Below are 70,616 nucleotides of genomic sequence, written 5' to 3' on the forward strand. Positions count from 1 at the left end.
GTGCAAGTGTGTGTCTGTGTTACTGGGTATCAGTGTATGTCTTTGTGACTTTGTGTCAGTGTATGTCTTTGTTACTTGGTGTAAGTGTGTGTCTGTGTTACTGGGTATCAGTGTTTGTCATTGTTACTTGGTGTCAGTGGATGTCAAAATATTTGGTGTCAGTGTATGGCTTGTTACTGGGTGTCAGTGTGTGTCTTTGTGACTTGGTGTCAGTGTATGTCTTTGTTACTTGGTGTAAGTGTGTGTCTGTGTTACTGGGTACTAGTGTATGTCTTTGTTACTTGGTGTCAGTGTATGTCTGTGTTACTTGGTGTAAGTGTGTGTCTGCGTTACTGGGTATCAGTGTATGTCTGTGTTACTTGGTGTAAGAGTGTGTCTGTGTTACTGGGTATCAGTGTATGTCTTTGTGACTTGGTGTCAGTGCATGTCTTTGTCACTGGGTGTCAGTGCGTGTCTTTGTGACTTGGTGTCATTGTATGTCTGTGTTACTGGTGTAAGTGTGTGTCTGTGTTACTGGGTATCAGTGTATGTCTTTCTTACTTGGTGTCAGTGTATGTCAAAATACTTGGTGTAAGTGTATGTCTTTGTTACTTGGTGTAATTGTCTGTCTTTGATACTTGGTGTCAGTGTATGTATGTGTTACTTGGTGTCAGTGCATGTCTTTGTTACTTGGTGTAATTTATGTCTTTGATACTTGGTGTCAGTGTATGTCTTTGTGACTCGGTGTCAGTGTATGTCTTTGTTACTGGGTGTCAGTGTATGTCTTTGTTACTTGGTGACAGTGTGTGTCTGTTTGTCAGATTATGTCTTTGTTACTGTGTATCAGTGTTTCTCTATGTTACTGGGTGTCAGTGTGTGTTTGTTTGTGTTGCTGGGTGTCAGTATTTAGTTTAGTGATACAGCACTGAAACAGGCCCTTCGGCCAACCGAGTCTGTGCCAACCATCAACCACACATTTATACTAATCCTACACTAATCCCGTATTCCTATCTCATCCCCACCTGTCCCTATATATTTCCCTACCACCTGCCTATACTAGGGTCAATTTATAATGGCCAATTAACCTATCAACCTGCAAGTCTTTGGCATGTGGGAGGAAACCGGAGCACCCGGAGGAAACTCACGCAGACACAGGGAGAACTTGCAAACTCCGCACAGGTAGTACCCAGAATCGAGCCCGGGTCCCTGGAGCTGTGAGGCTGATAACCACTGTGCCAATGTGCCGCCCTGTGTGTGTCTGTGTTACTGGGTATCAGTGTAAGTCTTTGTTACTTGGTGTCAGTGTATGTCTGTGTTACTTGGTGTAAGTGTGCGTCTTGGTTACTTGATGTAATTGAATGTCGTTGTTCCTTGGTGTCAGTGTATGTCTGTGTTAATTGGTGTAAGTGTATGTCTTTGTTACTTGGTGTCAGTGTATGTCTGTGTTACTTGGTGTAAGTGTGCGTCTTGGTTACTTGATGTAATTGAATGTCGTTGTTCCTTGGTGTCAGTGTATGTCTGTGTTACTTGGTGTAAGTGTGTGTCTTTGTTACTTGGTGTCAGTGTATGTCTTTGTTACTTGGTGTCAGTGCATGTCTTTGTGACGTGGTGTCATTGTCTGTCTTTATTACTGGGTGTCAGTGTCCGTCTTCGTTACTTGGTGTCAGTGTTTGTCTTTGTTACTGGGTGTCAGTGTCTGTCTTTGTGACTTGGTGTCAGTGCATGTCTTTGCTACTTGGTGTCAGTGTATGTCTTTGTTACTTGGTGTAAGTGTGTGTCTGTGTTACGGGGTATCAGTTTATATCTTTGTTACTTGGTGTAAGTGTGTCTGTGTTACTGGGTATCAGTGCATGTCTTTGCTACATGGTGACAGTGTATGTCTGTGTTACTTGGTGTAAGTGTGTGTCTTTGTTACTTGGTGTAACTGTATGTCTTTGTTACTTGGTGTAAGTGTGTGTCTGTGTTACTGGGTATCAGTGTATGTCATTGTTACTTGGTGTCAGTGGATGTCAAAATATTTGGTGTCAGTGTATGGCTTATAACTGGGTGTCACTGTGTGTCTTTGTGACTTGGTGTCAGTGTATGTCTTTGTTACTTGGTGTAAGTGTGTGTCTGTGTTACTGGGTACTAGTGTATGTCTTTGTTACTTGGTGTCAGTGTATGTCTGTGTTACTTGGTGTAAGTGTGTGTCTGCGTTACTGGCTATCAGTGTATGTCTGTGTTACTTGGTGTAAGAGTGTGTCTGTGTTACTGGGTATCAGTGTATGTCTTTGTGACTTGGTGTCAGTGTATGTCTTTGTTACTGGGTGTCAGTGCGTGTCTTTGTGACTTGGTGTCATTGTATGTCTGTGTTACTGGTGTAAGTGTGTGTCTCTGTTACTGGGTATCAGTGTATGTCTTTCTTACTTGGTGTCAGTGTATGTCAAAATAATTGGTGTAAGTGTATGTCTTTGTTACTTGGTGTAATTGTCTGTCTTTGATACTTGGTGTCAGTGTATGTATGTGTTACTTGGTGTAAGTGTGTGTCTTTGATACTTGGTGTAAGTGGGTGTCTGTGCTACTGGGTATCAGTGTATGTCTTTGTTACTTGGTGTCAGTGTATGTCTTTGTTACTTGGTGTAATTTATGTCTTTGATACTTGGTGTCAGTGTATGTCTTTGTGACTCGGTGTCAGTGTATGTCTTTGTTACTTGGTGACAGTGAGTGTCTTTGTGTCAGTTTATGTCTTTGTTACTGTGTATCAGTGTTTCTCTATGTTACTGGGTGTCAGTGTGTGTTTGTTTGTGTTGCTGGGTGTCAGTATTTAGTTTAGTGATACAGCACTGAAACAGGCCCTTCGGCCAACCGAGTCTGTGCCAACCATCAACCACACATTTATACTAATCCTACACTAATCCCGTATTCCTATCACATCCCCACCTGCCTATACTAGGGTCAACTTATAATGGCCAATTAACCTATCAACCTGCAAGTCTTTGGCATGTGGGAGGAAACCGGAGCACCCGGAGGAAACCCACGCAGACACAGGGAGAACTTGCAAACTCCGCACAGGTAGTACCCAGAATCGAGCCCGGGTCCCTGGAGCTGTGAGGCTGATAACCACTGTGCCAATGTGCCGCCCGGTGTGTGTCTGTGTTACTGGGTATCAGTGTAAGTCTTTGTTACTTGGTGTCAGTGTGTGACTGTGTTACTTGGTGTAAGTGTGCGTCTTTGTTACTTGATGTAATTGAATGTCGTTGTTCCTTGGTGTCAGTGTATGTCTGTGTTACTTGGTGTCAGTGTATGTCTTTGTGACGTGGTGTCATTGTCTGTCTTTGTTACTGGGTGTCAGTGTCCGTCTTCGTTACTTGGTGTCAGTGTTTATCTTTGTTACTGGGTGTCAGTGTCTGTCTTTGTGACTTGGTGTCAGTGCATGTCTTTGTTACTTGGTGTCAGTGTATGTCTTTGTTACTTGGTGTCAGTGTATGTCTTTGTTACTAGGTGTAAGTGTGTGTCTGTGTTACGGGGTATCAGTGTATATCTTTGTTACTTGGTGTAAGTGTGTGTCTGTGTTACTGGGTATCAGTGCATGTCTTTGCTACATGGTGACAGTGTATGTCTGTGTTACTTGGTGTAAGTGTGTGTCTTTGTTACTTGGTGTAATTGTATGTCTTTGTTACTTGGTGTAAGTGTGTGTCTGTGTTACTGGGTATCAGTGTATGTCATTGTTACTTGGTGTCAGTGGATGTCAAAATATTTGGTGTCAGTGTATGGCTTGTAACTGGGTGTCAGTGTGTGTCTTTGTGACTTGGTGTCAGTGTATGTCTTTGTTACTTGGTGTAAGTGTGTGTCTGTGTTACTGGGTACTAGTGTATGTCTTTGTTACTTGGTGTCAGTGTATGTCTGTTTTACTTGGTGTAAGTGTGTGTCTGCGTTACTGGGTATCAGTGTATGTCTGTGTTACTTGGTGTCAGTGTATGTCTTTGTTACTGGGTGTCAGTGCGTGTCTTTGTGACTTGGTGTCATTGTATGTCTGTGTTACTGGTGTAAGTGTGTGTCTGTGTTACTGGGTATCAGTGTATGTCTTTCTTACTTGGTGTCAGTGTATGTCTTTGTTACTTGATGTAATTGTCTTCTTTGATACTTGGTGTCAGTGTATGTATGTGTTACTTGGTGTAAGTGTGTGTCTTTGTTACTTGGTGTAAGTGTATGCCTTTGTTACTTGGTGTCAGTGTATGTCTTTGTTACTTGGTGTAAGTGTATGTCTTTGTTATTGGTGTCAGTGTATATCTTTGTTACTTGGTGTAAGTGTGTGTCTGTGTTACTGGGTGTAAGTGTGTGTCTGTGTTACTGGGTATCAGTGTATGTCTTTGTTACTTGGTGTCAGTTTATGTCAAAATACTTGGTGTAAGTGTATGTCTTTGTTACTTGGTGTAATTGTCTGTCTTTGTTACTTGGTGTCAGTGTATGTCTGTGTTACTTGGTGTAAGTGTGTGTCTTTGTTACTTGGTGTCAGTGTATGTCTTTGTTACTTGATGTCAGTGTGTGTCTGTGTTACTGGGTATCAGTGTATGTCTTTGTGACTTGGTTTCAATGTATGTCTTTGTTACTTGGTGTCAGTGTATGTCCTTGTTACTGGGTATCAGTGGTTCGCTGTGTTACTGGGTGTCAGTGTGTGTTTGTTTGTGTTACTGGCTGTCAGTGTGTGTCTGTGACACTAGGTGTCAGTATTTAGTTTAGTTTAGAGATACAGCACTTAAACAGGCCCTTCGGCCCACCGAGTCTGTGCCGACCATCAACCAAACATTTATACTAATCCTACACTATTCCCGTATTTCTATCACATCCCCACCGGTCCCTATACATTTCCCTACCACCTACCTATACTAGGGGCAATTTATGATGGCCAATTAACCTATCAACCTGCAAGTCTTTGGCATGTGGGAGGAAACCGGAGCACACGGAGGAAACTCACGCAGACACAGGGAGAACTTGCAAACTCCGCACAGGCAGTGCCCAGATTCGAACCCGGGTCCCTGGAGCTGTGAGGCTGCGGTGCGAACCACTGCGCCAATGTGCCCCCACGCCCACGCCCCCCAGTGTGTGCCTGTGTTACTGGTTATCAGTGTATGTCTTTGTTACTTGTTGTCAGTGTATGTCTTTGTTACTTGGTGTAAGTGTATGTCTTTGTTACTTGGTGTAAGTGTATGTCTTTGTTACTTGGTGTCAGTGTATGTCGTTGTTACTTGGAGTCAGTGTGTGTCTGTGTTACTGGGTATCAGTGTATGTCTTTGTTACTTAGTGTCAGTGTATGTCTTTGTTACTTGGTGTCAGTGTGTGTCTGTGTTACTGGGTATCAGTGTATGTCTTTGTTACTATGTGTCAATGTATGTCTTTGTTACTTGGTGTAAGTGTGTGTCTGTGTTATTGGGTGTCCGTGTGTGTCTGTGTTACTGGGTGTCAGTTTATGTCTTTGTTACTTGGTGTCAGTGTATGTCTTTGTTACTTGGTGTAAGTGTGTGTCTGTGTTACTGGGTATCAGTGTCTGTCTTTGTTACTTGGTGTAAGTGTGTGTCTGTGTTACTGGGTATCAGTGTATGTCTTTGTTACTTGGTGTCATTGTATGTCTGTGTTACTTGGTGTAAGTGAGTGTCTGTGTTACTGGGTATCAGTGTATGTCTTTGTTACTTGGTGTAAGTGTGTGTCTGTGTTACTGGGTATCAGTGTATGTCTTTGTTACTTGGTGTCAGTGTATGTCTTTGTTACTTGGTGTAAGTGTATGTCTTTGTTACTTGGTGTCAGTGTATGTCTTTGTTACTTGGTGTAAGAGTGTGTCGGTGTTACTGGGTGTCAGTGTGTGTCTGTGTTACTTGGTGTCCGTGTGTGTCTGTGTAACTGGGTGTCAGTTTATGTCTTTGTTACTTGGTGTCATTGTATGTCTTTGTTACTTGGTGTAAATGTGTGTCTGTGTTACTGGGTATGAGTGTCTCTCTTTGTTACTTGGTGGAAGTGTCTGTCTGTGTTACTGGGTATCAGTGTACGTCTTTGTTACTTGATGTCAGTGTATGTCTGTGTTACTTGGTGCAAGTGTGTGTCTGTGTTACTGGGTATCAGTGTATGTCTTTGTGACTTTGTGTCTGTGTATGTCTTTGTTACTGGGTGTCAGTGTGTGACTTTGTGACTTGGTGTCAGTGTATGTCTTTGTTACTTGGTGTAAGTGTGTGTCTGTGTTACTGGGTATCAGTGTATGTCATTGTTACTTGGTGTCAGTGGATGTCAAAATATTTGGTGTCAGTGTATGGCTTGTTACTGGGTGTCAGTGTGTGTCTTTGTGACTTGGTGTCAGTGTATGTCTTTGTTACTTGGTGTAAGTGTGTGTCTGTGTTACTGGGTACTAGTGTATGTCTTTGTTACTTGGTGTCAGTGTATGTCTGTGTTACTTGGTGTAAGTGTGTGTCTGCGTTACTGGGTATCAGTGTATGTCTGTGTTACTTGGTGTAAGAGTGTGTCTGTGTTACTGGGTATCAGTGTATGTCTTTGTGACTTGGTGTCACTGTATGTCTTTGTTACTGGGTGTCAGTGCGTGTCTTTGTGACTTGGTGTCATTGTATGTCTGTGTTACTGGTGTAACTGTGTGTCTGTGTTACTGGGTATCAGTGTATGTCTTTCTTACTTGGTGTCAGTGTATGTCAAAATACTTGGTGTACGTGTATGTCTTTGTTACTTGGTGTAATTGTCTGTCCTTGATACTTGGTGTCAGTGTATGTATGTGTTACTTGGTGTAAGTGTGTGTCTTTGTTACTTGGTGTCAGTGTATGCCTTTGTTACTGTGTATCAGTGTTACTCTATGTTACTCGGCGTCTGTGTGTGTTTATTTGTGTTACTGGGTGTCAGTATTTAGTTTAGTGATACAGCACTGAAACAGGCCCTTCGGCCAACCGAGTCTGTGCCGACCATCAACCACCCATTTATACTTTCTTTTTTCTTTTTGGGCCTCCTTATCTCGAGAGACAATGGATACGCGCCTGGAGGTGGTCAGTGGTTTGTGAAGCAGCGGCTGGAGTGGCTATAAAGGCCAATTCTGGAGTGACAGGCTCTTCCACAGGTTCTGCAGAGAAATTTGTTTGTTGGGGCTGTTGCACAGTTGGCTCTCCCCTTGCGCCTCTGTCTTTTTTCCTGCCAACTACTAAGTCTCTTCGACTCGCCACAATTTAGCCCTGTCTTTATGGCTGCCCGCCAGCTCTGGCGAATGCTGGCAACTGACTCCCACGACTTGTGATCAATGTCACACGATTTCATGTCGCGTTTGCAGACGTCTTTATAACGGAGACATGGACGGCCGGTGGGTCTGATACCAGTGGCGAGCTCACTGTACAATGTGTCTTTGGGGATCCTGCCATCTTCCATGCGGCTCACATGGCCAAGCCATCTCAAGCGCCGCTGACTCAGTAGTGTGTATAAGCTGGGGATGTTGGCCGCTTCAAGGACTTCTGTGTTGGAGATATAGTCCTGCCACCTGATGCCAAGTATTCTCCGAAGGCAGCGAAGATGGAATGAATTGAGACGTCGCTCTTGGCTGGCATACGTTGTCCAGGCCTCGCTGCCGTAGAGCAAGGTACTGAGGACACAGGCCTGATACACTCGGACTTTTGTGTTCCGTGTCAGTACGCCATTTTCCCACACTCTCTTGGCCAGTCTGGACATAGCAGTGGAAGCCTTACCCATGCGCTTGTTGATTTCTGCATCTAGAGACAGGTTACTGGTGATAGTTGAGCCTAGGTAGGTGAACTCTTGAACCACTTCCAGAGCGTGGTCGCCAATATTGATGGATGGAGCATTTCTGACATCCTGCCCCATGATGTTCGTTTTCTTGAGGCTGATGGTTAGGCCAAATTCATTGCAGGCAGACGCAAACCTGTCGATGAGACTCTGCAGGCATTCTTCAGTGTGAGATGTTAAAGCAGCATCGTCAGCAAAGAGGAGTTCTCTGATGAGGACTTTCCGTACTTTGGACTTCGCTCTTAGACGGGCAAGGTTGAACAACCTGCCCCCTGATCTTGTGTGGAGGAAAATTCCTTCTTCAGAGGATTTGAACGCATGTGAAAGCAGCAGGGAGAAGAAAATCCCAAAAAGTGTGGGTGCGAGAACACAGCCCTGTTTCACACCACTCAGGATAGGAAAGGGCTCTGATGAGGAGCCACCATGTTGAATTGTGCCTTTCATATTGTCATGGAATGAGGTGATGATACTTAGTAGCTTTGGTGGACATCCGATCTTTTCTAGTAGTCTGAAGAGACCACGTCTGCTGACGAGGTCAAAGGCTTTGGTGAGATCAATGAAAGCAATGTAGAGGGGCATCTGTTGTTCACGGCATTTCTCCTGTATCTGACGAAGGGAGAACAGCATGTCAATAGTCGATCTCTCTGCACGAAAGCCACACTGTGCCTCAGGGTAGACGCGCTCGGCCAGCTTCTGGAGCCTGTTCAGAGCGACTCGAGCAAAGACTTTCCCCACTATGCTGAGCAGGGAGATTCCACGGTAGTTGTTGCCGTCACCGCGGTCACCTTTGTTTTTATAGAGGGTGATGATGTTGGCATCGCGCATGTCCTGGGGTACTGCTCCCTCGTCCCAGCACAGGCATAGCAGTTCATGTAGTGCTGAGAGTATAGCAGGCTTGGCACTCTTGATTATTTCAGGGGTAATGCTGTCCTTCCCAGGGGCTTTTCCGCTGGCTAGGGAATCAATGGCATCACTGAGTTCCGATTTGGTTGGCTGTATGTCCAGCTCATCCATGACTGGTAGAGGCTGGGCTGCATTGAGGGCAGTCTCAGTGACAGCATTCTCCCTGGAGTACAGTTCTAGGTAGTGCTCAACCCAGCGGTCCATCTGTTTGCGTTGGTCAGTGATTATGTCCCCCGATTTAGATTTGAGGGGGGTGATCTTCTTGATGGTTGGCCCAAGAGCTCTCTTCATGCCATCATACATTCCTCTGATGTTTCCGGTGTCTGAGGCCAGCTGAATATGACTGCATAGGTGTTGCCAGTAGTCGTTTGTGCAACGCCTAGCTGTTCTTTGTGCAGTACTTCTGGCTGCTTTAAGTGCTGCGGATGTTAAATCGCTGGGGGCTTTCTTGTAGTTCAAAAGTGCAATGCGCTTAGCGGCTATGACAGGTTCCAGCTCTTCATTATGAGATTGAAACCAGTCTGCATTTCTCTTCGCACTTTTGCCGTAGGTGGTCAAAGCTGACTCATAGATGGCGTCTCTGATGTGGGCCCACTTGGTCTCAGTATCCCCTGTGGGAGTGTTTTGAAGGGCTGTTACAAGTGAATTTAGAAATTTTTGTAACAGCTGTGGGTGAGAAATTCTGCTCGTGTTGATGCGCGGGTGGCCCTTCTGCTTGGAATGATGCAACTTCTTTGGTCTGAGTCTAACCTTGCTGCACACCAGGGAGTGGTCGGTGTCGCAGTCCGCACTGTGGAAGCTGCGTGTGATTTGAACACTGTTTAAGGTGGCTCGCCTTGTGACAATGAGGTCGAGCTGGTGCCAACGACGTGATCATGGGTGCCTCCATGAAACCTGGTGACAGGGTTTAGTGTGAAAGAACGAGTTGGTGATGCAGAGGTTATGATAGGTACACAACTCAAGCAGTCTCTGCCCGTTCTCATTCATCCTTCCAACGCCATAGCGCCCAAGGCAGGAGGGCCAAGAGTCATGGTCGGCCCCAACCCTGGCATTAAAGTCCCCCAGCAGGAATAGGTGTTCGGTGTTGGGGATGCTGCTAATGATGTTATGGAGTTGTTCATAGAACTGGTCTTTAGCTTCAGGTGCGGAACAGAGTGTTGGAGCATAGATGCTGAGTAGGTGTACTGGACCAGAGGTGGTGAGCAGTCGGATGGACAGTATGCGTTCCGAGCCATTTGAGGGAGGCTCTATCATGCTGAGCAAGGAGTTTCTGATGGCGAAGCCCACTCCATGCTGTCTTGGTTCTTCAGGATCCCTGCCCTGCCAGAAGAAGGTGTAGTCTTGCTCTGCTAGAGAGCCATTTATACTAATCCTACACTAATCCCGTATTCCTATCACATCCCCACCTGTCCCTATATATTTCCCAACCACCTACCTATACTCGGGTCAATTTATAATGGCCAATTAACCTATCAACCTGCAAGTCTTTGGCATGTGGGAGGAAACCGGAGCACCCGGAGGAAACTCACGCAGACACAGGGAGAACTTGCAAACTCCGCACAGGCAGTACCCAGAATCGAGCCCGGGTTCCTGGAGCTGTGAGGCTGCTGACCACTGTGCCAATGTGCCGCCCGGTGTGTGTCTGTGTTACTGGGTATCAGTGTATGTCTTTGTTACATGGTGTAAGTGTGTGTCTGTGTTACTGGGTAACAGTGTATGTCTTTGTTACTTGGTATCAGTGTATGTCTGTGTTACTTGGTGTAAGTGTGTGTCTTTGTTACTTGGTGTGAGTGTGTTTCTGTGTTACTGGGTATCAGTGTATGTCTTTGTTACTTGGTGTAAGTGTATGTCTTTGTTTCTTGGTATCAGTGTCTATCTTTGTTACTTGGTGTAAGTGTGTGTCTGTGTTACCTGTTGTAACTGTGTGACTGTGTTACTGGGTATCAGTGTATGTCTTTGTGACTTGGTGTCTGTGTATGTCTTTGTTACTGGGTGTCAGTGTGTGTCTTTGTGACTTGGTGTCAGTGTGTGCCTTTGTTACTTAGTGTAAGCGTATGTCTGTGTTACATGGTGTAAGTGTGTGTCTGTGTTACTGGGTATCAGGGTATGTCTTTGTTACTTGGTGTCAGTGTATGTCTGTGTTACTTGTTGTAACTGTGTGACTGTGTTACTGGGTATCAGTGTATGTCTTTGTGACTTGGTGTCAGTGTATGTCTTTGTTACTGGGTGTCAGTGTGTGTCTTTGTTACTTAGTGTAAGCGTATGTCTGTGTTCCAAAATGTAAGTGTATGTCTGTGTTACTGGGTATCAGTGTATGTCTTTGTTACTTGGTGTCAGTGTATGTCAAAATACTTGGTGTAAGTGTATGTCTTTGTTACTTGCTGTAATTGTCTGTCTTTGTTACCTGGTGTCAGTGTATGTCTGTGTTACTTGGTGTAAGTGTGTGTCTTTGCTCCTTAGTGTAATCGTATGTCTTTGTTACATGGTGTACGTGTGTGTCTGTGTTACTGGGTATCAGGGTATGTCTTTGTTACTTGGTGTAAGTGTGTGTCTGTGTTACTGGGTATCAGTGTATGTCTTTGTTACTGGGTGTCAGTGTATGTCTTTGTTACTTGGTGAAAGTGTATGTCTTTGTTACTTGGTGTCAGTGTATGTCTGTGTTACATGGTGTAAGTGTGTTTCTGTGTTACTGGGTATCAATGTATGTGTTTGTTACTTGGTGTAAGTGTGTTTCTGTGTTACTGGGTTTCAGTGTATGTCTTTGTTACTTGGTGTCAGTGTATGTCTTTGTTACTTGGTGTAAGTGTATGTCTTTGTTTCTTGGTGTCAGTGTATGTCTTTGTTACTTGGTGTAAGTGTGTGTCTGTGTTACTGGGTGTCAGTGTGTGTCTGTGTTACTTGGTGTCCGTGTGTGTCTGTGTTACTGGGTGTCAGTGTGAATGTCTTTGTTACCTGGTGTCAGTGTATGTCTTTGTTACATGGTGTAAGTGCGTTTCTGTGTTACTGGGTATCAGTGTCTATCTTTGTTACTTGGTGTAAGTGTGTGTCTGTGTTACTGGGTATCAGTGTATGTCTTTGTTAACTGGTGTCAGTGTATGTCTGTGTTACTTGTTGTAACTGTGTGACTGTGTTACTGGGTATCAGTGTATGTCTGTGTTACTTGGTGTCCGTGTGTGTCTGTATTACTGGGTTTCAGTGTATGTCTTTGTTACTGGGTGTAAGTGTGTGTCTGTGTTACTGGGTATCAGTGTATGTCTTTGTTACTTGGTGTCAGTGTATGTCAAAATACTTGGTGTAAGTGTATGTCTTTGTTACTTGGTGTAATTGTCTGTCTTTGTTACTTGGTGTCAGTGTATGTCTGTGTTACTTGGTGTAAGTGTGTGTCTTTGTTACTTGGTGTAAGTGTATGCGTTTGTTACTTGGAGTCAGTGTATGTCTTTGTTACCTGGCGTCAGTGTATGTCTGTGTTACATGGTGTAAGTGTGTGTCTGTGTTACTGGGTATCAGCGTCTGTCTTTGTTACTTGGTGTAAGTGTGTGTCTGTGTTACTGGGTATCAGTGTATGTCTTTGTTACTTGGTGTCAGTGTATGTCTTTGTTACTTGGTGTAAGTGTATGTCTTTGTTACTTGGTGTCAGTGTATGTCTTTGTTACTTGGTGTAAGTGTGTGTCTGTGTTACTGGGTGTCAGTGTGTGTCTGTGTTACTTGGTGTCCGTGTGTGTCTGTGTCACTGGGTTTCAGTGTATGTCTTTGTTACTTGGTGTAAGTGCGTGTCTATGTTACTGGGTGTAAGTGTGTGTCTGTGTTGCTGGGTATCAGTGTATGTCTTTGTGACTTGGTGTCAGTGTATATCAAAATACTTGATGTAAGTGTATGTCTTTGTTACTTGGTGTAATTGTCATTCTTTGTTACTTTGTGTCAGTGTATGTCTGTGTTACTTGGTGTAAGTGTGTGTCTTTGTTACTTGGTGTATGTGGATGCCTTTGTTACTTGGTGTCAGTGTATGTCTTTGTTCCTTGGTGTCAGTGTGTGTCTGTGTTACTGGGTATCAGTGTATGTCTTTGTGACTTAGTATCAATGTATGTCTTTGTTACTTGGTGTCAGTGTATGTCTTTGTTACTGGGTGTCAGTGTGTGTCTTTGTTACTGTTTATCAGTGGTTCTCTGTGTTCCTGGGTGTCAGTCTGTTTTTGTTTGTGTTACTGGCTGTCAGTGTGTGTCTGTGACACTAGGTGTCAGTATTTAGTTTAGTTTTGAGATACACCACTTAAACAGGCCTTTCGGCCCACCGAGTCTGTGCCAACCATCAACCAAACATTTATACTATTCCTACACTAATCCCGTATTTCTATCACATCCCCACCTGTCCCTATATATTTCCCTACCACCTACCTATACCAGGGGCAATTTATGATGGCCAATTAACCGATCAACCTGCAAGTCTTTGGCATGTGGGAGGAAACCGGAGCACCCGGAGGAAACTCACGCAGACACAGGGAGAACTTGCAAACGCCGCGCAGGCAGTGGCCAGAATCGACCCCGGGTCCCTGGAGCTGTGAGGCTGCGGTGCGAACCACTGCTCCAATGTGCCCCCCGCCACCCGCGCCCCCCCCCCCCCCCCCCACAGTGTGTGCCTGTGTTACTGGGTATCAGTGTATGTCTTTGTTACTTGGTGTAAGTGTATGTCTTTGTTACTTGGTGTCAGTGTATGTCTTTGTTACTTGGTGTAAGTGTGTGTCTGTGTTATTGGGTGTCAGTGTGTGTCTGTGTTACTTGGTGTAAGTGTGTGTCTTTGTTACTTGGTGTCAGTGTATGTCTTTGTTACTTGGTGTAAGTGTGTGTCTGTGTTATTGGGTGTCAGTGTGTGTCTGTGTTACTTGGTGTAAGTGTGTGTCTTTGTTTCTTGGTGTCCGTGTGTGTCTGTGTTACTGGGTGTCAGTTTATGTCTTTGTTACTTGGTGTAAGTGTGTGTCTGTGTTACTGGGTATCAGTGTATGTCTTTGTTGCTTGGTGTCAGTGTATGTCTGTGCTACTTGGTGTAAGTGTGTGTCTGTGTTACTGGGTATCAGTGGTATGTCTTTGCTACTTGGTGTAAGTGTTTGTCTGTGTTACTGGGTATCAGTGTATGTCTTTGTTACTTGGTGTCAGTGTATGTCTTTGTTACTTGGTGTAAGTGTATGTCTTTGTTACTTCGTGTCAGTGTATGTCTTTGTTACTTGGTGTAAGTGTGTGTCTGTGTTACTGGGTGTCAGTGTGTGTCTGTGTTACTTGGTGTCCGTGTGTGTCTGTGTTACTGGGTGTCAGTTTATGTCTTTGTTACTTGGTGTCAGTGTATGTCTGTGTTACTGGGTATCATTGTATGTCATTGTTACTTGGTGTCAGTGGATGTCAAAATATTTGGTGTCAGTGTATGGCTTGTTACTGGGTGTCAGTGTATGTCTTTGTGACTTGGTGTCAGTGTATGTCTTTGTTACTTGGTGTTAGTGTGTGTCTGTGTTACTGGGTACTAGTGTACGTCTTTGTTACTTGGTGTCAGTGTATGTCTGTGTTACTTAGTGTAAGTGTGTATCTGTGTTACTGGGTATCAGTGTATGTCTGTGTTACTTGGTGTAAGAGTGTGTCTGTGTTACTGGGTATCAATGTATGTCTTTGTGACTTGGTGTCAGTGTATGTCTATGTTACTTGGTGTCAGTGCGTGTCTTTGTGACTTGGTGTCATTGTATGTCTGTGTTACTGGTGTAAGTGTGTGTCTGTGTTACTCGGTATCAGTGTATGTCTTTCTTACTTGGTGTCAGTGCATGTCAAAATACTTGGTGTAAGTGTTTGTCTGTGTTACTTTGTTTTAGTGTATGTCTGTGTTACTTGGTGTAAGTGTGTGTCTTTGTTACTTGGTGTAAGTGTATGCCTTTGTTACTTGGTGTCAGTGTATGTCTTTGTTACTTGGTGTCAGTGTGTGTCTGTGTTACTGGGTATCAGTGTATGACTTTGTTACTTGGTGTCATTGTATGCCTTTGTAACTTGGTGTCAGTGTGTGTCTGTGTTACTGGGTATCAGTGTATGTCTTTGTTACTATGTGTCAATGTATGTCTTTGTTACTTGGTGTAAGTGTGTGTCTGTGTTATTGGGTGTCCGTGTGTGTCTGTGTTACTGGGTGTCAGTTTATGTCTTTGTTACTTGGTGTCAGTGTATGTCTTTGTTACTTGGTGTAAGTGTGTGTCTGTGTTACTGGGTATCAGTGTCTGTCTTTGTTACTTGGTGTAAGTGTGTGTCTGTGTTACTGGGTATCAGTGTATGTCTTTGTTACTTGGTGTCATTGTATGTCTGTGTTACTTGGTGTAAGTGAGTGTCTGTGTTACTGGGTATCAGTGTATGTCTTTGTTACTTGGTGTAAGTGTGTGTCTGTGTTACTGGGTATCAGTGTATGTCTTTGTTACTTGGTGTCAGTGTATGTCTTTGTTACTTGGTGTAAGTGTATGTCTTTGTTACTTGGTGTCAGTGTATGTCTTTGTTACTTGGTGTAAGAGTGTGTCGGTGTTACTGGGTGTCAGTGTGTGTCTGTGTTACTTGGTGTCCGTGTGTGTCTGTGTAACTGGGTGTCAGTTTATGTCTTTGTTACTTGGTGTCATTGTATGTCTTTGTTACTTGGTGTAAATGTGTGTCTGTGTTACTGGGTATGAGTGTCTCTCTTTGTTACTTGGTGGAAGTGTCTGTCTGTGTTACTGGGTATCAGTGTACGTCTTTGTTACTTGATGTCAGTGTATGTCTGTGTTACTTGGTGCAAGTGTGTGTCTGTGTTACTGGGTATCAGTGTATGTCTTTGTGACTTTGTGTCTGTGTATGTCTTTGTTACTGGGTGTCAGTGTGTGACTTTGTGACTTGGTGTCAGTGTATGTCTTTGTTACTTGGTGTAAGTGTGTGTCTGTGTTACTGGGTATCAGTGTATGTCATTGTTACTTGGTGTCAGTGGATGTCAAAATATTTGGTGTCAGTGTATGGCTTGTTACTGGGTGTCAGTGTGTGTCTTTGTGACTTGGTGTCAGTGTATGTCTTTGTTACTTGGTGTAAGTGTGTGTCTGTGTTACTGGGTACTAGTGTATGTCTTTGTTACTTGGTGTCAGTGTATGTCTGTGTTACTTGGTGTAAGTGTGTGTCTGCGTTACTGGGTATCAGTGTATGTCTGTGTTACTTGGTGTAAGAGTGTGTCTGTGTTACTGGGTATCAGTGTATGTCTTTGTGACTTGGTGTCACTGTATGTCTTTGTTACTGGGTGTCAGTGCGTGTCTTTGTGACTTGGTGTCATTGTATGTCTGTGTTACTGGTGTAAGTGTGTGTCTGTGTTACTGGGTATCAGTGTATGTCTTTCTTACTTGGTGTCAGTGTATGTCAAAATACTTGGTGTACGTGTATGTCTTTGTTACTTGGTGTAATTGTCTGTCCTTGATACTTGGTGTCAGTGTATGTATGTGTTACTTGGTGTAAGTGTGTGTCTTTGTTACTTGGTGTAAGTGTATGCCTTTGTTACTTGGTGTCAGTGTATGTCTTTGTTACTTGGTGTCAGTGGGTGTCTGTGTTGCTGGGTATCAGTGTATGTCTTTGTTACTTGGTGTCAGTGTATGTCTTTGTTACTTGGTGTAATTTATGTCTTTGATACTTGGTGTCAGTGTATGTCTTTGTGACTCGGTGTCAGTGTATGTCTTTGTTACTGGGTGTCAGTGTATGACTTTGTTACTTGGTGACAGTGTGTGTCTGTGTGTCAGTGTATGTCTTTGTTACTGTGTATCAGTGCTTCTCTATGTTCCTGGGTGTCAGTGTTTGTTTTTTTGTGTTGCTGGGTGTCAGTGTTTAGTTTAGTGATACAGCACTGAAACAGGCCCTTCGGCCAACCGAGTCTGTGCCGACCATCAACCACACATTTACTCTAATCCTGCACTAATCCCGTATTCCTATCACATCCCCACCTGTCCCGATATATTTCCCTCCCACCTGCCGATGCTCGGGTCAATTTATAATGGCCAATTAACCTATCAACCTGCAAGTCTTTGGCATGTGGGAGGAAACCGGAGCACCCGGAGGAAACTCACGCAGACACAGGGAGAACTTGCAAACTCCGCACAGGTAGTACCCAGAATCGAGCCCGGGTCCCTGGAGCTGTGAGGCTGATAACCACTGTGCCAATGTGCCGCCCTGTGTGTGTCTGTGTTACTGAGTATCAGTGTAAGTCTTTGTTACTTGGTGTCAGTGTATGTCTGTGTTACTTGGTGTAAGTGTGCGTCTTTGTTACTTGGTGTCAGTGTATGTCTGTGTTACTTGGTGCAAGTGTGTGTCTGTGTTACTGGGTATCAGTGTATGTCTTTGTGACTTTGTGTCAGTGTATGTCTTTGTTACTTGGTGTAAGTGTGTGTCTGTGTTACTGGGTATCAGTGTTTGTCATTGTTACTTGGTGTCAGTGGATGTCAAAATATTTGGTGTCAGTGTATGGCTTGTTACTGGGTGTCAGTGTGTGTCTTTGTGACTTGGTGTCAGTGTATGTCTTTGTTACTTGGTGTAAGTGTGTGTCTGTGTTACTGGGTACTAGTGTATGTCTTTGTTACTTGGTGTCAGTGTATGTCTGTGTTACTTGGTGTAAGTGTGTGTCTGCGTTACTGGGTATCAGTGTATGTCTGTGTTACTTGGTGTAAGAGTGTGTCTGTGTTACTGGGTATCAGTGTATGTCTTTGTGACTTGGTGTCAGTGCATGTCTTTGTCACTGGGTGTCAGTGCGTGTCTTTGTGACTTGGTGTCATTGTATGTCTGTGTTACTGGTGTAAGTGTGTGTCTGTGTTACTGGGTATCAGTGTATGTCTTTCTTACTTGGTGTCAGTGTATGTCAAAATACTTGGTGTAAGTGTATGTCTTTGTTACTTGGTGTAATTGTCTGTCTTTGATACTTGGTGTCAGTGTATGTATGTGTTACTTGGTGTCAGTGCATGTCTTTGTTACTTGGTGTAATTTATGTCTTTGATACTTGGTGTCAGTGTATGTCTTTGTGACTCGGTGTCAGTGTATGTCTTTGTTACTGGGTGTCAGTGTATGTCTTTGTTACTTGGTGACAGTGTGTGTCTGTTTGTCAGATTATGTCTTTGTTACTGTGTATCAGTGTTTCTCTATGTTACTGGGTGTCAGTGTGTGTTTGTTTGTGTTGCTGGGTGTCAGTATTTAGTTTAGTGATACAGCACTGAAACAGGCCCTTCGGCCAACCGAGTCTGTGCCAACCATCAACCACACATTTATACTAATCCTACACTAATCCCGTATTCCTATCTCATCCCCACCTGTCCCTATATATTTCCCTACCACCTGCCTATACTAGGGTCAATTTATAATGGCCAATTAACCTATCAACCTGCAAGTCTTTGGCATGTGGGAGGAAACCGGAGCACCCGGAGGAAACTCACGCAGACACAGGGAGAACTTGCAAACTCCGCACAGGTAGTACCCAGAATCGAGCCCGGGTCCCTGGAGCTGTGAGGCTGATAACCACTGTGCCAATGTGCCGCCCTGTGTGTGTCTGTGTTACTGGGTATCAGTGTAAGTCTTTGTTACTTGGTGTCAGTGTATGTCTGTGTTACTAGGTGTAAGTGTGCGTCTTGTTACTTGATGTAATTGAATGTCGTTGTTCCTTGGTGTCAGTGTATGTCTGTGTTAATTGGTGTAAGTGTATGTCTTTGTTACTTGGTGTCAGTGTATGTCTGTGTTACTTGGTGTAAGTGTGCGTCTTGGTTACTTGATGTAATTGAATGTCGTTGTTCCTTGGTGTCAGTGTATGTCTGTGTTACTTGGTGTAAGTGTGTGTCTTTGTTACTTGGTGTCAGTGTATGTCTTTGTTACTTGGTGTCAGTGCATGTCTTTGTGACGTGGTGTCATTGTCTGTCTTTATTACTGGGTGTCAGTGTCCGTCTTCGTTACTTGGTGTCAGTGTTTGTCTTTGTTACTGGGTGTCAGTGTCTGTCTTTGTGACTTGGTGTCAGTGCATGTCTTTGCTACTTGGTGTCAGTGTATGTCTTTGTTACTTGGTGTAAGTGTGTGTCTGTGTTACGGGGTATCAGTTTATATCTTTGTTACTTGGTGTAAGTGTGTCTGTGTTACTGGGTATCAGTGCATGTCTTTGCTACATGGTGACAGTGTATGTCTGTGTTACTTGGTGTAAGTGTGTGTCTTTGTTACTTGGTGTAACTGTATGTCTTTGTTACTTGGTGTAAGTGTGTGTCTGTGTTACTGGGTATCAGTGTATGTCATTGTTACTTGGTGTCAGTGGATGTCAAAATATTTGGTGTCAGTGTATGGCTTATAACTGGGTGTCACTGTGTGTCTTTGTGACTTGGTGTCAGTGTATGTCTTTGTTACTTGGTGTAAGTGTGTGTCTGTGTTACTGGGTACTAGTGTATGTCTTTGTTACTTGGTGTCAGTGTATGTCTGTGTTACTTGGTGTAAGTGTGTGTCTGCGTTACTGGCTATCAGTGTATGTCTGTGTTACTTGGTGTAAGAGTGTGTCTGTGTTACTGGGTATCAGTGTATGTCTTTGTGACTTGGTGTCAGTGTATGTCTTTGTTACTGGGTGTCAGTGCGTGTCTTTGTGACTTGGTGTCATTGTATGTCTGTGTTACTGGTGTAAGTGTGTGTCTCTGTTACTGGGTATCAGTGTATGTCTTTCTTACTTGGTGTCAGTGTATGTCAAAATAATTGGTGTAAGTGTATGTCTTTGTTACTTGGTGTAATTGTCTGTCTTTGATACTTGGTGTCAGTGTATGTATGTGTTACTTGGTGTAAGTGTGTGTCTTTGATACTTGGTGTAAGTGGGTGTCTGTGCTACTGGGTATCAGTGTATGTCTTTGTTACTTGGTGTCAGTGTATGTCTTTGTTACTTGGTGTAATTTATGTCTTTGATACTTGGTGTCAGTGTATGTCTTTGTGACTCGGTGTCAGTGTATGTCTTTGTTACTTGGTGACAGTGAGTGTCTGTGTGTCAGTTTATGTCTTTGTTACTGTGTATCAGTGTTTCTCTATGTTACTGGGTGTCAGTGTGTGTTTGTTTGTGTTGCTGGGTGTCAGTATTTAGTTTAGTGATACAGCACTGAAACAGGCCCTTCGGCCAACCGAGTCTGTGCCAACCATCAACCACACATTTATACTAATCCTACACTAATCCCGTATTCCTATCACATCCCCACCTGCCTATACTAGGGTCAACTTATAATGGCCAATTAACCTATCAACCTGCAAGTCTTTGGCATGTGGGAGGAAACCGGAGCACCCGGAGGAAACCCACGCAGACACAGGGAGAACTTGCAAACTCCGCACAGGTAGTACCCAGAATCGAGCCCGGGTCCCTGGAGCTGTGAGGCTGAAAACCACTGTGCCAATGTGCCGCCCGGTGTGTGTCTGTGTTACTGGGTATCAGTGTAAGTCTTTGTTACTTGGTGTCAGTGTGTGACTGTGTTACTTGGTGTAAGTGTGCGTCTTTGTTACTTGATGTAATTGAATGTCGTTGTTCCTTGGTGTCAGTGTATGTCTGTGTTACTTGGTGTCAGTGTATGTCTTTGTGACGTGGTGTCATTGTCTGTCTTTGTTACTGGGTGTCAGTGTCCGTCTTCGTTACTTGGTGTCAGTGTTTATCTTTGTTACTGGGTGTCAGTGTCTGTCTTTGTGACTTGGTGTCAGTGCATGTCTTTGTTACTTGGTGTCAGTGTATGTCTTTGTTACTTGGTGTCAGTGTATGTCTTTGTTACTTGGTGTAAGTGTGTGTCTGTGTTACGGGGTATCAGTGTATATCTTTGTTACTTGGTGTAAGTGTGTGTCTGTGTTACTGGGTATCAGTGCATGTCTTTGCTACATGGTGACAGTGTATGTCTGTGTTACTTGGTGTAAGTGTGTGTCTTTGTTACTTGGTGTAATTGTATGTCTTTGTTACTTGGTGTAAGTGTGTGTCTGTGTTACTGGGTATCAGTGTATGTCATTGTTACTTGGTGTCAGTGGATGTCAAAATATTTGGTGTCAGTGTATGGCTTGTAACTGGGTGTCAGTGTGTGTCTTTGTGACTTGGTGTCAGTGTATGTCTTTGTTACTTGGTGTAAGTGTGTGTCTGTGTTACTGGGTACTAGTGTATGTCTTTGTTACTTGGTGTCAGTGTATGTCTGTTTTACTTGGTGTAAGTGTGTGTCTGCGTTACTGGGTATCAGTGTATGTCTGTGTTACTTGGTGTCAGTGTATGTCTTTGTTACTGGGTGTCAGTGCGTGTCTTTGTGACTTGGTGTCATTGTATGTCTGTGTTACTGGTGTAAGTGTGTGTCTGTGTTACTGGGTATCAGTGTATGTCTTTCTTACTTGGTGTCAGTGTATGTCTTTGTTACTTGATGTAATTGTCTTCTTTGATACTTGGTGTCAGTGTATGTATGTGTTACTTGGTGTAAGTGTGTGTCTTTGTTACTTGGTGTAAGTGTATGCCTTTGTTACTTGGTGTCAGTGTATGTCTTTGTTACTTGGTGTCAGTGGGTGTCTGTGTTACTGGGTATCAGTGTATGTCTTTGTTACTTGGTGTCAGTGTATGTCTTTGTTACTTGGTGTAATTTATGTCTTTGATAATTGGTGTCAGTGTATGTCTTTGTGACTCGGTGACAGTCTGTGTCTGTGTTACTGGGTGTCAGTGTATGTCTTTGTTACTTGGTGACAGTGTGTGTCTGTGTGTCAGTTTATGTCTTTGTTACTGTGTATCAGTGTTTCTCTATGTTACTGGGTGTCAGTGTGTGTTTGTTTGTGTTGCTGGGTGTCAGTATTTAGTTTAGTGATACAGCACTGAAACAGGCCCTTCGGCCAACCGAGTCTGTGCCAACCATCAACCACACATTTATACTAATCCTACACTAATCCCGTATTCCTAGCTCATCCCCACCTGTCCCTATATATTTCCCTACCACCTGCCTATACTAGGGTCAATTTATAATGGCCAATTAACCTATCAACCTGCAAGTCTTTGGCATGTGGGAGGAAACCGGAGCACCCGGAGGAAACTCACGCAGACACAGGGAGAACTTGCAAACTCCGCACAGGTAGTACCCAGAATCGAGCCCGGGTCCCTGGAGCTGTGAGGCTGATAACCACTGTGCCAATGTGCCGCCCGGTGTGTGTCTGTGTTACTGGGTATCAGTGTAAGTCTTTGTTACTTGGTGTCAGTGTATGTCTGTGTTACTTGGTGTAAGTGTGCGTCTTGGTTACTTGATGTAATTGAATGTCGTTGTTCCTTGGTGTCAGTGTATGTCTGTGTTACTTGGTGTAAGTGTATGTATTTGTTACTTGGTGTCAGTGTATGTCTTTGTTACTTGGTGTCAGTGCATGTCTTTGTGACGTGGTGTCATTGTCTGTCTTTGTTACTGGGTGTCAGTGTCCGTCTTCGTTACTTGGTGTCAGTCTTTGTCTTTGTTACTGGGTGTCAATGTCTGTCTTTGTGACTTGGTGTCAGTGCATGTCTTTGTTACTTGGTGTCAGTGTATGTCTTTGTTACTTGGTGTAAGTGTGTGTCTGTGTTACGGGGTATCAGTGTATATCTTTGTTACTTGGTGCAAGTGTGTCTGTGTTACTGGGTATCAGTGCATGTCTTTGCTACATGGTGACAGTGTATGTCTGTGTTACTTGGTGTAAGTGTGTGTCTTTGTTACTTGGTGTAATTGTATGTCTTTGTTACTTGGTGTATGTGTGTGTCTGTTTTACTGGGTATCAGTGTATGTCATTGTTACTTGGTGTCAGTGGATGTCAAAATATTTGGTGTCAGTGTATGGCTTGTAACTGGGTGTCAGTGTGTGTCTTTGTGACTTGGTGTCAGTGTATGTCTTTGTTACTTGGTGTAAGTGTGTGTCTGTGTTACTTGGTACTAGTGTATGTCTTTGTTACTTGTTGTCAGTGTATGTCTGTGTTACTTGGTGTAAGTGTGTGTCTGCGTTACTGGGTATCAGTGTATGTCTGTGTTACTTGGTGTAAGAGTGTGTCTGTTTTACTGGGTATCAGTGTATGTCTTTGTGACTTGGTGTCAGTGTATGTCTTTGTTACTGGGTGTCAGTGCGTGTCTTTGTGACTTGGTGTCATTGTATGTCTGTGTTACTGGTGTAAGTGTGTGTCTGTGTTACTGGGTATCAGTGTATGTCTTTCTTACTTGGTGTCAGTGTATGTCAAAATAATTGGTGTAAGTGTATGTCTTTGTTACTTGGTGTAATTGTCTGTCTTTGATACTTGGTGTCAGTGCATGTATGTGTTACTTGGTGTAAGTGTGTGTCTTTGATACTTGGTGTAAGTGGGTGTCTGTGCTACTGGGTATCAGTGTATGTCTTTGTTACTTGGTGTCAGTGTATGTCTTTGTTACTTGGTGTAATTTATGTCTTTGATACTTGGTGTCAGTGTATGTCTTTGTGACTCGGTGTCAGTGTATGTCTTTGTTACTTGGTGTAAGTGTGTGTCTGTGTTTCGGGGTATCAGTGTATATCTTTGTTACTTGGTGTAAGTGTGTGTCTGTGTTACTGGGTATCAGTGCATGTCTTTGCTACATGGTGACAGTGTATGTCTGTGTTACTTGGTGTAAGTGTGTGTCTTTGTTACTTGGTGTAATTGTATGTCTTTGTTACTTGGTGTAAGTGTGTGTCTGTGTTACTGGGTATCAGTGTATGTCATTGTTACTTGGTGTCAGTGGATGTCAAAATATTTGGTGTCAGTGTATGGCTTGTAACTGGGTGTCAGTGTGTGTCTTTGTGACTTGGTGTCAGTGTATGTCTTTGTTACTTGGTGTAAGTGTGTGTCTGTGTTACTGGGTACTAGTGTATGTCTTTGTTACTTGGTGTCAGTGTATGTCTGTTTTACTTGGTGTAAGTGTGTGTCTGCGTTACTGGGTATCAGTGTATGTCTGTGTTACTTGGTGTCAGTGTATGTCTTTGTTACTGGGTGTCAGTGCGTGTCTTTGTGACTTGGTGTCATTGTATGTCTGTGTTACTGGTGTAAGTGTGTGTCTGTGTTACTGGGTATCAGTGTATGTCTTTCTTACTTGGTGTCAGTGTATGTCTTTGTTACTTGATGTAATTGTCTTCTTTGATACTTGGTGTCAGTGTATGTATGTGTTACTTGGTGTAAGTGTGTGTCTTTGTTACTTGGTGTAAGTGTATGCCTTTGTTACTTGGTGTCAGTGTATGTCTTTGTTACTTGGTGTCAGTGGGTGTCTGTGTTACTGGGTATCAGTGTATGTCTTTGTTACTTGGTGTCAGTGTATGTCTTTGTTACTTGGTGTAATTTATGTCTTTGATAATTGGTGTCAGTGTATGTCTTTGTGACTCGGTGACAGTCTGTGTCTGTGTTACTGGGTGTCAGTGTATGTCTTTGTTACTTGGTGACAGTGTGTGTCTGTGTGTCAGTTTATGTCTTTGTTACTGTGTATCAGTGTTTCTCTATGTTACTGGGTGTCAGTGTGTGTTTGTTTGTGTTGCTGGGTGTCAGTATTTAGTTTAGTGATACAGCACTGAAACAGGCCCTTCGGCCAACCGAGTCTGTGCCAACCATCAACCACACATTTATACTAATCCTACACTAATCCCGTATTCCTAGCTCATCCCCACCTGTCCCTATATATTTCCCTACCACCTGCCTATACTAGGGTCAATTTATAATGGCCAATTAACCTATCAACCTGCAAGTCTTTGGCATGTGGGAGGAAACCGGAGCACCCGGAGGAAACTCACGCAGACACAGGGAGAACTTGCAAACTCCGCACAGGTAGTACCCAGAATCGAGCCCGGGTCCCTGGAGCTGTGAGGCTGATAACCACTGTGCCAATGTGCCGCCCGGTGTGTGTCTGTGTTACTGGGTATCAGTGTAAGTCTTTGTTACTTGGTGTCAGTGTATGTCTGTGTTACTTGGTGTAAGTGTGCGTCTTGGTTACTTGATGTAATTGAATGTCGTTGTTCCTTGGTGTCAGTGTATGTCTGTGTTACTTGGTGTAAGTGTATGTATTTGTTACTTGGTGTCAGTGTATGTCTTTGTTACTTGGTGTCAGTGCATGTCTTTGTGACGTGGTGTCATTGTCTGTCTTTGTTACTGGGTGTCAGTGTCCGTCTTCGTTACTTGGTGTCAGTCTTTGTCTTTGTTACTGGGTGTCAATGTCTGTCTTTGTGACTTGGTGTCAGTGCATGTCTTTGTTACTTGGTGTCAGTGTATGTCTTTGTTACTTGGTGTAAGTGTGTGTCTGTGTTACGGGGTATCAGTGTATATCTTTGTTACTTGGTGCAAGTGTGTCTGTGTTACTGGGTATCAGTGCATGTCTTTGCTACATGGTGACAGTGTATGTCTGTGTTACTTGGTGTAAGTGTGTGTCTTTGTTACTTGGTGTAATTGTATGTCTTTGTTACTTGGTGTATGTGTGTGTCTGTTTTACTGGGTATCAGTGTATGTCATTGTTACTTGGTGTCAGTGGATGTCAAAATATTTGGTGTCAGTGTATGGCTTGTAACTGGGTGTCAGTGTGTGTCTTTGTGACTTGGTGTCAGTGTATGTCTTTGTTACTTGGTGTAAGTGTGTGTCTGTGTTACTTGGTACTAGTGTATGTCTTTGTTACTTGTTGTCAGTGTATGTCTGTGTTACTTGGTGTAAGTGTGTGTCTGCGTTACTGGGTATCAGTGTATGTCTGTGTTACTTGGTGTAAGAGTGTGTCTGTTTTACTGGGTATCAGTGTATGTCTTTGTGACTTGGTGTCAGTGTATGTCTTTGTTACTGGGTGTCAGTGCGTGTCTTTGTGACTTGGTGTCATTGTATGTCTGTGTTACTGGTGTAAGTGTGTGTCTGTGTTACTGGGTATCAGTGTATGTCTTTCTTACTTGGTGTCAGTGTATGTCAAAATAATTGGTGTAAGTGTATGTCTTTGTTACTTGGTGTAATTGTCTGTCTTTGATACTTGGTGTCAGTGCATGTATGTGTTACTTGGTGTAAGTGTGTGTCTTTGATACTTGGTGTAAGTGGGTGTCTGTGCTACTGGGTATCAGTGTATGTCTTTGTTACTTGGTGTCAGTGTATGTCTTTGTTACTTGGTGTAATTTATGTCTTTGATACTTGGTGTCAGTGTATGTCTTTGTGACTCGGTGTCAGTGTATGTCTTTGTTACTTGGTGTAAGTGTGTGTCTGTGTTTCGGGGTATCAGTGTATATCTTTGTTACTTGGTGTAAGTGTGTGTCTGTGTTACTGGGTATCAGTGCATGTCTTTGCTACATGGTGACAGAGTATGTCTGTGTTACTTGGAGTAAGTGTGTGTCTTTGTTACTTGGTGTAATTGTATGTCTTTGTTACTTGGTGTCAGTGTATGTCTGTGTTACTTGGTGTAAGTGTATGCCTTTGTTACTTGGTGTCAGTGTATGTCTTTGTTACTTGGTGTCAGTGGGTGTCTGTGTTACTGGGTATCAGTGTATGTCTTTGTTACTTGGTGTCAGTGTATGTCTTTGTTACTTGGTGTAATTTATGTCTTTGATACTTGGTGTCAGTGTATGTCTTTGTGACTCGGTGTCAGTGTATGTCTTGGTTACTGGGTGTCAGTGTATGTCTTTGTTACTTGGTGACAGTGCGTGTCTGTGTGTCAGTTTATGTCTTTGTTACTGTGTATCAGTGTTTCTCTATGTTACTGGGTGTCAGTGTGTGTTTGTTTGTGTTACTTGGTGTCAGTGTATGGCTGCGTTATTTGGTGTAAGTGTGTGTCTGTGTTACTGGGTATCAGTGCATGTCTTTGCTACATGGTGACAGTGTATGTCTGTGTTACTTGGTGTAAGTGTGTGTCTTTGTTACTTGGTGTAATTGTATGTCTTTGTTACTTGGTGTCAGTGTATGTCTGTGTTACTTGGTGTAAGTGTATGTCTGTGTTACTTGGTGTCAGTGTATGTCTTTGTTACTTGGTGTAAGTGTGTGTCTGTGTTACTTGGTGTAAGTGTGTGTCTTTGTTACTGGGTGTCAGTGTCTGTCTTTGTGACTTGGTGTCAGTGCATGTCTTTGTTACTTGGTGTCAGTGTATGTCTTTGTTACTTGGTGCAAGTGTGTGTCTTTGTTACTTGGTGTAATTGTATGTCTTTGTTACTTGGTGTCAGTGTATGTCTTTGTTACTTGGTGTAAGTGTATGTCTGTGTTACTTGGTGTCAGTGTTTGTCTTTGTTACTTGGTGTAAGTGTGTGTCTGTGTTACTTGGTGTAAGTGTGTGTCTGTGTTACTTGTTTATCAGTGTATGTCTTTGTTACTTGGTGTAAGTGTGTGTCTTTGTTACTGGGTAACAGTGTATGTCTTTGTTACTTGGTGTCAGTGTATGTCTTTGTTACTGGGTGCAAGTGAGTGTTTGTGTTACTTGTGTAAGTGTGTGTCTGTGTCACTCGGTATCAGTGTATGTCTTTGTTACTGGGTGTCAGTGTATGTCAAAACTCTTGGTGTAAGTGTGTGCCTTTGTTACTTGGTGTAATTGTATGTCTTTCTTAATTGGTGTCAGTGTATGTCTGTGTTACTTGGTGTAAGTGTGTGTCTTTGTTACTGGGTATCAGTGTATGTCATTGTTACTTGGTGTCAGTGTATTTCTGTGTTACTTGGTGTAAGTGTGTGTCTGTGTTACTGGGTATCAGTGTATGTCTGTATTACTTGGTGTAAGAGTGTGTCTGTGTTACTGGGTATCAGTGTATGTCTTTGTGACTTGGTGTCAGTGTATGTCTTTGTTACTGGGTGTCAGTGTGTGTCTTTGTGACTTGGTGACATTGTATGTCTTTGTTACAGGTGTAAGTGTGTGTCTGTGTTACTGGGTATCAGTGTTTGTCTTTCTTACTTGGTGTCAGTGTATGTCAAAATACTTGGTGTAAGTGTATGTCTTTGTTACTTGGTGTCAGTGTATGTCTGTGTTACTTGGTGTAAGTGTGTGTCTTTGTTACTTGGTGTAAGTGTATGCCTTTGTTACTTGGTGTCAGTGTATGTCTTTGTTACTTGGTGTCAGTGTGTGTCTGTGTTACTGGGTATCAGTGTATGTCTTTGTTACTTGGTGTCAGTGTATGTCTTTGTTACTTGGTGCAAGTGTATGTCGTTGTTACTTGGTGTCAGTGTATGTCGTTGTTACTTGGTGTAAGTGTGTGTCTGTGTTACTGGTTATCAGTGTATGTCTTTGTGACTCGGTGTCAGTGTATGTCTTTGTTACTGGGTGTCAGTGTATGACTTTGTTAATTGGTGACAGAGTGTGTCTGTGTGTCAGTGTATGTCTTTGTTACTGTGTATCAGTGTTTCTCTATATTACTGGGTGTCAGTGTGTGTTTGTTTGTGTTACTGGGTGTCAGTATTTAGTTTAGTGATACAGCACTGAAACAGGCCCTTCGGCCAACCGAGTCTGTGCCGAACATCAACCACCCATTTATACTAATCCTACACTGATCCCGTATTCCTATCACATCCCCACCTGTCCCTATATATTTCCCTACCGCCTACCTATACCAGGGTCAATTTATAATGGCCAATTAACCTATCTGCCTGCAAGTCTTTGGCATGTGGGAGGAAACCGGAGCACCCGGAGGAAACTCACACAGACACAGGGAGAACATGCAAACTCCGCACAGGCAGTACCCAGAATCGAGCCTGGGTCCCTGGAGCTGTGAGGCTGCTAACCACTGTGCCAATGTGCCGCCCGGTGTGTGTCTGTGGTACTGGGTATCAGTGTATGTCTTTGTTACTTGGTGTAAGTGTGTGTCTGTGTTGCTGGGTAACAGTGTATGTCTTTGTTACTTGGTGTCAGTGTATGTCTGTGTTACTTGGTGCAAGTGTGTGTCTTTGTTACTTGATGTAATTGTATGTCTTTGTTCCTTGGTGCCAGTGTATGTCTGTGTCACTTGGTGTCAGTGTATGTCTTTGTTACTTGGTGTCAGTGTATGTCTTTGTGACATGGTGTCATTGTCTGTCTTAGTTACTGGGTGTCAGTGTCCGTCTTCGTTACTTGGTGTCAGTGTTTGTCTTTGTTACTGGGTGTCAGTGTCTGTCTTTGTGACTTGCTGTCAGTGTATGTCTGTGTTACCTGGTGTCAGTGTATGTCTTTGTTACTTGGTGTAAGTGTGTGTCTGTGTTACTGGGTATCAGTGCATGTCTTTGCTACATGGTGACAGTGTACGTCTGTGTTAATTGGTGTAAGTGTGTGTCTTTGTTACTTGCTATAATTGTATGTCTTTCTTAATTGGTGTCAGTGTATGTCTCTGTTACTTGGTGTAAGTGCATGTCTGTGTTACTTGGTGTCAGTGCATGTCTTTGTTACTTGGTGTCAGTGTATGTCTTTGTTACTTGGTGTAAGTGTATGTCTGTGTTACGGGGTATCAGTGTATATCTTTGTTACTTGGTGTAAGTGTGTGTCTGTGTTACTGGGTATCAGTGCATGTCTTTGCTTCATGGTGACAGTGTATGTCTGTGTTACTTGGTGTAAGTGTGTGTCTTTGTTACTTGGTGTAATTGTATGTCTTTGTTACTTGGTGTCATTGTATGTCTTTGTTACTTGGTGTAAGTGTGTGTCTGTGTTACTTGGTGCAAGTGTGTGTCTGTGTTACTTGGTATCAGTGTATGTCTTTGTTACTTGGTGTAAGTGTGTGTCTGTGTTACTGGGTAACAGTGTATGTCTTTGTTACTTGGTGTCAGTGTATGTCTGTGTTACTTGGTATAAGTGTGTGTCTGTGTTACTTGGTGTAATTGTATGTCTTTGTTAGTTGGTGTCAGTGTATGTCTTTGTTCCTGGGTGTAAGTGAGAGTTTGTGTTACTTGGTGTAAATGTTTGTCTGTGTCACTCGGTATCAGTGTATGTCTTTGTTACTTGGTGTCAGTGTCTGTCTGTGTTACTTGTTGTAAGTGTGCGTCTTTGTTACTTGATGTAATTGAATGTCGTTGTTCCTTGGTGTCAGTGTATGTCTGTGTTACTTGGTGTAAGTGTATGTCTTTGTTACTTGGTGTCAGTGTATGTCTTTGTTACTTGGTGTCAGTGAATGTCTTTGTGACGTGGTGTCATTGTATGTCTTTGTTACTGGGTGTCAGTGTCCGTCTTCGTTACTTGGTGTCAGTGTTAGTCTTTGTTACTGGGTGTCAGTGTCTGTCTTTGTGACTTGGTGTCAGTGCATGTCTTTGTTACTTGGTGTCAGTGTATGTCTTTGTTACTTGGTGCAAGTGTGTGTCTGTGTTGCGGGGTATCAGTGTATATCTTTGTTACTTGGTGTAAGTGTGTGTCTGTGTTACTGGGGATCAGTGCATGTCTTTGCTACATGGTGACAGTGTATGTCTGTGTTACTTGGTGTAAGTGTGTGTCTTTGTTACTTGGTGTAATTGTATGTCTTTGTTACTTGGTGTCAGTGTATGTCTGTGTTACTTGGTGTAAGTGCATGTCTGTGTTACTTGGTGTCAGTGTATGTCTTTGTTACTTGGTGGAAGTGTGTGTCTGTGTTACTTGGTATCAGTGTATGTCTTTGTTACTTGGTGTAAGTGTGTGTCTTTGTTACTGGGTAACAGTGTATGTCTTTGTTACTTGGTGTCAGTGTATGCCTGTGTTACTTGGTGTAAGTGTGTGTCTTTGTTACTTGGTGTAATTGTATGTCTTTGTTACTTGGTGTCAGTGTATGTCTTTGTTACTGGGTGTAAGTGAGTGTTTGTGTTACTTGTGTAAGTGTGTGTCTGTGTCACTCGGTATCAGTGTATGTCTTTGTTACTTGGTGTCAGTGTATGTCAAAACTCTTGGTGTAAGTGTATGTCTTTGTTACTTGGTGTAATTGTCTGTCTTTGTTACTTGGTGTCAGTGTATGTCTGTGTTACTTGGTGTAAGTGTGTGTCTTTGTTACTTGGTATCAGTGTATGTCATTGTTACTTGGTATCAGTGGATGTCAAAATATTTGGTGTCAGTGTATGGCTTGTTACTGGGTGTCAGTGTGTATCTTTGTGACTTGGTGTCAGTGTATGTCTTCGTTACTTGGTGTAAGTGTGTGTCTGTGTTACTGGTTACTAGTGTATGTCTTTGTTACTTGGTGTCAGTGTATGTCTGTGTTACTTGGTGTAAGTGTGTGTCTGTGTTACTGGGTATCAGTGTATGTCTGTATTACTTGGTATAAGAGTGTGTCTGTGCTACCTGGTATCAGTGTATGTCTTTGTGACTTGGTATCAGTGTATGTCTTTGTTACTGGGTGTCAGTGTGTGTCTTTGTGACTTGGTGACATTGTATGTCTTTGTTACTGGTGTAAGTGTGTGCCTGTGTTACTGGGTATCAGTGTTTGTCTTTCTTACTTGGTGTCAGTGTATGTCAAAATACTTGGTGTAAGTGTGTGTCTGTGTTGCGGGGTATCAGTGTATATCTTTGTTACTTGGTGTAAGTGTGTGTCTGTGTTACTGGGGATCAGTGCATGTCTTTGCTACATGGTGACAGTGTATGTCTGTGTTACTTGGTGTAAGTGTGTGTCTTTGTTACTTGGTGTAATTGTATGTCTTTGTTACTTGGTGTAATTGTCTGTCTTTGTTCCTTGGTGTCAGTGTATGTCTGTGTTACTTGGTGTAAGTGTGTGTCTTTGTTACTTGGTGTCAGTGTATGTCTTTGTTACTTGGTGTAAGTGTATGTCCTTGTTACTTGGTGTCAGTGTATGTCGTTGTTACTTGGTGTAAGTGTGTGTCTGTGTTACTGGTTATCAGTGTATGTCTTTGTGACTCGGTGTCAGTGTATGTCTTTGTTACTGGGTGTCAGTGTATGACTTTGTTAATTGGTGACAGTGTGTGTCTGTGTGTCAGTGTATGTCTTTGTTACTGTGTATCAGTGTTTCTCTATGTTACTGGGTGTCAGTGTGTGTTTGTTTGTGTTACTGGGTGTCAGTATTTAGTTTAGTGAAACAGCACTGAAACAGGCCCTTCGGCCAACCGAGTCTGTGACGAACATCAACCATCCATTTATACTAATCCGACACTAATCCCGTATTCCTATCACATCCCCACCTGTCCCTATAGTTTTCCCTACCACCTACCTATACTAGGGTCAGTTTATAATGGCTAATTAACCTATCTACCTGCAAGTCTTTGGCATGTGGGAGGAAACCGGAGCACCCGGAGGAAACTCACACAGACACAGGGAGAACATGCAAACTCCGCACAGGCAGTACCCAGAATCGAGTCTCGGTCCCTGGAGCTGTGAGGCAGCTAACCACTGTGCCAATGTGCCGCCCAGTGTGTGTCTGTGTTACTGGGTATCAGTGTATGTCTTTGTTACTTGGTGTAAGTGTGTGTCTGTGTTACTGGGTAACAGTGTATGTCTTTGTTACTTGGTGTCAGTGTATGTCTGTGTTACTTGGTGTAAGTGTGTGTCTTTGTTACTTGATGTAATTGCATGTATTTGTTCCTTGGTGTCAGTGTATGTCTTTGTGACGTGATGTCATTGTCTGTCTTAGTTACTGGGTGTCAGTGTTTGTCTTTGTTACTGGGTGTCAGTGTCTGTCTTTGTGACTTGGTGTCAGTGTATGTCTTTGTTACCTGGTGTCAGTGTATGTCTTTGTTACTTGTTGTAAGTGTGTGTCTGTGTTACTGGGTATCAGTGCATGTCTTTGCTACATGGTGACAGTGTACGTCTGTGTTACTTGGTGTAAGTGTGTGTCTTTGTTACTTGGTGTAATTGTATGTCTTTCTTAATTGGTGTCAGTGGATGTCTGTGTTACTTGGTGTCAGTGTATGTCTTTGTTACTTGGTGTAAGTGTGTGTCTGTGTTACTCGGTATCAGTGTATGTCATTGTTACTTGGTGTAAGTGTGTGTCTGTGTTACTGGGTAACAGTGTATGTCTTTGTTACTTGGTGTAATTGTATGTCTTTGTGACTTGGTGTCAGTGTATGTCTTTGTTACTTGGTGGAAGTGAGTGTTTGTGTTACTTGGTGTAAGTGTGTGTCTGCGTCACTCGGTATCAGTGTATGTCTTTGTTACTTGGTGTAAGTGTGTGTCTGTGTTACTGGGTAACAGTGTATGTCTTTGTTACATGGTGTCAGTGTATGTCTGTGTTATTTGGTGTAAGTGTGTGTCTTTGTTACTTGGTGTAATTGTATATCTTTGTTACTTGGTGTCAGAGTATTTCTGTGTTACTTGGTGTAAGTGTATGTCTTTGTTACTTGGTGTCAGTGTATGTCTTTGTTACTTGGTGTAAGTGTGTGCCTGTGTTACTGGGTATCAGTGTATGTCTTTGTTACTGGGTGTAAGTGTATGTCTTTGTTACTTGGTGTCAGTGCATGTCTGTGTTACTTGGTGTAAGTGTATGTCTTTGTTACTTGGTGTCAGTGTTTGTCTTTGTTACTTTGTGGAAGTGTGTGACTGTGTTACTGGGTATCAGTGTATGTCTTTGTTACTGGGTGTCAGTGGTTCTCTGTGTTACTGGGTGTCAGTGTTTGTTTGTTTGTGTCACTGGGTGTCAGTGTGTGTCTGTGAGACTCGGTGTCAGTATTTAGTTTAGTTTAGAGATACAGCACTTAAACAGGCCCTTCGGCCAACCGAGTGTGTGCCGACCATCAACCACCCATTTATACTAATCCTACACTAATCCCGTATTCCTACCACATCCCCACCAGTCCCTATATATTTCCCTACCACCTACCTATACTAGGGTCAATTTATCATGGCCAATTAACCTATCAACCTGCAAGTCGTTGGCATGTGGCAAAAAACCGGAGCATCCGGAGGAAACTCACGCAGACACAGGGAGAACTTGCAAACTCCGCACAGGCAGTACCCAGAATCGAGCCCGGGTCCCTGGAGCTGTGAGGCTGCTAACCACTGTGCCAATGTGCCGCCCAGTGTGTGTCTGTGCTACTGGGTATCAGTGTATGTCTTTGTTACTTGGTGTCATTGTATGTCTGTGTTACTTGGTGTAAGTGTCTGTCTGTGTTACTGGGTATCAGTGTATGTCTTCGTGACTTGCTGTCAGTGTATGTCTTTGTTACTGGGAGTCAGTGTATGTCTTTGTTACTTGTTGTAAGTGTGTGTCTGTGTTCGTGGGTATCAGTGTATGTCTTTGTTTCTTGGTGTCATTGTATGTCTTTGTTACTTTGTGTCAGTGTATATCTGTGTTACTGGGTATAAGTGCATGTCTTTATTAAATGGTGCAAGTGTATCTCTGTGTTACATGGTGTAAGTGTGTGTCTGTGTTACTGGGTATCAGTGTATGTCTTTGTTACTTGGTGTAAGTGTGTGTCTGTGTTCCTGGGTATCAGTGTATGTCTTTGTTACTTGGTGTCATTGGATGTCTTTGTTACTTGGTGTAAGTGTATGTCTGTGTTACTTGGTGTCAGTGTATGTCTTTGTTACTTGGAGAAAGTGTGTGTCTGTGTTACTGGGTGTCAGTGAGTGTCTTTGTTACTTGGTGTCCGTGTGTGCCTGTGTTACTGGGTGTCAGTGTATGTCTTTGTTACTGGATGTCTGTGTATGTCTTTGTTACTTGGTGTAAGTGTGTGTCTGTGTTACTGGGTATCAGTGTCTGTCTTTGTTACTTGGTGTAAGTGTGTGTCTGTGTTACTGGGTATCAGTGTATGTCTTTGTTACTTGGTGTCAGTGTATGTCTATGTTACTTGGTGTAAGTGTGTGTCTGTTTTACTGGGTATCAGTGTATGTCTTTGTGACTTGCTGTCAGTGTATGTCTTTGTTACTGGGTGTCAATGTGTGTCTTTGTGACTTGGTGTCAGTGTATTTCTTTGTTACTTGGGGTAAGTGTGTGTCGGTGTTCCTGGGTATCAGTGTATGTCTTTGTTACTTGGTGTCAGTGTATGTCAGAATACTTGGTGTAAGTGTATGTCTCTGTTACTTGGTGTAATTGTCTTGTCTTTGTTACTTGGTGTCAGTGTATGTCTGTGTTACTTGGTGTAAGTGTGTGTCTTTGTTACTTGGTGTAAGTGTATGCATTTGTTAATTGGTGTCAGTGTATGTTTTTGTTACTTGGTGTCAGTGTGTGTCTGTTTTACTGAGTATCAGTGTATGTCTTTGTTACTTGGTGTAAGTGTATGTCTTTGTTACTTGGTGTCAGTGTCTGTCGTTGTTACTTCTTGTAGGTGTGTGTCTGTGTTACTGGTTATCAGTGTATGTCTTTGTGACTCGGTGTCAGTGTATGTCTTTGTTTCTGGGTGTCAGTGTATGTCTTTGTTACTTGGTGACAATGTGTGTCTGTGTGTCAGTCTCTGTCTTTGTTACTGTGTATCAGTGTTTCTCTATGTTACTGGGTGTCAGTGTGTGTTCGTTTGTGTTACTGGGTGTCAGTATTTAGTTTAGTGATGCAGCACTGAAACATGCCCTTCGGCCAACCGAGTCTGTGCCGACCATCAACCACTCATTTATACTAATCCTACACTAATCCCGTATTCCTATCACATCCCCAACTGTCCCTATATATTTCCCTACCACCTACCTATATTAGTGTCAATATATAATGGCCAATTAACCTATCAACCCGCAAGTCTTTGGCATGTGGGAAGAAACCGGAGCACCCGGAGGAATCTCACGCAGACACAGGGAGAACTTGCAAACTCCGCACAGCCAGTACCCAGAATCGAGCCCGGGTCCCTGGAGCTGTGAGGCTGCGAACCACTGTGCCAATGTGCCGCCCAGTGTGTGTCTGTGCTACTGGGTATCAGTGTATGGCTTTGTTACTTGGTGTCAGTGTATGTCTGTGTTACTTGGTGTAACTGTGTGTCTGTGTTACTGGGTAACAGTGTATGTCTTTGTAACTTGGTGTCAGTGTATGTCTGTGTTACTTGGTGTACGTGTGTGTATTTGTTACTTGGTGTAATTGTATGTCTTTGCTACTTGGTGTCAGTGTATGTCTGTGTTACTTCGTGTCATTGTATGTCTTTGTTACCTGGTGTCAGTGCATGTCTTTGTGACGTGGTGTCATTGTCTGTCTTTGTTACTTGGTTTGAGTGTATGTCTTTGTTACTTGGTGTCAGTGTGTGTCTGTGTTACTGGGTATCGGTGTATATCTTTGTTAATGGTGTAAGTGTGTGTCTGTGTTACTGGGTATCAGGGAGTGTCTTTGCTACATGGTGACAGTTTATGTCTGTGTTACTTGGTGTAAGTGTGAGTGTTACTTGGTGTAAGTGTATGTCTTTGTAACTTGGTGTCAGTGTATGTCTTTGTTACTTGGTGTAAGCGTGTGTCTGTGTTACTGGGTAACAGTGTATGTCTTTGTTACTAGGTGTCAGTGTATGTCTGTGTTACTTGGTGTCAGTGTATGTCTTTGTTACTTGGTGTAAGTTTATGTCTTTGATACTTGGTGTCAGTCTATGTCTTTGTTACTTGGTGTAAGTGTGTGTCTGTGTTTCTGGGTAACAGTGTATGTCTTTGTTACTTGGTGTCAGTGTATGTCTTGGTTACTGGATGTCAGTGAATGTCTTTGTGACTTGGTGTCAGTGTATGTCTGTGTTACTTGGTGTCAGTGTATGTCTGTGTTACTTGGTGTAATTGTGTGTCTTTGTTACTTGGTGTAAGTGTGTGTCTGTGTTACTGGGTATCAGAGTATGTCTTTGTTACTTGGTGTCAGTGTATGTCTTTGTTACTTGGTGTTAGTGTGTGTCTGTGTTACTGGGTGTCAGTAGATATCTTTGTTACTTGGTGTCAGTGTTTGTCTTTGTTACTTTGTGGAAGTGTGTGTATGTGTTACTGGGTATCAGTGTATGTCTTTGTGACTTGGTGTCAGTGTATGTCTTTGTTACTGGGTGTCAGTGTATGTCTTTGTTACTTGGTGACAGTGTGTGCTTGTGTTAGTCTTTGTTACTTGATGTCAGTGTGTGTCTGTGTATGTCTTTGTTACTGTGTGTCAGTGTTTCTCTATGTTACTGGGTGTCAGTGTGTGTTTGTTTGTGTTGCTGGGTGTGAGTGTGTGTCTGTGTTACTTGGTGTAAGTGTATGTCTTTGTATCTTGGTGTCAGTGGCTGTCTTTGTTACTTGGTGTCAGAGTTTGTCTTTGTTACTTGGTGTAAGTGTGTGTCTGTGTGAATGGGTATCAGTGTATGTCTTCGTGACTTGGTGTCAGTGTATGTCTTTTTTACTGGGTGTCAGTGTATGTCTTTGTTACTTGGTGTAAGTGTGTGTCTTTGTTACTGGGTATCAGTGTATGTCTTTGTTACTTGGTGTCAGTGTATGTCTTTGTTACTTGGTGTAAGTGTATGTCTTTGTTACTTGTTGTCAGTGTGTGTCTTTGTTACTTGGTGTCAGTGTGTGTCTGTGTTCCTGGGTGTCAGTGTATGTCTTTGTTACTTGGTGTCAATGTGTGTCTGTGTTACTGGGTGTATGTGTGTGTCTTTGTTACTTGGTTTCCGTGTGTATCTGTGTTACTGGGTGTCAGTGTACTTCTTTGTTACTTGGTGTAAGTGTGTGTCAGTGTTCCTGGGTGTCAGTGTATGTCTTTGTTACTGTGTATCAGTTTGTGTCTGTGACACTAGGTGTCAGTATTTAGTTTAGTTTAGAGTTACAGCACTGAAACAGGCCCTTCGGCCCACCGACCATCAACCACCCATTTATTCTAATCCTACACTAATCCCGTATTCCTATCAACAACTTTGCTTCCAATTTCCACCCTTCTCATACCTTTACATGGTCCATCTCTGACACTTCCCTTCCCTTCCTCGACTTCTCTGTCTCCATCTCTGGGGATAGGTTGTCTACCAATATCCATTATAATCCCACTGACTCCCACAGCAACCTCGACGACACTTCTTCACACCCTACCTCCTGAAAGAACTCCATTCCATTCTCCTTGTTTCTCCGTCTCCGACGCATCTGCTCTGATGATGCTACCTTCCATGACGGTGCTTCTGATATGACCTCCTTTTTCCTCAACCGATGATTTCCCCCCACTGTGGTTGACAGGGACCTTCAACCGTGTCCGACCCATTCCCCGCACCTCTACCCTCACCCCTTCCCCTCCCTCCCAGAACCATGACAGGGTTCCACTTGTCCTCACTTTTCATCCCACCAGCCTCCATATCCAAAGGATCATCCTGCGCCATTTTCGCCCCCTCCAGCGTGATGCCACTACCAGTCGCATCTTCCCCTCCCTTCCCCTGTCAGCATTCCGAAGGGATCGTTCCCTCCACGACACCCTGGTCCACTCCTCCATTACCCCCACCACCTCGTCCCCGTCCCAGGGCACCTTCCCTTGCAATCGCAGGAGGTGTAATACCTGTCCATTTACCTCCTCTCTCCTCACTATCCCAGGCCGCAAACACTCCTTTCAGGTGAACCAGCGATTTACTTGTACTTCTTTCAATGTAGTATACTGTATTCGCTGCTCGCAGTGTTGTCTCCTCTACATTGGGTAGACCAAGCGCAGACTGGGTGACCGCTTTGCGGAACATCTCCGCTTAGTCCGCAAGCAGGACCCTGAGCTTCCGGTTGCTTGCCATTTCAACACTCCCCCCTGCTCTCATGCTCACATCTCTGTCCTGGGATTGCTGCAGTGTTCCAGTGAACATCAACGCAAGCTCGAGGAACAGCATCTCATCTACCGATTAGGCGCACTACAGCCTGCCCGACTGAGCATTGAGTTCAATACTTTCAGAGCATGACAGCCCCCCACTTTACTTACATTTTTAGTCATTTTAAGTTGTTTTTTCTTCCTTTTGTTTGCATTCCTATCACATCCCCACCTGTCCCTATATATTTCCCTACCACCTACCTATACTAGGGGCAATTTATAATGGCCAATTAACCTATCAACCTGCAAGTCTTTGGCATGTGGGAGGAAACCGGAGCACCCGGAGGAAACCCACGCAGACACAGGGAGAACTTGCAAACTCCGCACAGGCGGTACCCAGAATCGAGCCCGGGTCCCTGGAGCTGTGAGGCTGCTAACCACTGTGCCAATGTGCCGCCCAGTGTGTGTCTGTGTTACTGGGTATCAGTGTATGTCTTTGTTACTTGGTGTAAGTGTGTGTCTGTGTTACTGGGTATCAGTGTATGTCTGTGTTACGTGGTGTCAGTGTATGTTTGTGTTACTTGGTGCAAGTGTGTGTCTTTGTTACTTGGTGTAATTGTATGTCTTTGTTACTTGGTGTCATTGTATGTCTGTGTAACTTGGTGAAAGTTTATGTCTTTGATACTTGGTGTCAGTGTATGTCTTTGTGACGTGGTGTCAGTGTCTGTCTTTGTTACTGGGTGTCAGTGTCTGTCTTCGTTACTTGGTGTCAGTGTTTATCTTTGTTACTGTGTGTCAGTGTCTGTCTATGTGACTTGGTGTCAGTGTATGTCTTTGTTACTTGGTTTGAGTGTATGTCTTTGTTACTTGGTGTCAGTGTGTGTCTGTGTTACTGGGTATCAGTGTATATCTTTGTTAATGGTGTAACTGTGTGTCTGTGTTACTGGGTGTCAGGGAATGTCTTTGCTACATGGTGACAGTGTATTTCTGTGTTACTTGGTGTAAGTGTGAGTCTTTGTTACTTGGTGTAAGTGTATGTCTTTGTAACTTGGTGTCAGTGTGTGTCTTTGTTACTTGGTGTAAGTGTGTGTCTGTGTTACTGGGTAACAGTGTATGTCTTTGTTACTTGGTGTAATTGTATGTCTTTGTTACTTGGTGTCAGTGTATGTCTTTGTTACTTGGTGTAAGTTTATGTCTTTGATACTTGGTGTCAGTGTATGTCTTTGTGACTTGGTGTCAGTCTCTGTCTTTGTTACTGGGTGTCAGTGTCTGTCTTCGTTACTTGGTGTCAGTGATTGTCTTTGTTACTGTGTGTCAGTGTCTGTCTTTGTGACTTGGTGTCAGTGTATGTCTTTGTTACTTGGTTTCAGTGTATGTCTTTGTTACTTGGTGTCAGTGTGTGTCTGTGTTACTGGGTATCAGTGTATATCTTTGTTACTTGGTGTAAGTGTGTGTCATTGCTACTAGGTATCAGGGAATGTCTTTGCTACATGGTGACAGTGTCTGTCTGTGTTACTTGGTGTAAGTGTGAGTCTTTGTTACTTGGTGTACGTGTATGTCTTTGTAACTTGGTGTCAGTGTATGTCTTTGTTACTTGGTGTAAGTGTGTGTCTGTGTTACTGGGTAACAGTGTATGTCTTAGTTACTAGGTGTCAGTGTATGTCTGTGTTACTTGGTGTAAGTGTGTGTCTTTGTTACTTGGTGTAATTGTATGTCTTTGTTACTCGGTGTCAGTGTATGTGGTTGTTACTTGGTTTAAGTGTGTGTCTTTGTTACTTGGTGTAATTGTATGTCTGTGTTGCTTGGTGTCAGTGTATGTCTGTGTTACTTGGTGTAAGTGTATGTCTTTGTTACTTGGTGTCAGTGTATGTATTTGTTACTTGGTGTATGTGTGTGTCTGTGTTACTTGGTGTAAGTGTGTGTCTCTGTTACTTGGTATCAGTGTATGTCTTTGTTACTTGGTGTAAGTGTGTGTCTGTGATACTGGGTAACAGTGTATGTCTTTGTTACTTGGTGTCAGTGTATGTCTGTGTTACTTGGTGTAATTGTGTGTCTTTGTTACTTGGTGTAAGTGTGTGTCTGTGTTACTGGGTATCAATGTATATCTTTGTTACTTGGTGTAAGTGTTTGTCTGTGTTACTGGGTATCAGTGCATGTCTTTGCTACATGGTGACAGTGCATGTCTTTGCTACTTGCTGTAAGTGTGTATCTTTGATACTTGGTGTAATTGTATGTCTTTGATACTTGGTGTCAGTGTATGTCTTTGCTACTTGGTGTAAGTGAGTGTTTGTGTTACTTGGTGTAAGTGTGTGCCTGTGTCACTTGGTATCAGTGTATGTCTTTGTTACTTGGTATAAGTGTGTGTCTGTGCTACTGGGTAACAGTGTATGTTTTTGTTACTTGGTGTCAGTGTATGGCTGCGTTATTTGGTGTAAGTGTTTTTCTTTGTTACTTGTTGTAATTGTATGTCTTTGTTACTTGGTGTCAGTGTATGTCTTTGTTAATTGGTGTAAGTGTGTGTCTGTGTTACTGGGTATCAGTGGATGTCTTTGTTACTTGGTGCCAGTGTATGTCTCTGTTACTTGGTGTCTGTTTATGTCTTTGTTACTTGGTGTCAGTGTATGTCTGTGTTACTTGGTGTCAGAGTATGTCTGTGTTACTTGGTGTAATTGTGCGTCTTTGTTACTTGGTGTAAGTGTGTGTCTGTGTTACTGGGTATCAGTGTATATTTTTGTTACTTGGTGTCAGTGTATGTCTTTGTTACTTGGTGTTAGTGTGTGTCTGTGTTACTGGGTGTCAGTAGATGTCTTTGTTACTTGTTGTCAGTGTTTGTCTTTGTTACTTTGTGGAAGTGTGTGTCTGTGTTACTGGGTATCAGTGTATGTCTTTGTTACTTGGTGTCAGTGTATGTCTGTGTTACTTGGTGTAAGTGTGTGTCTGTGTTACTGGGTATCAGTGTATGTCTGTGTTACGTGGTGTCAGTGTATGTTTGTGTTACTTGGTGCAAGTGTGTGTCTTTGTTACTTGGTGTAATTGTATGTCTTTGTTACTTGGTGTCATTGTATGTCTGTGTAACTTGGTGAAAGTTTATGTCTTTGATACTTGGTGTCAGTGTATGTCTTTGTGACGTGGTGTCAGTGTCTGTCTTTGTTACTGGGTGTCAGTGTCTGTCTTCGTTACTTGGTGTCAGTGTTTATCTTTGTTACTGTGTGTCAGTGTCTGTCTATGTGACTTGGTGTCAGTGTATGTCTTTGTTACTTGGTTTGAGTGTATGTTATTGTTACTTGGTGTCAGTGTGTGTCTGTGTTACTGGGTATCAGTGTATATCTTTGTTAATGGTGTAAGTGTGTGTCTGTGTTACTGGGTGTCAGGGAATGTCTTTGCTACATGGTGACAGTGTATTTCTGTGTTACTTGGTGTAAGTGTGAGTCTTTGTTACTTGGTGTAAGTGTATGTCTTTGTAACTTGGTGTCAGTGTATGTCTTTGTTACTTGGTGTAAGTGTGTGTCTGTGTTACTGGGTAACAGTGTATGTCTTTGTTACTTGGTGTAATTGTATGTCTTTGTTACTTGGTGTCAGTGTATGTCTTTGTTACTTGGTGTAAGTTTATGTCTTTGATACTTGGTGTCAGTGTATGTCTTTGTTACTTGGTGTAAGTGTGTGTCTGTGTTGCTTGGTGCAAGTGTGTGTCTTTGTTACTTGGTGTAATTGTATGTCTTTGTTACTTGGTGTCATTGTATGTCTGTGTTACTTGGTGTAAGTTTATGTCTTTGATACTTGGTGTCAGTGTATGTCTTTGTGACTTGGTGTCAGTCTCTGTCTTTGTTACTGGGTGTCAGTGTCTGTCTTCGTTACTTGGTGTCAGTGATTGTCTTTGTTACTGTGTGTCAGTGTCTGTCTTTGTGACTTGGTGTCAGTGTATGTCTTTGTTACTTGGTTTCAGTGTATGTCTTTGTTACTTGGTGTCAGTGTGTGTCTGTGTTACTGGGTATCAGTGTATATCTTTGTTACTTGGTGTAAGTGTGTGTCATTGCTACTAGGTATCAGGGAATGTCTTTGCTACATGGTGACAGTGTCTGTCTGTGTTACTTGGTGTAAGTGTGAGTCTTTGTTACTTGGTGTACGTGTATGTCTTTGTAACTTGGTGTCAGTGTATGTCTTTGTTACTTGGTGTAAGTGTGTGTCTGTGTTACTGGGTAACAGTGTATGTCTTTGTTACTAGGTGTCAGTGTATGTCTGTGTTACTTGGTGTAAGTGTGTGTCTTTGTTACTTGGTGTAATTGTATGTCTTTGTTACTCGGTGTCAGTGTATGTGGTTGTTACTTGGTTTAAGTGTGTGTCTTTGTTACTTGGTGTAATTGAATGTCTGTGTTGCTTGGTGTCAGTGTATGTCTGTGTTACTTGGTGTAAGTGTATGTCTTTGTTACTGGGTATCAGTGAATGTCTTTGTTACTTGGTGTCATTGTATGTCTGTGTTACTTGGTGTAAGTGTGTGTCTGTGTTACTTGGTATCAGTGCATGTCTTTGTTACTTGGTGTAAGTGTGTGTCTGTGTTACTGGGTATCAGTGTATGTCTTTGTTACTTGGTGTCATTGTATGTCTGTGTTACTTGGTGTAAGTGTGTGTCTGTGTTACTTGGTATCAGAGCATGTCTTTGTTACTTGGTGTAAGTGTGTGTCTGTGTTACTGGGTAACAGTGTATGTCTTTGTTACTTGGTGTTAGTGTATGTCTGAGTTACCTGGTGTAAGTGTGTGTCTTTGTTACTTGGTGTAATTGTATTTCTTTGTTACTTGGTGTCAGTGTGTGTCTGTGTTACTTGGTGTAAGTTTATGTCTTTGTTACTTGGTGTCAGTGTATGTCTTTGTGACGTGGTGTCATTGTCTGTCTTTGTTACTGGGTGTCAGTGTCTGTCTTCGTTACTGGGTGTCATTGTTTGTCTTTGTTACTGGGTGTCAGTGTCTGTCTGTGTTACTGGGTATCAATGTATATCTTTGTTACTTGGTGTAAGTGTGTGTCTGTGCTACTGGGTAACAGTGTACGTTTTTGTTACTTGGTGTCAGTGTATGGCTGCGTTATTTGGTGTAAGTGTTTTTCTTTGTTACTTGGTGTAATTGTATGTCTTTGTTACTTGGTGTCAGTGTATGTCTTTGTTAATTGGTGTAAGTGTGTGTCTGTGTTACTGGGTATCAGTGGATGTCTTTGTTACTTGGTGCCAGTGTATGTCTTTGTGACTTCGTGTCAGTGTATGTCTTGGTTACTGGGTGTCAGTGAATGTCTTTGTGACTTGGTGTCAGTGTATGTCTTTGTTACTTGGTGTCTGTTTATGTCTTTGTTACTTGGTGTCAGTGTATGTCTGTGTTACTTGGTGTCAGAGTATGTCTGTGTTACTTGGTGTAATTGTGCGTCTTTGTTACTTGGTGTAAGTGTGTGTCTGTGTTACTGGGTATCAGTGTATGTTTTTGTTACTTGGTGTCAGTGTATGTCTTTGTTACTTGGTGTTAGTGTGTGTCTGTGTTACTGGGTGTCAGTAGATGTCTTTGTTACTTGTTGTCAGTGTTTGTCTTTGTTACTTTGTGGAAGTGTGTGTCTGTGTTACTGGGTATTAGTGTATGTCTTTGTGACTTGGTGTCAGTGTATGTCTTTGTTACTGGGTGTCTGTGTATGTCTTTGTTACTGTGTGTCAGTGTTTCTCTATGTTACTGGGTGTCAGTGTGTGTTTGTTTGTGTTGCTGGGTGTGAGTGTGTGTCTGTGTTACTTGGTGTAAGTATATGTCTTTGTATCTTGGTGTCAGTGGCTGTCTGTGTTACTTGGTGTCAGTGTATGTCTGTGTTACTTGGTGTAAGTGTATGTCTTTGTTAATGGGTATCAGTGAATGTCTTTGTTACTTGGTGTCATTGTATGTCTGTGTTACTTGGTGTAAGTGTGTGTCTGTGTTACTTGGTATCAGTGCATGTCTTTGTTACTTGGTGTAAGTGTGTGTCTGTGTTACTGGGTATCAGTGTATGTCTTTGTTACTTGGTGTCATTGTATGTCTGTGTTACTTGATGTATGTGTGTGTCTGTGTTACTTGGTATCAGTGCATGTCTTTGTTACTTGGTGTAAGTGTGTGTCTGTGTTACTTGGTGTAAGTGTGTGCCTGTGTCACTTGGTATCAGTGTATGGCTTTGTTACTTGGTATAAGTGTGTGTCTGTGCTACTGGGTAACAGTGTATGTTTTTGTTACTTGGTGTCAGTGTATGGCTGCGTTATTTGGTGTAAGTGTTTTTCTTTGTTACTTGGTGTAATTGTATGTCTTTGTTACTTGGTGTCAGTGTATGTCTTTGTTAATTGGTGTAAGTGTGTGTCTGTGTTACTGGGTATCAGTGGATGTCTTTGTTACTTGGTGCCAGTGTATGTCTTTGTGACTTCGTGTCAGTGTATGTCTTGGTTACTGGGTGTCAGTGAATGTCTTTGTGACTTGGTGTCAGTGTATGTCTTTGTTACTTGGTGTCTGTTTATGTCTTTGTTACTTGGTGTCAGTGTATGTCTGTGTTACTTGGTGTCAGAGTATGTCTGTGTTACTTGGTGTAATTGTGTGTCTTTGTTACTTGGTGTAAGTGTGTGTCTGTGTTACTGGGTATCAGTGTATGTTTTTGTTACTTGGTGTCAGTGTATGTCTTTGTTACTTGGTGTTAGTGTGTGTCTGTGTTACTGGGTGTCAGTAGATGTCTTTGTTACTTGTTGTCAGTGTTTGTCTTTGTTACTTTGTGGAAGTGTGTGTCAGTGTTACTGGGTATTAGTGTATGTCTTTGTGACTTGGTGTCAGTGTATGTCTTTGTTACTGGGTGTCTGTGTATGTCTTTGTTACTGTGTGTCAGTGTTTCTCTATGTTACTGGGTGTCAGTGTGTGTTTGTTTGTGTTGCTGGGTGTGAGTGTGTGTCTGTGTTACTTGGTGTAAGTATATGTCTTTGTATCTTGGTGTCAGTGGCTGTCTGTGTTACTTGGTGTCAGTGTATGTCTGTGTTACTTGGTGTAAGTGTATGTCTTTGTTACTGGGTATCAGTGAATGTCTTTGTTACTTGGTGTCATTGTATGTCTGTGTTACTTGGTGTAAGTGTGTGTCTGTGTTACTTGGTGTATGTGTGTGTCTGTGTTACTTGGTATCAGTGCATGTCTTTGTTACTTGGTGTAAGTGTGTGTCTGTGTTACTGGGTAACAGTGTATGTCTTTGTTACTTGGTGTCAGTGTGTGTCTTTGTTACTTGGTGTAATTGTATTTCTTTGTTACTTGGTGTCAGTGCTTGTCTGTGTTACTTGGTGTAAGTTTATGTCTTTGTTACTTGGTGTCAGTGTATGTCTTTGTGACGTGGTGTCATTGTCTGTCTTTGTTACTGGGTGTCAGTGTCTGTCTTCGTTACTTGGTGTCATTGTTTGTCTTTGTTACTGGGTGTCAGTGTCTGTCTTTGTGACTTGGTGTCAGTGTATGTCTTTGTTACTTGGTGTAAGTGTGTGTCTGTGTTACTGGGTGTCAGGGAATGTCTTTGCTACATGGTGACAGTGTATTTCTGTGTTACTTGGTGTAAGTGTGAGTCTTTGTTACTTGGTGTAACTGTATGTCTTTGTAACTTGGTGTCAGTGTATGTCTTTGTTACTTGGTGTAAGTGTGTGTCTGTGTTACTGGGTAACAGTGTATGTCTTTGTTACTTGTTGTAATTGTATGTCTTTGTTACTTGGTGTCAGTGTATGTCTTTGTTACTTGGTGTAAGTTTATGTCTTTGATACTTGGTGTCAGTGTATGTCTTTGTTACTTGGTGTAAGTGTGTGTCTGTGTTGCTTGGTGCAAGTGTGTGTCTTTGTTACTTGGTGTAATTGTATGTCTTTGTTACTTGGTGTCATTGTATGTCTGTGTTACTTGGTGTAAGTTTATGTCTTTGATACTTGGTGTCAGTGTATGTCTTTGTGACTTGGTGTCAGTGTCTGTCTTTGTTACTGGGTGTCAGTGTCTGTCTTCGTTACTTGGTGTCAGTGATTGTCTTTGTTACTGTGTGTCAGTGTCTGTCTTTGTGACTTGGTGTCAGTGTATGTCTTTGTTACTTGGTTTCAGTGTATGTCTTTGTTACTTGGTGTCAGTGTGTGTCTGTGTTACTGGGTATCAGTGTATATCTTTGTTACTTGGTGTAAGTGTGTGTCATTGTTACTAGGTATCAGGGAATGTCTTTGCTACATGGTGACAGTGTCTGTCTGTGTTACTTGGTGTAAGTGTGAGTCTTTGTTACTTGGTGTACGTGTATGTCTTTGTAACTTGGTGTCAGTGTGTGTCTTTGTTACTTGGTGTAAGTGTGTGTCTGTGTTACTGGGTAACAGTGTATGTCTTTGTTACTAGGTGTCAGTGTATGTCTGTGTTACTTGGTGTAAGTGTGTGTCTTTGTTACTTGGTGTAATTGTATGTCTTTGTTACTCGGTGTCAGTGTATGTGGTTGTTACTTGGTTTAAGTGTGTGTCTTTGTTACTTGGTGTAATTGTATGTCTGTGTTGCTTGGTGTCAGTGTATGTCTGTGTTACTTGGTGTAAGTGTATGTCTTTGTTACTGGGTATCAGTGAATGTCTTTGTTACTTGGTGTCATTGTATGTCTGTGTTACTTGGTGTAAGTGTGTGTCTGTGTTACTTGGTATCAGTGCATGTCTTTGTTACTTGGTGTAAGTGTGTGTCTGTGTTACTGGGTATCAGTGTATGTCTTTGTTACTTGGTGTCATTGTATGTCTGTGTTACTTGGTGTAAGTGTGTGTCTGTGTTACTTGGTATCAGAGCATGTCTTTGTTACTTGGTGTAAGTGTGTGTCTGTGTTACTGGGTAACAGTGTATGTCTTTGTTACTTGGTGTAAGTGTGTGTCTGTGTTACTGGGTATCAGTGTATGTCTTTGTTACTTGCTGTCATTGTATGTCTGTGTTACTTGGTGTTAGTGTATGTCTGAGTTACTTGGTGTAAGTGTTTGTCTGTGTTACTTGGTGTAAGTTTATGTCTTTGTTACTTGGTGTCAGTGTATGTCTTTGTGACGTGGTGTCATTGTCTGTCTTTGTTACTGGGTGTCAGTGTCTGTCTTCGTTACTGGGTGTCATTGTTTGTCTTTGTTACTGGGTGTCAGTGTCTGTCTGTGTTACTGGGTATCAATGTATATCTTTGTTACTTGGTGTAAGTGTGTGTCTGTGTTACTGGGTATCAGTGCATGTCTTTGCTACATGGTGACAGTGCATGTCTTTGCTACTTGCTGTAAGTGTGTGTCTTTGTTACTTGGTGTCAGTGCAGGTCTTTGTTACTTGGTGTCAGTGTATGTATTTGTTACTTGGTGTATGTGTGTGTCTGTGTTACTTGGTGTAAGTGTGTGTCTCTGTTACTTGGTATCAGTGTATGTCTTTGTTACTTCGTGTAAGTGTGTGTCTGTGATACTGGGTAACAGTGTATGTCTTTGTTACTTGGTGTCAGTGTATGTCTGTGTTACTTGGTGTAATTGTGTGTCTTTGTTACTTGGTGTAAGTGTGTGTCTGTGTTACTGGGTATCAATGTATATCTTTGTTACTTGGTGTAAGTGTTTGTCTGTGTTACTGGGTATCAGTGCATGTCTTTGCTACATGGTGACAGTGCATGTCTTTGCTACTTGCTGTAAGTGTGTATCTTTGATACTTGGTGTAATTGTATGTCTTTGATACTTGGTGTCAGTGTATGTCTTTGCTACTTGGTGTAAGTGAGTGTTTGTGTTACTTGGTGTAAGTGTGTGCCTGTGTCACTTGGTATCAGTGTATGTCTTTGTTACTTGGTATAAGTGTGTGTCTGTGCTACTGGGTAACAGTGTATGTTTTTGTTACTTGGTGTCAGTGTATGGCTGCGTTATTTGGTGTAAGTGTTTTTCTTTGTTACTTGGTGTAATTGTATGTCTTTGTTACTTGGTGTCAGTGTATGTCTTTGTTAATTGGTGTAAGTGTGTGTCTGTGTTACTGGGTATCAGTGGATGTCTTTGTTACTTGGTGCCAGTGTATGTCTTTGTGACTTCGTGTCAGTGTTGTCTTGGTTACTGGGTGTCAGTGAATGTCTTTGTGACTTGGTGTCAGTGTATGTCTTAGTTACTTGGTGTCTGTTTATGTCTTTGTTACTTGGTGTCAGTGTATGTCTGTGTTACTTGGTGTCAGAGTATGTCTGTGTTACTTGGTGTAATTGTGCGTCTTTGTTACTTGGTGTAAGTGTGTGTCTGTGTTACTGGGTATCAGTGTATGTTTTTGTTACTTGGTGTCAGTGTATGTCTTTCTTACTTGGTGTTAGTGTGTGTCTGTGTTACTGGGTGTCAGTAGATGTCTTTGTTACTTGTTGTCAGTGTTTGTCTATGTTACTTTGTGGAAGTGTGTGTCTGTGTTACTGGGTATTAGTGTATGTCTTTGTGACTTGGTGTCAGTGTATGTCTTTGTTACTGGGTGTCTGTGTATGTCTTTGTTACTGTGTGTCAGTGTTTCTCTATGTTACTGGGTGTCAGTGTGTGTTTGTTTGTGTTGCTGGGTGTGAGTGTGTGTCTGTGTTACTTGGTGTAAGTATATGTCTTTGTATCTTGGTGTCAGTGGCTGTCTGTGTTACTTGGTGTCAGTGTATGTCTGTGTTACTTGGTGTAAGTGTATGTCTTTGTTAATAGGTATCAGTGAATGTCTTTGTTACTTGGTGTCATTGTATGTCTGTGTTACTTGGTGTAAGTGTGTGTCTGTGTTACTTGGTATCAGTGCATGTCTTTGTTACTTGGTGTAAGTGTGTGTCTGTGTTACTGGGTATCAGTGTATGTCTTTGTTACTTGGTGTCATTGTATGTCTGTGTTACTTGATGTATGTGTGTGTCTGTGTTACTTGGTATCAGTGCATGTCTTTGTTACTTGGTGTAAGTGTGTGTCTGTGTTACTTGGTGTAAGTGTGTGCCTGTGTCACTTGGTATCAGTGTATGTCTTTGTTACTTGGTATAAGTGTGTGTCTGTGCTACTGGGTAACAGTGTATGTCTTTGTTACTTGGTGTCAGTGTATGTCTGAGTTACTTGGTGTAAGTGTGTGTCTTTGTTACTTGGTGTAATTGTATTTCTTTGTTACTTGGTGTCAGTGCTTGTCTGTGTTACTTGGTGTAAGTTTATGTCTTTGTTACTTGGTGTCAGTGTATGTCTTTGTGACGTGGTGTCATTGTCTGTCTTTGTTACTGGGTGTCAGTGTCTGTCTTCGTTACTTGGTGTCATTGTTTGTCTTTGTTACTGGGTGTCAGTGTCTGTCTTTGTGACTTGGTGTCAGTGAATGTCTTTGTTACTTGGTGTAAGTGTGTGTCTGTGTTACTGGGTGTCAGGGAATGTCTTTGCTACATGGTGACAGTGTATTTCTGTGTTACTTGGTGTAAGTGTGAGTCTTTGTTACTTGGTGTAAGTGTATGTCTTTGTAACTTGGTGTCAGTGTATGTCTTTGTTACTTGGTGTAAGTGTGTGTCTGTGTTACTGGGTAACAGTGTATGTCTTTGTTACTTGTTGTAATTGTATGTCTTTGTTACTTGGTGTCAGTGTATGTCTTTGTTACTTGGTGTAAGTTTATGTCTTTGATACTTGGTGTCAGTGTATGTCTTTGTTACTTGGTGTAAGTGTGTGTCTGTGTTGCTTGGTGCAAGTGTGTGTCTTTGTTACTTGGTGTAATTGTATGTCTTTGTTACTTGGTGTCATTGTATGTCTGTGTTACTTGGTGTAAGTTTATGTCTTTGATACTTGGTGTCAGTGTATGTCTTTGTGACTTGGTGTCAGTGTCTGTCTTTGTTACTGGGTGTCAGTGTCTGTCTTCGTTACTTGGTGTCAGTGATTGTCTTTGTTACTGTGTGTCAGTGTCTGTCTTTGTGACTTGGTGTCAGTGTATGTCTTTGTTACTTGGTTTCAGTGTATGTCTTTGTTACTTGGTGTCAGTGTGTGTCTGTGTTACTGGGTATCAGTGTATATCTTTGTTACTTGGTGTAAGTGTGTGTCATTGTTACTAGGTATCAGGGAATGTCTTTGCTACATGGTGACAGTGTCTGTCTGTGTTACTTGGTGTAAGTGTGAGTCTTTGTTACTTGGTGTACGTGTATGTCTTTGTAACTTGGTGTCAGTGTATGTCTTTGTTACTTGGTGTAAGTGTATGTCTGTGTTACTGGGTAACAGTGTATGTCTTTGTTACTAGGTGTCAGTGTATGTCTGTGTTACTTGGTGTAAGTGTGTGTCTTTGTTACTTGGTGTAATTGTATGTCTTTGTTACTCGGTGTCAGTGTATGTGGTTGTTACTTGGTTTAAGTGTGTGTCTTTGTTACTTGGTGTAATTGTATGTCTGTGTTGCTTGGTGTCAGTGTATGTCTGTGTTACTTGGTGTAAGTGTATGTCTTTGTTACTGGGTATCAGTGAATGTCTTTGTTACTTGGTGTCATTGTATGTCTGTGTTACTTGGTGTAAGTGTGTGTCTGTGTTACTTGGTATCAGTGCATGTCTTTGTTACTTGGTGTAAGTGTGTGTCTGTGTTACTGGGTATCAGTGTATGTCTTTGTTACTTGGTGTCATTGTATGTCTGTGTTACTTGGTGTAAGTGTGTGTCTGTGTGACTTGGTATCAGAGCATGTCTTTGTTACTTGGTGTAAGTGTGTGTCTGTGTTACTGGGTAACAGTGTATGTCTTTGTTACTTGGTGTTAGTGTATGTCTGAGTTACTTGGTGTAAGTGTGTGTCTTTGTTACTTGGTGTAATTGTATTTCTTTGTTACTTGGTGTCAGTGTTTGTCTGTGTTACTTGGTGTAAGTTTATGTCTTTGTTACTTGGTGTCAGTATATGTCTTTGTGACGTGGTGTCATTGTCTGTCTTTGTTACTGGGTGTCAGTGTCTGTCTTCGTTACTGGGTGTCATTGTTTGTCTTTGTTACTGGGTGTCAGTGTCTGTCTGTGTTACTGGGTATCAATGTATATCTTTGTTACTTGGTGTAAGTGTGTGTCTGTGTTACTGGGTATCAGTGCATGTCTTTGCTACATGGTGACAGTGCATGTCTTTGCTACTTGCTGTAAGTGTGTGTCTTTGTTACTTGGTGTCAGTGCAGGTCTTTGTTACTTGGTGTCAGTGTATGTATTTGTTACTTGGTGTATGTGTGTGTCTGTGTTACTTGGTGTAAGTGTGTGTCTGTGTTACTTGGTATCAGTGTATGTCTTTGTTACTTGGTGTAAGTGTGTGTCTGTGATACTGGGTAACAGTGTATGTCTTTGTTACTTGGTGTCAGTGTATGTCTGTGTTACTTGGTGTAATTGTGTGTCTTTGTTACTTGGTGTAAGTGTGTGTCTGTGTTACTGGGTATCAATGTATATCTTTGTTACTTGGTGTAAGTGTTTGTCTGTGTTACTGGGTATCAGTGCATGTCTTTGCTACATGGTGACAGTGCATGTCTTTGCTACTTGCTGTAAGTGTGTATCTTTGATACTTGGTGTAATTGTATGTCTTTGATACTTGGTGTCAGTGTATGTCTTTGCTACTTGGTGTAAGTGAGTGTTTGTGTTACTTGGTGTAAGTGTGTGCCTGTGTCACTTGGTATCAGTGTATGTCTTTGTTACTTGGTATAAGTGTGTGTCTGTGCTACTGGGTAACAGTGTATGTTTTTGTTACTTGGTGTCAGTGTATGGCTGCGTTATTTGGTGTAAGTGTTTTTCTTTGTTACTTGGTGTAATTGTATGTCTTTGTTACTTGGTGTCAGTGTATGTCTTTGTTAATTGGTGTAAGTGTGTGTCTGTGTTACTGGGTATCAGTGGATGTCTTTGTTACTTGGTGCCAGTGTATGTCTTTGTGACTTCGTGTCAGTGTATGTCTTGGTTACTGGGTGTCAGTGAATGTCTTTGTGACTTGGTGTCAGTGTATGTCTTTGTTACTTGGTGTCTGTTTATGTCTTTGTTACTTGGTGTCAGTGTATGTCTGTGTTACTTGGTGTCAGAGTATGTCTGTGTTACTTGGTGTAATTGTGCGTCTTTGTTACTTGGTGTAAGTGTGTGTCTGTGTTACTGGGTATCAGTGTATGTTTTTGTTACTTGGTGTCAGTGTATGTCTTTGTTACTTGGTGTTAGTGTGTGTCTGTGTTACTGGGTGTCAGTAGATGTCTTTGTTACTTGTTGTCAGTGTTTGTCTTTGTTACTTTGTGGAAGTGTGTGTCTGTGTTACTGGGTATTAGTGTATGTCTTTGTGACTTGGTGTCAGTGTATGTCTTTGTTACTGGGTGTCTGTGTATGTCTTTGTTACTGTGTGTCAGTGTTTCTCTATGTTACTGGGTGTCAGTGTGTGTTTGTTTGTGTTGCTGGGTGTGAGTGTGTGTCTGTGTTACTTGGTGTAAGTATATGTCTTTGTATCTTGGTGTCAGTGGCTGTCTGTGTTACTTGGTGTCAGTGTATGTCTGTGTTACTTGGTGTAAGTGTATGTCTTTGTTAATGGGTATCAGTGAATGTCTTTGTTACTTGGTGTCATTGTATGTCTGTGTTACTTGGTGTAAGTGTGTGTCTGTGTTACTTGGTATCAGTGCATGTCTTTGTTACTTGGTGTAAGTGTGTGTCTGTGTTACTGGGTATCAGTGTATGTCTTTGTTACTTGGTGTCATTGTATGTCTGTGTTACTTGATGTATGTGTGTGTCTGTGTTACTTGGTATCAGTGCATGTCTTTGTTACTTGGTGTAAGTGTGTGTCTGTGTTACTTGGTGTAAGTGTGTGCCTGTGTCACTTGGTATCAGTGTATGTCTTTGTTACTTGGTATAAGTGTGTGTCTGTGCTACTGGGTAACAGTGTATGTCTTTGTTACTTGGTGTCAGTGTATGTCTGAGTTACTTGGTGTAAGTGTGTGTCTTTGTTACTTGGTGTAATTGTATTTCTTTGTTACTTGGTGTCAGTGCTTGTCTGTGTTACTTGGTGTAAGTTTATGTCTTTGTTACTTGGTGTCAGTGTATGTCTTTGTGACGTGGTGTCATTGTCTGTCTTTGTTACTGGGTGTCAGTGTCTGTCTTCGTTACTTGGTGTCATTGTTTGTCTTTGTTACTGGGTGTCAGTGTCTGTCTTTGTGACTTGGTGTCAGTGAATGTCTTTGTTACTTGGTGTAAGTGTGTGTCTGTGTTACTGGGTGTCAGGGAATGTCTTTGCTACATGGTGACAGTGTATTTCTGTGTTACTTGGTGTAAGTGTGAGTCTTTGTTACTTGGTGTAAGTGTATGTCTTTGTAACTTGGTGTCAGTGTATGTCTTTGTTACTTGGTGTAAGTGTGTGTCTGTGTTACTGGGTAACAGTGTATGTCTTTGTTACTTGGTGTAATTGTATGTCTTTGTTACTTGGTGTCAGTGTATGTCTTTGTTACTTGGTGTAAGTTTATGTCTTTGATACTTGGTGTCAGTGTATGTCTTTGTTACTTGGTGTAAGTGTGTGTCTGTGTTGCTTGGTGCAAGTGTGTGTCTTTGTTACTTGGTGTAATTGTATGTCTTTGTTACTTGGTGTCATTGTATGTCTGTGTTACTTGGTGTAAGTTTATGTCTTTGATACTTGGTGTCAGTGTATGTCTTTGTGACTTGGTGTCAGTGTCTGTCTTTGTTACTGTGTGTCAGTGTCTGTCTTTGTGACTTGGTGTCAGTGTATGTCTTTGTTACTTGGTTTCAGTGTATGTTTTTGTTACTTGGTGTCAGTGTGTGTCTGTGTTACTGGGTATCAGTGTATATCTTTGTTACTTGGTGTAAGTGTGTGTCATTGTTACTAGGTATCAGGGAATGTCTTTGCTACATGGTGACAGTGTCTGTCTGTGTTACTTGGTGTAAGTGTGAGTCTTTGTTACTTGGTGTACGTGTATGTCTTTGTAACTTGGTGTCAGAGTATGTCTTTGTTACTTGGTGTAAGTGTGTGTCTGTGTTACTGGGTAACAGTGTATGTCTTTGTTACTAGGTGTCAGTGTATGTCTGTGTTACTTGGTGTAAGTGTGTGTCTTTGTTACTTGGTGTAATTGTATGTCTTTGTTACTCGGTGTCAGTGTATGTGGTTGTTACTTGGTTTAAGTGTGTGTCTTTGTTACTTGGTGTAATTGTATGTCTGTGTTGCTTGGTGTCAGTGTATGTCTGTGTTACTTGGTGTAAGTGTATGTCTTTGTTACTGGGTATCAGTGAATGTCTTTGTTACTTGGTGTCATTGTATGTCTGTGTTACTTGGTGTAAGTGTGTGTCTGTGTTACTTGGTATCAGTGCATGTCTTTGTTACTTGGTGTAAGTGTGTGTCTGTGTTACTGGGTATCAGTGTATGTCTTTGTTACTTGGTGTCATTGTATGTCTGTGTTACTTGGTGTAAGTGTGTGTCTGTGTTACTTGGTATCAGAGCATGTCTTTGTTACTTGGTGTAAGTGTGTGTCTGTGTTACTGGGTAACAGTGTATGTCTTTGTTACTTGGTGTTCGTGTATGTCTGAGTTACTTGGTGTAAGTGTGTGTCTTTGTTACTTGGTGTAATTGTATTTCTTTGTTACTTGGTGTCAGTGTTTGTCTGTGTTACTTGGTGTAAGTTTATGTCTTTGTTACTTGGTGTCAGTGTATGTCTTTGTGACGTGGTGTCATTGTCTGTCTTTGTTACTGGGTGTCAGTGTCTGTCTTCGTTACTGGGTGTCATTGTTTGTCTTTGTTACTGGGTGTCAGTGTCTGTCTGTGTTACTGGGTATCAATGTATATCTTTGTTACTTGGTGTAAGTGTGTGTCTGTGTTACTGGGTATCAGTGCATGTCTTTGCTACATGGTGACAGTGCATGTCTTTGCTACTTGCTGTAAGTGTGTGTCTTTGTTACTTGGTGTCAGTGCAGGTCTTTGTTACTTGGTGTCAGTGTATGTATTTGTTACTTGGTGTATGTGTGTGTCTGTGTTACTTGGTGTAAGTGTGTGTCTGTGTTACTTGGTATCAGTGTATGTCTTTGTTACTTGGTGTAAGTGTGTGTCTGTGATACTGGGTAACAGTGTATGTCTTTGTTACTTGGTGTCAGTGTATGTCTGTGTTACTTGGTGTAATTGTGTGTCTTTGTTACTTGGTGTAAGTGTGTGTCTGTGTTACTGGGTATCAATGTATATCTTTGTTACTTGGTGTAAGTGTTTGTCTGTGTTACTGGGTATCAGTGCATGTCTTTGCTACATGGTGACAGTGCATGTCTTTGCTACTTGCTGTAAGTGTGTATCTTTGATACTTGGTGTAATTGTATGTCTTTGATACTTGGTGTCAGTGTATGTCTTTGCTACTTGGTGTAAGTGAGTGTTTGTGTTACTTGGTGTAAGTGTGTGCCTGTGTCACTTGGTATCAGTGTATGTCTTTGTTACTTGGTATAAGTGTGTGTCTGTGCTACTGGGTAACAGTGTATGTTTTTGTTACTTGGTGTCAGTGTATGGCTGCGTTATTTGGTGTAAGTGTTTTTCTTTGTTACTTGGTGTAATTGTATGTCTTTGTTACTTGGTGTCAGTGTATGTCTTTGTTAATTGGTGTAAGTGTGTGTCTGTGTTACTGGGTATCAGTGGATGTCTTTGTTACTTGGTGCCAGTGTATGTCTTTGTGACTTCGTGTCAGTGTATGTCTTGGTTACTGGGTGTCAGTGAATGTCCTTGTGACTTGGTGTCAGTGTATGTCTTTGTTACTTGGTGTCAGTTTATGTCTTTGTTACTTGGTGTCAGTGTATGTCTGTGTTACTTGGTGTCAGAGTATGTCTGTGTTACTTGGTGTAATTGTGCGTCTTTGTTACTTGGTGTAAGTGTGTGTCTGTGTTACTGGGTATCAGTGTATGTTTTTGTTACTTGGTGTCAGTGTATGTCTTTGTTACTTGGTGTTAGTGTGTGTCTGTGTTACTGGGTGTCAGTAGATGTCTTTGTTACTTGTTGTCAGTGTTTGTCTTTGTTACTTTGTGGAAGTGTGTGTCTGTGTTACTGGGTATTAGTGTATGTCTTTGTGACTTGGTGTCAGTGTATGTCTTTGTTACTGGGTGTCTGTGTATGTCTTTGTTACTGTGTGTCAGTGTTTCTCTATGTTACTGGGTGTCAGTGTGTGTTTGTTTGTGTTGCTGGGTGTGAGTGTGTGTCTGTGTTACTTGGTGTAAGTATATGTCTTTGTATCTTGGTGTCAGTGGCTGTCTGTGTTACTTGGTGTCAGTGTATGTCTGTGTTACTTGGTGTAAGTGTATGCCTTTGTTAATGGGTATCAGTGAATGTCTTTGTTACTTGGTGTCACTGTATGTCTGTGTTACTTGGTGTAAGTGTGTGTCTGTGTTACTTGGTATCAGTGCATGTCTTTGTTACTTGGTGTAAGTGTGTGTCTGTGTTACTGGGTATCAGTGTATGTCTTTGTTACTTGGTGTCATTGTATGTCTGTGTTACTTGATGTATGTGTGTGTCTGTGTTACTTGGTATCAGTGCATGTCTTTGTTACTTGGTGTAAGTGTGTGTCTGTGTTACTTGGTGTAAGTGTGTGCCTGTGTCACTTGGTATCAGTGTATGTCTTTGTTATTTGGTATAAGTGTGTGTCTGTGCTACTGGGTAACAGTGTATGTTTTTGTTACTTGGTGTCAGTGTATGGCTGCGTTATTTGGTGTAAGTGTTTTTCTTTGTTACTTGGTGTAATTGTATGTCTTTGTTACTTGGTGTCAGTGTATGTCTTTGTTAATTGGTGTAAGTGTGTGTCTGTGTTACTGGGTGTCATTGTTTGTCTTTGTTACTGGGTGTCAGTGTCTGTCTGTGTTACTGGGTATCAATGTATATCTTTGTTACTTGGTGTAAGTGTGTGTCTGTGTTACTGGGTATCAGTGCATGTCTTTGCTACATGGTGACAGTGCATGTCTTTGCTACTTGCTGTAAGTGTGTGTCTTTGTTACTTGGTGTCAGTGCAGGTCTTTGTTACTTGGTGTCAGTGTATGTATTTGTTACTTGGTGTATGTGTGTGTCTGTGTTACTTGGTGTAAGTGTGTGTCTGTGTTACTTGGTATCAGTGTATGTCTTTGTTACTTGGTGTAAGTGTGTGTCTGTGATACTGGGTAACAGTGTATGTCTTTGTTACTTGGTGTCAGTGTATGTCTGTGTTACTTGGTGTAATTGTGTGTCTTTGTTACTTGGTGTAAGTGTGTGTCTGTGTTACTGGGTATCAATGTATATCTTTGTTACTTGGTGTAAGTGTTTGTCTGTGTTACTGGGTATCAGTGCATGTCTTTGCTACATGGTGACAGTGCATGTCTTTGCTACTTGCTGTAAGTGTGTATCTTTGATACTTGGTGTAATTGTATGTCTTTGATACTTGGTGTCAGTGTATGTCTTTGCTACTTGGTGTAAGTGAGTGTTTGTGTTACTTGGTGTAAGTGTGTGCCTGTGTCACTTGGTATCAGTGTATGTCTTTGTTACTTGGTATAAGTGTGTGTCTGTGCTACTGGGTAACAGTGTATGTTTTTGTTACTTGGTGTCAGTGTATGGCTGCGTTATTTGGTGTAAGTGTTTTTCTTTGTTACTTGGTGTAATTGTATGTCTTTGTTACTTGGTGTCAGTGTATGTCTTTGTTAATTGGTGTAAGTGTGTGTCTGTGTTACTGGGTATCAGTGGATGTCTTTGTTACTTGGTGCCAGTGTATGTCTTTGTGACTTCGTGTCAGTGTATGTCTTTGTTAATTGGTGTAAGTGTGTGTCTGTGTTACTGGGTATCAGTTGATGTCTTTGTTACTTGGTGCCAGTGTATGTCTTTGTGACTTCGTGTCAGTGTATGTCTTGGTTACTGGGTGTCAGTGAATGTCTTTGTGACTTGGTGTCAGTGTATGTCTTTGTTACTTTGTGGAAGTGTGTGTCTGTGTTACTGGGTATTAGTGTATGTCTTTGTGACTTGGTGTCAGTGTATGTCTTTGTTACTGGGTGTCTGTGTATGTCTTTGTTACTGTGTGTCAGTGTTTCTCTATGTTACTGGGTGTCAGTGTGTGTTTGTTTGTGTTGCTGGGTGTGAGTGTGTGTCTGTGTTACTTGGTGTAAGTATATGTCTTTGTATCTTGGTGTCAGTGGCTGTCTGTGTTACTTGGTGTCAGTGTATGTCTGTGTTACTTGGTGTAAGTGTATGTCTTTGTTAATGGGTATCAGTGAATGTCTTTGTTACTTGGTGTCATTGTATGTCTGTGTTACTTGGTGTAAGTGTGTGTCTGTGTTACTTGGTATCAGTGCATGTCTTGGTTACTTGGTGTAAGTGTGTGTCTGTGTTACTGGGTATCAGTGTATGTCTTTGTTACTTGGTGTCATTGTATGTCTGTGTTACTTGATGTATGTGTGTGTCTGTGTTACTTGGTATCAGTGCATGTCTTTGTTACTTGGTGTAAGTGTGTGTCTGTGTTACTTGGTGTAAGTGTGTGCCTGTGTCACTTGGTATCAGTGTATGTCTTTGTTACTTGGTATAAGTGTGTGTCTGTGCTACTGGGTAACAGTGTATGTTTTTGTTACTTGGTGTCAGTGTATGGCTGCGTTATTTGGTGTAAGTGTTTTTCTTTGTTACTTGGTGTAATTGTATGTCTTTGTTACTTGGTGTCAGTGTATGTCTTTGTTAATTGGTGTAAGTGTGTGTCTGTGTTACTGGGTATCAGTGGATGTCTTTGTTACTTGGTGCCAGTGTATGTCTTTGTGACTTCGTGTCAGTGTATGTCTTGGTTACTGGGTGTCAGTGAATGTCTTTGTGACTTGGTGTCAGTGTATGTCTTTGTTACTTGGTGTCTGTTTATGTCTTTGTTACTTGGTGTCAGTGTATGTCTGTGTTACTTGGTGTCAGAGTATGTCTGTGTTACTTGGTGTAATTGTGTGTCTTTGTTACTTGGTGTAAATGTGTGTCTGTGTTACTGGGTATCAGTGTATGTTTTTGTTACTTGGTGTCAGTGTATGTCTTTGTTACTTGGTGTTAGTGTGTGTCTGTGTTACTGGGTGTTAGTAGATGTCTTTGTTACTTGTTGTCAGTGTTTGTCTTTGTTACTTTGTGGAAGTGTGTGTCAGTGTTACTGGGTATTAGTGTATGTCTTTGTGACTTGGTGTCAGTGTATGTCTTTGTTACTGGGTGTCTGTGTATTTCTTTGTTACTGTGTGTCAGTGTTTCTCTATGTTACTGGGTGTCAGTGTGTGTTTGTTTGTGTTGCTGGGTGTGAGTGTGTGTCTGTGTTACTTGGTGTAAGTATATGTCTTTGTATCTTGGTGTCAGTGGCTGTCTGTGTTACTTGGTGTCAGTGTATGTCTGTGTTACTTGGTGTAAGTGTATGTCTTTGTTACTGGGTATCAGTGAATGTCTTTGTTACTTGGTGTCATTGTATGTCTGTGTTACTTGGTGTAAGTGTGTGTCTGTGTTACTTGGTATCAGTGCATGTCTTTGTTACTTGGTGTAAGTGTGTGTCTGTGTTACTGGGTATCAGTGTATGTCTTTGTTACTTGGTGTCATTGTGTGTCTGTGTTACTTGGTGTATGTGTGTGTCTGTGTTACTTGGTATCAGTGCATGTCTTTGTTACTTGGTGTAAGTGTGTGTCTGTGTTACTGGGTAACAGTGTATGTCTTTGTTACTTGGTGTCAGTGTATGTCTGAGTTACTTGGTGTAAGTGTGTGTCTTTGTTACTTGGTGTAATTGTATTTCTTTGTTACTTGGTGTCAGTGCTTGTCTGTGTTACTTGGTGTAAGTTTATGTCTTTGTTACTTGGTGTCAGTGTATGTCTTTGTGACGTGGTGTCATTGTCTGTCTTTGTTACTGGGTGTCAGTGTCTGTCTTCGTTACTTGGTGTCATTGTTTGTCTTTGTTACTGGGTGTCAGTGTCTGTCTTTGTGACTTGGTGTCAGTGTATGTCTTTGTTACTTGGTGTAAGTGTGTGTCTGTGTTACTGGGTATCAATGTATATCTTTGTTACTTGGTGTAAGTGTGTGTCTGTGTTACTGGGTATCAGTGCATGTCTTTGCTACATGGTGACAGTGCATGTCTGTGCTACTTGCTGCAAGTGTGTGTCTTTGTTACTTGGTGTAATTGTATGTCTTTGTTACTTGGTGTCAGTGCAGGTCTTTGTTACTTGGTGTCAGTGTATGTATTTGTTACTTGGTGTAAGTGTGTGTCTGTGTTACTTGGTGTAAGTGTGTGTCTGTGTTACTTGGTATCAGTGTATGTCTTTGTTACTTGGTGTAAGTGTGTGTCTGTGATACTGGGTAACAGTGTATGTCTTTGTTACTTGGTGTCAGTGTATGTCTGTGTTACTTGGTGTAAGTGTGTATCTTTGTTACTTGGTGTAATTGTATGTCTTTGCTACTTGGTGTCAGTGGATGTATTTGCTACTTGGTGTAAGTGAGTGTTTGTGTTACTTGGTGTAAGTGTGTGCCTGTGTCACTTGGTATCAGTGTATGTCTTTGTTACTTGGTATCAGTGTGTGTCTGTGCTACTGGGTAACAGTGTATGTTTTTGTTACGTGGTGTCAGTGTATGGCTGCGTTATTTGGTGTAAGTGTTTGTCTTTGTTACTTGGTGTAATTGAAAGTCTTTGTTACTTGGTGTCAGTGGATGTCTTTGTTAATTGGTGTAAGTGTGTGTCTGCGTTACTGGGTATCAGTGTATGCCTTTGTTACTTGGTGCCAGTGTATGTCTTTGTGACTTCGTGTCAGTGTATGTCTTGGTTACTGGGTGTCAGTGAATGTCTTTGTGACTTGGTGTCTGTTTATGTCTTTGTTACTTGGTGTCAGTGTATGTCTGTGTTACTTGGTGTAATTGTGTGTCTTTGTTACTTGGTGTAAGTGTGTGTCTGTGTTACTGGGTATCAGTGTATGTTTTTGTTACTTGGTGTCAGTGTATGTCTTTGTTACTTGGTGTTAGTGTGTGTCTGTGTTACTGGGTGTCAGTGTGTTACTGTGTGTCAGTGGCTGTCTTTGTTACTTGGTGTCAGAGTTTGTCTTTGTTACTTGGTGTAAGTGTGTGTCTGTGTGAATGGGTATCAGTGTATGTCTTCGTGACTTGGTGTCAGTGTATGTCTTTTTTACTGGGTGTCAGTGTATGTCTTTGTTACTTGGTGTAAGTGTGTGTCTGTGTTACTGGGTATCAGTGTATGTCTTTGTTACTTGGTGTAAGTGTTTGTCTTTGTTACTTGGTGTCAGTGTATGTCTTTGTTACTTGTTATAAGTGTGTGTCTTTGTTACTTGGTGTCAGTGTGTGTCTGTGTTCCTGGGTGTCAGTGTATGTCTTTGTTACTTGGTGTCAATGTGTGTCTGTGTTACTGGGTGTCAGTGTATTTGTTTGTGTTAATGGGTGTCAGTGTGTGTCTGTGTTACTGGGTGTATGTGTGTGTCTTTGTTACTTGGTTTCCATGTGTGTCTGTGTTACTGGGTGTCAGTGTACGTCTTTGTTACTTGTTGTAAGTGTGTGTCTGTGTAACTGGGTGTCAGTGCATGTCTTTGTTACTGTGTATCAGTTTGTGTCTGTGACACTAGGTGTCAGTATTTAGTTTAGTTTAGAGATACAGCACTGAAACAGGCCCTTCGGCCCACCGACCATCAACCACCCATTTATTCTAATCCTACACTAATCCCGTATTCCTATCAACAACTTTGCTTCCAATTTCCACCCTTCTCTCACCTTTACATGGTCCATCTCTGACACTTCCCTTCCCTTCCTCGACTTCTCTGTCTCCATCTCTGGGGATAGGTTGTCTACCAATATCCATTATAAGCGCACTGACTCCCACAGCAACCTCGACGACACTTCTTCACACCCTACCTCCTGAAAGAACTCCATTACATTCTCCTAGTTTCTCCGTCTCCGACGCATCTGCTCTGATGATGCTACCTTCCATGACGTTGCTTCTGATATGACCTTTTTCCTCAACCGAGGATTTCCCCCCACTGTGGTTGACAGGGACCTCAACCGTGTCCGACCCATTCCCCACACCTCTACCCTCACCCCTTCCCCTCCCTCCCAGAACCGTGACAGGGTTCCCCTTGTCCTCACTTTTCATCCCACCAGCCTCCATATCCAAAGGATAATCCTCCGCCATTTTCGCCCCCTCCAGCGTGATGCCACTACCAGTCGCATCTTCCCCTCCCTTCCCCTGTCAGCATTCCGAAGGGATCGTTCCCTCCACGACACCCTGGTCCACTCCTCCATTACCCCCACCACCTCGTCCCCGTCCCAGGGCACCTTCCCTTGCAATCGCAGGAGGTGTAATACCTGTCCATTTACCTCCTCTCTCCTCACTATCCCAGGCCGCAAACACTCCTTTCAGGTGATGCAGCGATTTACTTGTACTTCTTTCAATGTAGTATACTGTATTCGCTGCTCACAGTGTGGTCTCCTCTACATTGGGTAGACCAAGCGCAGACTGGGTGACCGCTTTGCGGAACATCTCCGCTCAGTCCGCAAGCAGGACCCTGAGCTTCCGGTTGCTTGCCATTTCAACACTCCCCCCTGCTCTCATGCTCACATCTCTGTCCTGGGATTGCTGCAGTGTTCCAGTGAACATCAACGCAAGCTCGAGGAACAGCATCTCATCTACCGATTAGGCGCACTACAGCCTGCCGGACTGAACATTGAGTTCAATACTTTCAGAGCATGACAGCCCCCCACTTTACTTACATTTTTAGTCATTTTAAGTTATTTCTTCCTCCTTTTTTTTGCATTCCTATCACATCCCCACCTGTCCCTATATATTTCCCTATCACCTACCTATACTAGGGGCAATTTATAAAGGCCAATTAACCTATCAACCTGCAAGTCTTTGGCATGTGGGAGGAAACCGGAGCACCCGGAGGAAACCCACGCAGACACAGGGAGAACTTGCAAACTCCGCACAGGCGGTACCCAGAATCGAGCCCGGGTCCCTGGAGCTGTGAGGCTGCTAACCACTGTGCCAATGTGCCGCCCAGTGTGTGTCTGTGTTACTGGGTATCAGTGTATGTCTTTGTTACTTGGTGTCAGTGTATGTCTGTGTTACTTGGTGTAAGTGTGTGTCAGTGTTACTGGGTATCAGTGTATGTCTTTGTTACTTTGTGTCAGTGTATGTTTGTGTTGCTTGGTGCAAGTGTATGTCTTTGTTACTTGGTGTCAGTGTATGTCTGTGTTACTTGGTGTAAGTGTGTGTCTGTGTTATTTGGTATCAGTGTATGTCTTTGTTACGTGGTGTCAGTGTATGTCTGTGTTACTTGGTGTAAGTTTATGTCTTTGATACTTGGTGTCAGTGTATGTCTTTGTGACGTGGTGTCAGTGTCTGTCTTTGTTACTGGGTGTCAGTGTCTGTCTTCGTTACTTGGTGTCAGTGTTTATCTTTGTTACTGTGTGTCAGTGTCTGTCTTTGTGACTTGGTGTCAGTGTATGTCTTTGTTACTTGGTTTGAGTGTATGTCTTTGTTACATGGTGTCAGTGTGTGTCTGTGTTACTGAGTATCAGTGTATATCCTTGTTAATGGTGTAAGTGTGTGTCTGTGTTACTGGGTATCAGGGAATGTCTTTGCTACATGGTGACAGTGTATGGCTGTGTTACTTGGTGTAAGTGTGAGTCTTTGTTACATGGTGTAAGTGTATGTCTTTGTAACTTGGTATCAGTGTATGTCTTTGTTACTTGGTGTAAGTGTGTGTCTGTGTTACTGGGTAACAGTGTATGTCTTTGTTACTTGGTGTAATTGTATGTCTTTGTTACTTGGTGTCAGTGTATGTCTTTGTTACTTGGTGTAAGTTTATGTCTTTGATACTTGGTGTCAGTGTATGTCTTTGTTACTTGGTGTAAGTGTGTGTCTGTGTTTCTGGGTAACAGTGTATGTCTTTGTTACGTGGTGTCAGTGTATGTTTGTGTTGCTTGGTGAAAGTGTGTGTCTTTGTTACTTGGTGTAATTGTATGTCTTTGTTACTTGGTGTCATTGTATGTCTGTGTTACTTGGTGTAAGTTTATGTCTTTGATACTTGGTGTCAGTGTATGTATTTGTGACTTGGTGTCAGTGTCTGTCTTTGTTACTGGGTGTCAGTGTCTGTCTTCGTTACTTGGTGTCAGTGTTTGTCTTTGTGACTTGGTGTCAGTGTATGTCTTTGTTACTTGGTTTCAGTGTATGTCTTTGTTACTTGGTGCCAGTGTGTGTCTGTGTTACTGGGTATCAGTGTATATCTTTGTTACTTGGTGTCATTGTATGTCTGTGTTACTTGGTGTAAGTTTATGTCTTTGTTACTTGGTTTAAGTGTGTGTCTTTGTTACTTGGTGTAATTGTATGTCTGTGTTACTTGGTGTCAGTGTATGTCTGTGTTACTTGGTGTAAGTGTATGTCTTTGTTACTGGGTGTCAGTGAATGTCTTTGTGACTTGGTTTCAATGTATGTCTTTGTTACTTGGTGCCAGTGTGTGTCTGTGTTACTGGGTATCAGTGTATATCTTTGTTACTTGGTGTAAGTGTGTGTCTGTGTGACTGGGTATCAGGGAATGTCTTTGCTACATGGTGACAGTGTATGTCTGTGTTACTCGGTGCAAGTGTGATTCTTTGTTACTTGGTGTAAGTGTATGTCTTTGTAACTTGGTGTCAGTGTATGTCTTTGTTACTTGGTGTTAGTGTGTGTCTGTGTTACTGGGTAACAGTGTATGTCTTTGTTACTAGGTGTCAGTGTATGTCTGTGTTACTTGGTGTACGTGTGTGTCTTTGTTACTTGGTGTAATTGTATGTCTTTGTTACTTGGTGTCAGTGTATGTCTTTGTTACTTGGTTTAAGTGTGTGTCTTTGTTACTTGGTGTAATTGTATGTCTGTGTTACTTGGTGTCAGTGTATGTCTGTGTTACTTGGTGTAAGTGTATGTCTTTGTTACTGGGTGTCAGTGAATGTCTTTGTGACTTGGTGTCAGTGTATGTCTTTGTTACTTGGTGTCAGTGTATGTCTTTGTTACTGGGTGTCACTGTATGTCTTAGTGACTTTGTGTCAGTGTATGTCTTTGTTACTGGGTGTCAGTTTATGTCTTTGTTACTTGGTGTCAGTGTATGTCTTTGTCACTTGGTGTCAGTGTATGTCTGTGTTACTTGGTGTAAGTGTGAGTCTTTGTTACTTGATGTAAGTGTGTGCCTGTGTTACTCGGTATCAGTGTATGTCTTTGTTACTTGGTGTCAGTGTATGTCGTTGTTACTTGGTGTAAGTGTGTGTCTGTGTTACTTGGTATCAGTGTATGTTTTTGTTACTTGGTGTAAGTGTGTGTCTGTGTTACTGGGTAACAGTGTATGTCTTTGTTACTTGGTGTAATTGTATGTCTTTGCTACTTGGTGTCAGTGTATGTCTTTGTTACTTGGTGTAAGTGTATGTCTTTGATACTTGGTGTCAGTGTATGTCTTTGTTACTTGGTGTAAGTGTGTGTCTGTGTTTCTGGGTAACAGTGTATGTCTTTGTTACGTGGTGTCAGTGTATGTTTGTGTTGCTTGGTGCAAGTGTGTGTCTTTGTTACTTGGTGTAATTGTATGTCTTTGTTACTTGGTGTCATTGTATGTCTGTGTTACTTGGTGTAAGTTTATGTCTTTGATACTTGGTGTCAGTGTATGTATTTGTGACTTGGTGTCAGTGTCTGTCTTTGTTACTGGGTGTCAGTGTCTGTCTTCGTTACTTGGTGTCAGTGTTTGTCTTTGTGACTTGGTGTCAGTGTATGTCTTTGTTACTTGGTTTCAGTGTATGTCTTTGTTACTTGGTGCCAGTGTGTATCTGTGTTACTGGGTATCAGTGTATATCTTTGTTACTTGGTGTCATTGTATGTCTGTGTTACTTGGCGTAAGTTTATGTCTTTGTTACTTGGTTTAAGTGTGTGTCTTTGTTACTTGGTGTAATTGTATGTCTGTGTTACTTGGTGTCAGTGTATGTCTGTGTTACTTGGTGTAAGTGTATGTCTTTGTTACTGGGTGTCAGTGAATGTCTTTGTGACTTGGTTTCAGTGTATGTCTTTGTTACTTGGTGCCAGTGTGTGTCTGTGTTACTGGGTATCAGTGTATATCTTTGTTACTTGGTGTAAGTGTGTGTCTGTGTTACTGGGTATCAGGGAATGTCTTTGCTACATGGTGACAGTGTATGTCTGTGTTACTCGGTGCAAGTGTGAGTCTTTGTTACTTGGTGTAAGTGTATGTCTTTGTAACTTGGTGTCAGTGTATGTCTTTGTTACTTGGTGTTAGTGTGTCTCTGTGTTACTGGGTAACAGTGTATGTCTTTGTTACTAGGTGTCAGTGTATGTCTGTGTTACTTGGTGTAAGTGTGTGTCTTTGTTACTTGGTGTAATTGTATGTCTTTGTTACTTGGTGTCAGTGTATGTCTTTGTTACTTGGTTTAAGTGTGTGTCTTTGTTACTTGGTGTAATTGTATGTCTGTGTTACTTGGTGTCAGTGTATGTCTGTGTTACTTGGTGTAAGTGTATGTCTTTGTTACTGGGTGTCAGTGAATGTCTTTGTGACTTGGTGTCAGTGTATGTCTTTGTTACTTGGTGTCAGTGTATGTCTTTGTTACTGGGTGTCACTGTATGTCTTAGTGACTTTGTGTCAGTGTATGTCTTTGTTACTGGGTGTCAGCTAATGTCTTTGTTACTTGGTGTCAGTGTATGTCTTTGTCACTTGATGTCAGTTTATGTCTGTGTTACTTGGTGTAAGTGTGAGTCTTTGTTACTTGATGTAAGTGTGTGCCTGTGTTACTCGGTATCAGTGTATGTCTTTGTTACTTGGTGTCAGTGTATGTCGTTGTTACTTGGTGTAAGTGTGTGTCTGTGTTACTTGGTATCAGTGTATGTTTTTGTTACTTGGTGTAAGTGTGTGTCTGTGTTATTGGGTTACAGTGTATGTCTTTGTTACTTGGTGTCAGTGTATGTCTGTGTTACTTCGTGCAAGTCTGTGTCTTTGTTACTTGGTGTAATTGTATGTCTTTGTTACTTGGTGTCATTGTATGTCTGTGTTACTTGGTGTCTGTGTATGTCTTTGTGACTTGGTGTCAGTGTCTGTCTTTGTTACTGGGTGTCAGTGTCTTTCTTCGTTACTTGGTGTCAGTGTTTGTCTTTGTTACCGTGTGTCAGTGTCTGTCTTTGTTACTTGGCGTCAAAATTTTGTCATTGTTACTTGGTGTAAGTGTGTGTCTGTGTTACTGGGTATCCGTGTATATCTTTGTTACTTGGTGTCAGTGTGTGTCTGTGTTACTTGGTATCAGTGTATGTCTTTGTTCCTTGGTGTAAGCGTGTGTCTGTGTTAATGGGTAACAGTTTATGTCTTTGTTACTGGGTGTCACTGTATGTCTGTGTTACTTGGTGTAAGTGTGTGTCTTTGTTACTTGGTGTAATTGTATGTCTTTGTTACTTGGTGTCAGTGTATGTCTGTGTTACTTGGTGTCAGTGTACGTCTTTGTTACTTGGTGAAAGTGTGTGTCTGTGTTACTGGGTATCAGTGTATGTCTTTGTTACTTGGTGTCAGTGTATGTCTTTGTGACTTGGTGTCAGTGAATGTCTTTGTTACTGGTTGTCACTGTATGTCTTTGTGACTTTGTGTCAGTGTTTGTCTGTGTTACTTGTTGTAAGTGTGTGTCTTTGTAACTTGGTGTCCGTGTGTGTCTGTGTTACTGGGTGTCAGTGTATGTCTTTGTTACTGGGTGTCACTGTATGTCCTTGTTACTTGATGTATGTGTGTGTCTGTGTTACTGGGTATCAGTGTATGTCTTTGTTACTTGGTGTCAGTGTATGTCTGTGTTACTTGGTGTAAGTGTGAGTCTGTGTTACTGGGTATCAGTGTATGTCTTTGTGACTTGGTGTAAGTGTGTGTCTGTGTTACTGGGTATCAGTGTATGTCTTTGTGACTTGGTGTCAGTGTATGTCTTTGTTACTGGGTGTCAGTGTGTGTCTTTGTGACTTGGTGTCAGAGGATGTCTTTGTTACTTGGTGTAAGTGTGTGTCTTTGTTACTGGGTATCAGTGCATGTCTTTGTTACTGGGTGTCAGTGTATGTCTGTGTTACATGGTGTAAGTGTGTGTCTTTGTTACTTGGTGTCAGTGTAGGTCTTTGTTACTTGGTGTAAGTGTGTGTCTGTGTTACTGGGTATCAGTGTATATCTTTGTGACTTGGTATCAGTGTATGTATTTGTTACTGGGTGTCATTGTGTGTCTTTGTTACAGTGTATCAGTGTTTCTCTGTGTTACAGGGTGTCAGTGACACTAGGTGTCAGTATTTAGTTTAGTTTAGAGATACAGCACTTAAACAGGCCCTTCGGCCCACCGAGTCTGTGACGACCATCAACCACTCATTTATGCTAATCCGACACTAATCCCGTATTCCTATCACATTCCCACCTGTCCCAATATATTTCCCTACCACCTACCTATACTAGGGGCAATTCATAATGGCCAATTAACCTATCAACCTGCAAGTCTTTGGCATGTTGGAGGAAACCGGAGCACCCGGAGGAAACCCACGCAGACACAGGGAGAACTTGCAAACTCCGCACAGGCGGTACCCAGAATCGAGCCCGGGTCCCTGGAGCTGTGAGGCTGCTAACCACTGTGCAAATGTGCCACCCTGTGTGTGTCTGTGTTACTGGGTATCAGTGTATGTCTGTGTTACTTGGTGTAAGTGTGAGTCTGTGTCACTTGGTATCAATGTATGTCTTTGTTACTTGGTGCAAGTGTTTGTCTGTGTTTCTGGGTAACAGTGTATGTCTTTGTTACGTGGTGTCAGTGTATGTTTGTGTTGCTTGGTGCAAGTGCGTGTCTTTGTTACTTGGTGTAATTGTATGTCTTTGTTACTTGGTGTCATTGTATGTCTGCGTTACTTGGTGTAAGTTTATGTCTTTGATACTTGGTGTCAGTGTATGTCTTTGTGACTTGGTGTCAGTGTCTGTCTTTGTTACTGGGTGTCAGTGTCTGTCTTCGTTACTTGGTGTCAGTGTTTGTCTTTGTTACTGTGTGTCAGTGTCTGTCTTTGTGACTTGGTGTCAGTGTATGTCTTTGTTACTTGGTTTCAGTGTATGTCTTTGTTACTTGGTGTAAGTGTGTGTCTGTGTTACTGGGTATCAGTGTATATCTTTGTTACTTGGTGTAAGTGTGTGTCTGTGTTACTGGGTATCAGGGAATGTCTTTGCTACATGGTGACAGTGTATGTCTGTGTTACTTGGTGTGAGTGTAAGTCTTTGTTACTTGGTGTAAGTTTATGTCTTTGAAACTTGGTGTCAGTGTATGTCTTTGTTACTTGGTGTAAGTGTGTGTCTGTGTTACTGGGTAACAGTGTATGTCTTTGTTACTAGGTGTCAGTGTATGTCTGTGTTACTTGGTGTAATTGTATGTCTGTGTTACTTGGTGTCAATGTATGTCTGTGTTACTTGGTGTCAGTGTATGTCTTTGTTACTTGGTGTCAGTGTATGTCTTTGTTACTTGGTGTAAGTGTTTGTCTGTGTTACTGGGTATCAGTGTATGTCTTTGTTACTTGTTGTCAGTGTATGTCTTTGTGACTTGGTGTCAGTGTCTGTCTTTGTTACTGGGTGTCAGTGTCTGTCTTTGTTGCTTGGTGTCAGTGAATGTCTTTGTTACTTGGTGTAAGTGTGTGTCTGTGTTACTGGGTATCAGTGTGTATCTTTGTTACTTGGTGTCAGTGTGTGTCTGTGTTACTTGGTATCAGTGTATGTCTTTGTTACTTGGTGTAAGTGTGTGTCTGTGTTAATGGGTAACAGTGTATGTCTTTGTTACTTGGTGTCTGTGTATGTCTGTGTTACTTGGTGTAAGTGTGTGTCTTTGTTACTTGGTGTAATTGTATGTCTTTGATACTTGGTGTCAGTGTCTGTCTGTGTTACTTGATGTAAGTGTATGTCTTTGTTACTTGGTGTCAGTGTATGTCTTTGTTACTTGGTGAAAGTGTGTGTCTGTGTTACTGGGTATCAGTGTATGTCTTTGTTACTTGGTGTCAGTGTATGTCTTTGTGACTTGGTGTCAGTGAATGTCTTTGTTACTGGTTGTCACTGTATGTCTTTGTGACTTTGTGTCAGTGTAAGTCTTTGTTACTTGGTGTAAGTGTATGTCTTTGTAACTTGGTGTCAGTGTATGTCTTTGTTACTTGGTGTAAGTGTGTGTCTGTGTTACTGGGTAACAGTGTATGTCTTTGTTACTAGGTGTCAGTGTATGTCTGTGTTACTTGGTGTAATTGTATGTCTGTGTTACTTGGTGTCAATGTATGTCTGTGTTACTTGGTGTCAGTGTATGTCTTTGTTACTTGGTGTCAGTGTATGTCTTTGTTACTTGGTGTAAGTGTTTGTCTGTGTTACTGGGTATCAGTGTATGTCTTTGTTACTTGTTGTCAGTGTATGTCTTTGTGACTTGGTGTCAGTGTCTGTCTTTGTTACTGGGTGTCAGTGTCTGTCTTTGTTGCTTGGTGTCAGTGAATGTCTTTGTTACTTGGTGTAAGTGTGTGTCTGTGTTACTGGGTATCAGTGTGTATCTTTGTTACTTGGTGTCAGTGTGTGTCTGTGTTACTTGGTATCAGTGTATGTCTTTGTTACTTGGTGTAAGTGTGTGTCTGTGTTAATGGGTAACAGTGTATGTCTTTGTTACTTGGTGTCTGTG

The sequence above is a fragment of the Heterodontus francisci genome, unplaced genomic scaffold (assembly GCF_036365525.1).
Source record: "Heterodontus francisci isolate sHetFra1 unplaced genomic scaffold, sHetFra1.hap1 HAP1_SCAFFOLD_54, whole genome shotgun sequence".
Taxonomy (NCBI): domain Eukaryota; kingdom Metazoa; phylum Chordata; class Chondrichthyes; order Heterodontiformes; family Heterodontidae; genus Heterodontus; species Heterodontus francisci.